The 72089-nt window shown below is 42.0% G+C and overlaps 1 protein-coding gene across 4 annotated transcripts; it reads right to left on the bottom strand.

Annotated features, from left to right (window-relative positions):
- Positions 1-41073: 41073 nt before the first annotated feature.
- On the bottom strand, positions 41074-66802 carry pax2a (paired box 2a; the record flags this gene model as incomplete). Of its 4 annotated transcripts, none has more annotated exons than XM_079168982.1 (11): positions 41074-41189; positions 41399-41485; positions 42934-43035; positions 50203-50323; positions 52370-52545; positions 59132-59176; positions 60044-60163; positions 60329-60414; positions 63897-64094; positions 65152-65317; positions 66754-66796. In XM_079168982.1, the coding sequence occupies 11 exons, from the start codon at positions 66794-66796 to the stop codon at positions 41074-41076; spliced, it is 1260 nt and encodes a 419-aa protein (XP_079025108.1). The 4 variants fall into 4 exon arrangements, with proteins under 4 accessions (XP_079025108.1, XP_079025109.1, XP_079025110.1 ...); XM_079168984.1 differs by having other exon boundaries at positions 41138-41208; XM_079168983.1 differs by lacking the exon at positions 59132-59176.
- Positions 66803-72089: the final 5287 nt, after the last annotated feature.

The following is a 72089-nucleotide window of genomic DNA, read 5'->3' as shown; positions in this document are numbered from 1 at the left end:
CAAGAACAATCCTCGACTTGGCTGAACTCTGTTTCAACTCTGAGCTCATGGCTAGACAGGTGGGGCCGAGGTATCAGAGGAGAGCGTGTTAAATCTGCAGCATCTCGGTTTTCTCTTACACTGAGAGAAACCTGCAAACCACACAACACACATACACAGAAGCATCGATATACTGTTATATTCTGTTCACACTTGTATTATAATCCTACAGAGCCAAGCTTCAGGCAACGTTTACTCACACTTTTACAAACAAAGCCAATTCTTAACCGCACCGTCACATTTAGCCCCAATCAATAATGAATGATCCAAAAGCCACCCTGGTTCCTGTATATTCATGTTTTTCATCTCCACCAATGCAGAGTTCAGTGGTAAATATTAACTCAATCTGACAGACCTACTAAAGCTGAAACAGGGTTCTTTTTTTCTTCTTCTTCTTCTTCTTCTTTTTAAAGTAAAAGGTTTCCCAAACACAAGGTGGCAGCATTGAGGTATTAGTGACAGCAGGACCTCAACCACTGTTCACTCTGGACTCCTTCCAGTAGAAACAAAACTAAAGAGATTCACTGCGAATATCACATCCACAATAGTTCATAGCATCTCTTGGGGATGAAAGACTCTGACTGAAATTGACAAAACAGCCCTTTTCAATCTGTAACGCACCTTAACCTTAAAACACAGAGGTTGTGAGTGGAGTTCACCAACACACATTCTTGAGCATGAATTTAATCAGCTGGCATTATCTGATGTTTTTTGTGGGTTTTCAGGGAACAAGAAATACAATTGCAACAGTCGTTAATGTTTGGTTATTTTCCACGATTTCTCAAAGTCTTTTTTTTAGCAAGGGCTCCACATCTTTGTGCATGCAGTGGTTGAGCAGTCCATGCGTTTGTGTGAGAGAGGGAGACATGCATGCATTTACTGACTGACTGTACCGAAGCATCCTCCGCCAGTGATGCACTTATCCAATCACATTTTAAATGAGTGCATAGCAACACATTGCAAAAGAGAACATTTCTGATTTTAATTCTCTAAGATGAATATAGGACAAACAATTCTCCGGTGAATTTAGCCTCACTTAAAAGATATAGAACCACTTAATGATAACGGTGAAAGTATTCTTTCGGGCGGTTTGTCTTGGTCACAACTCGTCAAACTGTATTACCTGAAACAAACCTTCTGAGAGACGCCCAGGCACTCAGCTGTACAATCATTGTAAAACAGATAAACAGGCACATAAGTCAAATTATTACATGTCATATACCTTCAATAACAACAAGGCACATATTGCACCTATAGCCTCAAGCAATGTAAATAATAAAAATTACCTTTCAGGGAGGTAAAAACAATGCCTAGAATAGTTGAGTTAAAACGGTGTGACAGAACTTCCTTGTGATTGTTTTGTGCTTCTGTGTGACAGTAAAATAGATAATAAAATATATTCTTATAAAATTTATTTAATGCTATTTTGAAATAGACAGCTTTCGTTCGTCCAAAGCACATATATGAAGGCAAACTAATTTGGAAATGAATGCATTAAGAGGTATTTGATTCAAGCATGGAAGAAATCATTAAAAAAACGTATAAACTCATACATTACACATTGATAAGTAAGTGGAGGACAAACCTTAAAATGTGCTAATGGTATGTTTACACATTTCCCTTCCTGTATACCAGGGTACAATCAAGCATGTCATGCAACAATGTCGAGGCAGGGCACATAATGTGGATATTGTACTGGTGGCACAGATTTCCATTTTCACACAGACAATGGGGACTGGGGGTTGGCTTGGGGGATGTCTGAGCGAAAGAAAAAGAAAAAAAGAGATCACAATTCTCATCAGAGTCACCCAAACACTGAATGATTTACTGCCAAATTAATTACCCTTTACCCAACTTTAGACAATAATGCTCGGAGCTGTCTGTCGGAACAGTATTATTCTATTAACGTTCGATTTGCAGTTCAGCCAGAGTGACTTCATATTTAGATTTTATTGTATTTCCTTAGTGAATGTGTAGCTTTGCATCCTCAATAGAAAGGCACAGACTTATCTGATCATTTCAGTTGAATCACCTGAGATGGGATCCGCACATTATTTAAAGAGAGAATTTGTTAAATCTTTCTAAAGCATTACAAAAGGTGCATTTACAGAGTGAATCGAAGCACAGCACAGTTTAATTAATTAAAACTTTTACAATATAAGGCCTCCTTTACGATCATAACCCATCTTCAAATCAAATCAAAGGCTGACTGATCATTTCACCTCTCTGCTTGGTCTTGGAGGTTGTGTGATTCAAAGCGTTATTGTCTCGATTAGCACAGTACAGTTAATATACAGTGTTAGCAACATTTATGTAATCAAAGTTGGCACGTTGTTAATTAAATTTTACCCGTAGACTTTTTTTATTCATAAAGAGCTGCAGGTTAGTGATTTGAAGGGACTTGGTGCATGGGCATGGGATTAGCTGGCTGGTTGTCCAGGGGCGCGGCTGACCCGATCCAGATCCGGGCCACCTGTGTAGGCTATAGCCTGCCCTCCCGTCTGCCTCCCGTACTGTCTCCAGGAAGTTGTCACCAGGCAGCCCGTTACCACTTTTCCCCTCCACTTCAACTTTCAAGAGGGCAGGGTTAGACAGCACATGTAGACCATGAAGCCTGCATCAATATATTTAATGCAGAAAAAAATAGAAGCATATACAGTGGATGGATTTTTAGATACATCTATAAACAATGCAAGACGTTGGATAGTTTAATTGCAGGTTTGCAGTAAAAAGAAAAGGTTTTGTTCGGCATAATAAGGCACAACAGATGGGGGGGGGGGGCAATAAGTAGGGCGATTCAAAACACAGCTAGCTTAGGTTCATCTCAGGAAATAGGTTGGTCTCCCTTGTCTTGGTCTGCGTGTCTCTGTTCAGCAGTCGATAGGTTAACCTGCCCGTGGCATCCATCTTGTGTGGCCTCCCTCGCATTACCATTGATCTGAAGGAAATAAAGAGCACACGTGTTATTATATACAGCCCAGAAAAACACCCTCTCACAGTGATGGAGTGAACAGACCAAATGTATGAAATATTGCCCCTCCGACATATTCTGTCTTCCTGTCAATAGTGCAGCCTTTGCCCACAACCTGGATCAATAGGGACTTATCTTTTCATGATAACACATAACGATGTTGTCTGTTGTCTTTTTGTGGTATTGGAGTTCTAATTCTATTCCTCCGCCTTTTTAAATCATCCACACTGATATGTATATCTGGGCATGCCTCTTGTAACAATCTCTCGTTTTTTCCTTTGTTTCAATGCTAAAGAAATAGAATTGGCGCGGGCCTGCTAGTCGGAGACATGGCAGTTACAAATTTACATGTTGGTTTTCTGGACGTTTCTCTGAAGCTTTTGGGGGTCTCTCATGTGTGAGACTGCTCAGCGGAGAGAAGACACCCCTCTGTAAAAACATCTGTTGTGGAAATGGCTGTCAGACTCCCTTTTGTGGGCTCCGTCTCTTCTTTTCGCAGAGATTGTCATTTGTTTTGATCATTTATGTGGGTGAAAGCATAATGATAAAAAATCGGGAGAATGTACCCAAGCAGTTGAGCAGTCTACAGTTGCGCTGTTTTGTTTTTTATTTTTGTCAAGGAAAGGAACATTCCTCTCTGATTTAGTGGCTTCGTGGTCTGCACATTGAGGCATGTCATAAACTATGTTATTTCATGTAAAACTAAACAACGAAACGCTGCGAGTGATATGAGAAAGTGTTGAGAAATATTTAGCAATTAAACATTTCAGTAAGCATACATTTCCTGTACATTAGTGTACAGTGGCAAGCTGCTTAAAGACGATAACTAAAACTACTCCTTAATTATTCATGATGTGGTGATTGCTATCATGTATGGAAGAAGCCACTGGAAAAGAGAAATTGTCATTGTTTCTTTTAGTTCAGAGTGATTTTCATTGTGGAAAAATGCAATTTCTCTTTGCACTAAAACTGTACTCCTTTATTCTGTCTGTTTTTGTATAAGTGAATGAAGGAGTTGGTTTAATTTAAAACAAAGTAAACAAGTACAATAGCATTTATAGGAAGTGATAAGGTTGGCTGTTGAAATGTATTGCCAACAAAAGCTTTGTGTTGTGACTTTCTTTCAGAAAGGCCCAGGGTGAGGTGACGCCACTGTTCTCCGCCTACACAGGAAGTGTTTTTAGAGTACCTGTCCAGTAGTGCCACAAGGCACATCACCTCTATGTACACCCAGGTCAGCTGCCATTTGTCTCAGTCGGTCAAGATGCTCTTTCAGCTAATTCCCTCTCGCTGCTCAACAGTATTATCCGCTTGAAGCATAAAACCAATTCATTCTAAATAATGCATTACTTTGTATATCATTATTAAGATACATTTCAGACAAGTGCAGTTTCAATAACAGGTTGTATTTCCACGTTTGTGTGTTTTTCAGTGTTTTAGACGGCAGAAAAATCACTGCTTTGTTGAATAATTGGCACTAATTAAGGAATTTCTGTAAGTGCATTGTGACAGCTTGCTAATCCAGCCAGAGTTGAATCTATCTGGCAGTAACGAGTAAAACATCTAGACATTTAACTTTGACAACGTCTTCTCATAACATTGTTAGAAAACAGTTCTGTGTGGACATACTGTGTTTCCTGCGAGCCCCAGGAGCCTGCTCTGATATGTTTTCACGAGTTTTCAAGCACAGCATCAATTTTCCTCCATGTTAGACATGAGGCTTTGTCTTAGTTTACACACTGGCTGCAACCAGAATGCCACATGGGTTTACAGTGTGAATCCTGATGTTATATTCAGTCTTAGAGTTATGTCAATAACTCTAAGACTCTAAGAATATTTTTTCTTCATAAAAACATGTAAATAAAGTATAAATGAAATATGTTTTTTTCTTTAAAATAGTTTTTCATTCATTTGAAAAAGATTTAGCTAATTCTGTATAAAAGAATCTAAACATTGTGTTTGAGACCTGGTTTAAAAGGTGTAAAAGATATTTACATTTATATGATCCATAACAGCGAGATCCCTGCATGATTTAACAGGACGCCTGTTTGTGATTCTCCTGCAGAACAGGTGAGTGTTTGAGCGGAGTGACACCTCATAAACTAGCTGATAACCTGTTCCTGTGTCTTCTTATCTGTCTTCCAGACAATCCCTGGTCCCTGAGCACGTTGACGTTTCCCCTCAGGCCCATTATCAGATCCCCTCTGCGGGCTCCAAGCAGCTGCAGTTATTGTGGAAGACTTGACTTTTATAGCCCCATGATGTTTGTAACAACACCAGCGTTTATGAGTGAGTACATTTTGTCTTGTGTGTCTCGTTTCCTTTTATTTTTGGACTGAGAAGCTTTCCCCAAATTTTCTCTTTTTTTCCCCCTCATCAACTAACATCTGATAAAGCCTTATTAAATTCCTTAAGAATTTACAACACACCTGACACATCCGATTTTTGGTAAACAAATTCAATTTATCAGTGGCTAATATTGCTGTTCTGAAATGAGTGACTACTATAATAAACATAAAAAGAGAACGGTCAAGGTAAATAAAAGCCTATTGAAGAATTGAATGCTGAATTTAATGTTGAGGTTATTTACAAATATGGTATCATTAATCAGCCGTTTTCAATCGTGTTTCAGCACTGATCGGTCCCTCGCACTATCTGTGGGAAACGTGTTATCTCCCTCTGCCATTCATGTACACATTTATTGGATTCCAAGTCTCTGGGATCAATCTTTTGGCCACCAGAGGAGCATAACTAATGGCAACATTAGAATGGCTTTGTGAGAGGGACTGGCCGGATGCGGGTTAACCAAGCAGGAAATAATCTAGGATTTTATATCCTGCATGAATGGCCATAGGATATGCTGAGAGTAAATTAATCCCCCCCCCCCCCCCCCCCCCCCCCCCCCACCCAACATTTTAGCAGTGAGGTTATCTTTTAACAGTTTCAGAGGGACAGGCGGTTTGTTTGGCTGATTATTATTTTTCTTGAAGGGGGGTTAGTTTTCTCCCCGCATGCACACATTTGGAATTTCTTGGCAGATAATGACCGTCATCTTAATGCTCAGCCAGGGTCAGACTATCTATTCTGCCTCTGACCGCAGGTCTAGACGGCCTTCCTGTGGAAAGCCTTTTTCCCTTCCTTTTAAAGACCCACTTCTATTTTTCTGTTGTGCCCAAACAAGGATTTTATAAAATGGGTGACATCGCCACACAAGCTGTCTGCCGAATCCCCCTTAATTAAAGTGACGTTTAAAGCCTTCCTCAGACACTAATAAACCCCCTCTCCATTAAGATCCTCCTAATTACTGTGTGCAAAGGAAAGGGGGACACACACAGACAGACAGTGTGGAGGTAAGCCTGCTGGCATTTGGCCCCATAAGCTGAGCGCCACACAAAAGAAAATGTCCCCTGGGTTACCCATCCTACAAGAGAGAGTCCTATTTTTTTTCCAACCTCTCTCCCCCTCTCGTTGTTTTCTTCTTTATGAATGAAAGTATATGACATGTGGGGCTGAGAGTGTCCATTCATGGAGCTGGTGGAATGTGTGAATACGGGCTTTGAATGAGGCATGAATCACAGCCACCTGATTAGTCATTAAGTAGTCTTTTGACATTACCATTGTTTAAATGTGCATGGTGGAAGTGAGAGTGCTGTCATCTATAAACACCCGTTCAGTCAAGTGAGGCTGATTAGAAAAGATAGATATTTAGTGAAAACTGAGAGGTGCAGGAAATCAGAACGCATTAGTTATCAATCATTTTTCCTGGTGAAACGTTGGTAATAGCTGACCATTTTTTTAAAATAAATCTTACTGTTGTAAGCTTTACAGTGCCTTCAATTGATGCGAACAAGAGAATCTCATATTGTTACACGTCCCACTGAGCTACAAGTACAAGAGCGTGTGGACAGTCACTACAGCTTCGGTGGCAGAGGCCTGCCCAGAAAGGTTAAACGTGTTTGGTTCATGTCCTGGTCTGCAGATTAATGACATTAACGAAGTTTCCATTAGTCGTGCAACTGGGGGAGACATGGGCGTCCATGCGGAAAGCCACATGACCGAGGCAGAGATAAGAGAAAATGAAATACGTCTTCGTGGAGACAGCAGGGGCCAGGAAGTGCCACTCCAAATTAGCCGCAGGCCCGGTTTGTTGTTACTTCATTAACCCAACAGCCCCAGGAAAAATAAAAAGAGGGGTCACAACCTTAAGCAACGGGGAGGCCTGAAAGCTGCAAAGAGAGGCTACTTCTTTGGCTGGATGCAACTATTGACACAATACAGACGAGTGTTTATTAGGGAAAGTTATGATTTAGAGGAAAGTCCAGTCAATATCACCGTTATTCCATTTTTTGTGGTTTCCCTCAAACAAGTCTGTTTGCATTAGTACTTAATATTTGATAATTAAGTTATATTTGCTACAGTGTCATATAGACCATTAAGGTTAATGACCAACACGTTTAATTAAATTCAACATTTAATGCTGCTCAGTTCAGCCTTGTGGTATATAGCGACCCGTTTCTTTACAATGCCCTGACAGGCCGTTCAAAAGAGATAAAACAATCATTCAATCTGTCAGTCTCATCTTTTACTTCTTTTAAAAATGTTAAATATAAAAAATGTACACATTGTAAACATTGTATTTAAGGTAACTTACCTTTAAATTACACTATCCAATCTGTCTGTGAATACAATGACATAATCTCTCTGATTCAGATCTGACAGCACGTGGGTGTAAAGATTCTTAGTCAGTGAACCAGCTTTTAGTGCATGAATCACTCGAAAACACGTATCCAACGCTAGACAATAGCATCAATAGCTGTTCTACCAATAAGAATAATACGGGGTAAACCGGGGTCATCCATATCGTACATTGTTCTGTGTTTTGTTGCTCTCTAACATTCGGTGGTGGTGTACTTCAAAACAAAGAGTCGAGTTGTATAATGCCGTCCTTGTTGTTGTAAGGCGAGCCGCGCGGTGGCTCTTTATTTGCAGGCAGTGACTTTATTAGAGTCTATGGTTACAGACCCTTAGAAGGAGGGCTATTGTATTCTCACCCCTTCTCTGGCAAACATGCCTCTGCTGCTCTCTTGCTTTCTACACTCTTCACAACAAACAGGCCCGATGGATTCTGCAGAGTGTCAGTAAAAATCTGAAGTTATCGGTATTGCTTTAAGAAATCGTACAAATTCATTGCTTTAGATCCATACTCAATGTTTATTTCTTAAAAAGTCAACTAAATTTGTGCTACCTGCTTTTTTCCATCTCTCTCTATTTCTCTAACACACACACACACCCACTCACACACACACACACACACACACACACACACACACACACACACACACACACACACACACACACACACACACACACACACACACACACACACACACACACACACACACACACACACACACACACACACACATATACCTACTCAGCAACATGGATCAGCAGCAGCTGACTTGGCTAGAAACTCTGTGTCACAGGTAGACAGAGGCAGGGTCCAGCGAGTGTCTACTGAGGCCGCCGACACATCTGCCTGCTTGATTTCACCTGGTAACTGAGCATGTAGTATTTACTTCTCGGCTGAAATGCAATCAGGGGCTGGTAGCTGGCAAGGAAGCAATGAGCCTACGATTAGGTGCAGCTTTCTTACCTTCTCAAAAAGTAAGGAAGAGTTAGAGTTGAAAAACTGGGAAGGGGGAAATGTATTGTAATAGTTTCTCAACTTTTTTTTTTTTACATGTATATCAACATATAATACATATTACATTAATACTAAAGCAGTGGTTATGATTACATTTCAAGCTTACGGTGTAGCTCAAACTATAAACAAAACGGCTTTGTGCAAGATGATTGAATGTAGAATGTCTATGCATTGATATGAGCTGTTTCATTGCTGACGACCAGGGCCTTGTGAATTCCTGGTGGTAGACGTAGTAGTGACACTGCTGAGGCTCCTACGGTAGAGTGCTCCCCTGTGCGCGTATAAACATTAACATCCTCGAGACAAGAGTCACCTCTCTAATCTGGCTGAAGAAGTGTGTGGAGAGGCCCTTTATCCCGCCGTGCTTTAGCCGGTTGCTCACAGAAGAGCCATTTACCTCCACTAATGGAGAGTGAGTCTTTCACCGGGGCCTGTTTGCCTCTCAGCCCTCTGAAAGAAACTTCGCCAGAGAGGAGACATTAAGAAAACCAGTTAATCTGGAGCATTCTGTCTGTGTCTACCCAGGGAGTGGACCGAGCTCCTTGGTGCCCTCTCAAGAGGCTTCTCATCACAGCAACTACAGAAGTGATACATCAGCATTTTACTCAGTCGCTCTGATGAAGACAAAGTGGTGAAACAAATGAGTGGTTAGCCTTTTTGGTCATTGTTTAATGTTTATTGAGTTTGAAGGCTTTAAAAATATGTTTCTGATTTAAAAAAGAACCACACAACATTCATCATTTATTGTGTCCTATCTTAGCACCCTTCAAATTTCGGAAAAGTCAAGTACTGAAGTTACATGATGACCAAGCAGCTCCGTGAGGCTCTACTTAGGCAAAGTTAAATGCTAACATCATGGTAAATGCTCACAATGACACTGCTAACGTGTTGATGTTTTGCAGGTATAATGTTATCTTTAGCATCTTAATTTAGATGCTAAAACTTATTAATTAATGCTAAACAGAAAGTACAGCTAATGCTGATGGGAATGTCATGAAATAAGTTTTGCAGTACAAATATAAACCTAATGATGGCGCTGCATGAAAAGTTGAGGGATCATCAGCGTTTGTCCTGAGGGGAACATGAACATGAAAGGCATGAATGTCCCAAACAGGGGTGTCTTGATATACTGGTATTGACAATAACCGTGATATTTAGAAATTACATATTTATATCATGTTAATAATACACGTATGATAATATTGTATTAGTAATCCAGCACCTTTAAAATTATTTTATGGTTTCAGACTCTCTTCCCACTTCCCTACACTATTTTGATTTTAATTAATTTGACAAAAATGTGACAAAACGCACAACAAACAAAGTAAAAAATGAAGAATTTGACCGAATTATATATATATATATTTTTTTTCTCTAATTTTCTATAAATATCAAGATAATATTGTGTTGGGAATTCTTAAAGCCCAATTGTGTGGTGAAAATCTAATATGAGTGTGAATGGGTGAATGACATGTAGTGTAAAAAAGCGATTTAAATGGTCAGAAGACTAGAAAAGAACAAGTCCATTTACCAAATACAGATGCCATACTAAACAAAAACAAACGAGGAACAAAACTAATTTGTTGTCTTTTATTTCTTTGGTGTTTAATTCTCACTCTAGCCTATATAGAGAGAGCAAATTATTGATTTTACACCAGTGGGTCACTCTCTGAATCAGGCAATAAAGACTCACTCTCCCCTAAAAGGAGCTGAGAACACAGTTGTCCCAGAAGGAACAGAAGCCCTACTACAATCACAACCAAGTCACTGTTAACTTACCTTTGTTTGTGAAAGTGGAGGCTTTTAACCCCCAGACACTCCGTCTTTACCTATCGTTTATGGAGCAATTCTACTGTGTCAGGAGTGCTGGAACAAGGTCACCAGTGGCTGCAACCAGAGTGACCTGTTGTTAAAGATGGGACAAATAAACACAGGAAGAACTCTGGAGATTGGGGCTAATCAGGGAGCCACAATGGCAGGTGGCTGGCTGGTTAGGATGAGCAGGAAAGAAAAGGTGTGCAGGGTGGGTGTTGGAGATCAGATGAGGCAATGGGAAAAGCATTTGAATGAAATTGGGCATTGCAACAAGATGTCAGAAATGCACACACAAATGTGGCCACAGAGGCATGCATGTACAACAAAGACACGCACACTCGCTTGTGTTTCAGTTGGGTACGACAGATGCCGTATGGACCGTTGTATTCTCAGCTGTAAAAGAGGGCCCTGAGGGTCTCTGCTGTCTGACAGTACACCAGGGATCAGCTGTGACACAGTGACACCAATCCCCTCATGTCACACACACAATGCTGTCCGAACACCACCGTGTCTGTGTGAGTGTGTATGAATGTGCGTTGTGGGGTTTCATCATGTCAAATATACTACAGCAGATGTATTCATGCCAGTAGTATGACATTGTCTTGTTCACCTTTATGCACCTTCACAGTTCAACGTGTCTGCCACACTGATGTCCCTTTTTTTCATTGCTTCAAAATGAGTTTAAAAAAAAAAAAAAAATGCATTAAAAGTACTGTTGGTTGTTTTAGAGTTTGCAAGGTTATATACTGCCTTGTTAGTGTCTGTTCAAACAGAGGGGTAGCTGGGATGTGCTGTGGGTTGTACTGCTCATGTTTGGCCAGTTGAGGCCATGCTTTCCTCAGGGTAAGCAGAGTCTGACTCCAGCCTCAACATATACTGTCACTCTGGCCCACTTCTCTCCTTACAGCTGTCTGTATGGGCCATGCGATTGGAAGCATTTCCAATCATCTTGCATTCTATACACTTTGGGCAGCAGTGGAAAGTAAAAAAGCATGTATAATTTCTTGTACAGAGTATTTTTTATTGAGTATTACCAGTGTATGTGTCTTTTCTTTTACTCCATTACATTTCACTTGTTTTTTTTCTCCTCTTCAGTTATAGTTTCTGTTTTGTAGAATATGTTTTTTCTGCAAAACATATTCTTTACTAGTCTCAGCTTTGCACAATGCTTCTTGATACTATAATATTCCACATGGGGCCATTCTTTAGAAAATGTACGTGTACTTACTGCGAATATCTTTACACTTTAAAAGATTGCAGTGTTTCTATTATTGGATTGTTAATTTGACTTTCTAAGAGATTCTTAGTTTGCTAACACTCAAACACAATTTCTGAGTTTCTTAAGAAAGAATCACACAAAATCACCACATTAAATCTAGTGTTTACCAGAGATGTGCTCATAAGTTTCTTGGAAATAAGTCACTTAGAATTACAAAAAAAGCATTAAAAAAGGACTAACGACTAAAGAAATCTCAGTCGACTAAGTCCAAACCGACCAATTACTCGACTTATCGACTAAGAGGAGGCATCCCCAGATCAGCATTTAAGAATGTTTATCACATGCTGTCCTTTCGAGTACAGAAGTAACTACAACAAAAGGGAAGTTGTGAGTGAATAACCTTTTCAGAGATACCTAAAAATCTGAACAATCTCCACATTTTAACCATAGCTGTAGAGTTTATGGTCTGTTGTTTGTTAACGTTTTAGTTTTAACCTCTAAATGGCCATTTAAGTGTACTGAAATATGTTTGATATTATGTTCATATAGGTTGGTCCATGCGCCATGCTGGTTAGTCGCTTTCCAGGTGCAGACCTTGTCCACTGAAAACGACCATGAGCCTGTCAAATAAGTAAAGCCAGGGAGATGTGTGGCCTGTGAAAGGGATATGCTCACCCTGCAGTTGGCACAGAGACGCTCCTTTGTTTCCTGGCATGTCTCACATACTTTCAGAGCCCAGATAAGCCCCAGCACCATGAAACACTGCTTTATGTTTGGCCCCGGTAACGTACTAGAGAGGGCAGAGTGGACTCAGAGGAGAGACCAGTCAGTGAGCAGGTAATATGTCCCCAGTGTCGCACCTTATTAAAGGGACAGATACATATATGAGCCCTGGTTATGCTCCTGCTGAGAAATACTCCAATAACCAAACCAAAGTTTAAATATTCTCCCCTCCAACTCCTTCACTGTCACTCATGTTTCTGTTATTTCCGTTCCTCTCCGAGGAGAAGGGGGAAGCAAGGGGGGGGGGAGTAGTGTTTGGTGGAGGTGGGTGGGGTTGGAGCGTAGGGAGGTGGGAGCTTGGCTGTTTCCTGAAATCGGATTAGCAGCTACTCTACACTTGGATTGCAGGGACTGGGGCTTTAGTTTAGCCCAGCTCAAGACCACCCAATAGGTAAACAGGTACATTACTGTGGAGCAAAAAGGAAAGTGAATGGTGAGGGGATAGAGGATAAAAATACTCATGAGAGATGGATACAGAGTGAGTGAAATAAATACGGGACTAGCTGGCTGACTGGTGAAAGTGGACTCCTTCGTGCGGTTAATCTGAAATTAATTCCAAAAACTGCTCGATGAAGTGGTGGAAATATACAAACTGCAATGAAACAAACAAAAAAGTAAAGAAGGCAATAAAAAATGCCAATACTAACTTTGGTAATTTATTCTAAACTACCAATTTGTGAACTTCCTCTTTTTTGAACCAACTCTCTGGACTTTCACAAAAGACCTACATATCTCACCCCCAACCCTCCCCGCTCACCAAGATATCTAAACCTCACACTGTCATGCTGCTGCCACTGCATCCCACAGAAAAACTCCTGAAAATTAGTTTTTGGCAACCGGCTCGCAAACACACTCTCCTGTCTGCTGCAAGCCACCAAGGCTTTGTTAGGCAGGCCTGCTCTGAGCCCAGAGCCTTCAAGACCCCCATTATGCAGCAGGACTCAGCGGGGCAGAAAGAGCAGGAGTGTTTTCGCCAGTCATGTGGGCATACAGGCATTATACACTCTTCAGTGGCACTGTAGATATTTTGTGAGTCTTACAAACAGAGGGGAGGCCTGCAAAGGCTGCAAGAAGTTTTGATAATTGGGAGTTATATAAGTTCCCAAATCCTCACAGGAGGATTTTAAGTTTCTTCCCCTCCTTTTCCCCCATTGTGTGTTTTGAAAAGCTGTGTGTGAAGGCCCCACTGCGAAGGTGACAAATCCTTTGACAGGAATCATTGTATAAAGGTTAAAGGAATACAGTCAAGTGCTCGGGAAGAAGAGTCTCTAATTGCCTGTTTTGCTCCAGCTTTGCTGAGCAGTGTTTTACAAATTAAATAACAGCTCTTGCGCACTGCAGAGCATTTGTCAGTGTGTGCACGCACCTCACGCACGTGTGTTTGTGTGTCTTTGTTGAGATGTGCCTTTGTGTGTGTCCACTTTGGCTTATTGTAAAAAAATAAGCTTGTTCGGAGCGTGTGTCAAGATCCACAGATGCGCATATCAGCTGCAGCTGGCCAAGAAGAGCTGGAGTTTTTACTAATCAGTGATGGACAAACTCAGGGCTCCCTGCATCTCAAACATCACCGCTTCTGTCAGGGGCCCCGAGTGCAGAGCAGGCAGGCTGAGCAGCTCTGATCAGCAGCGTTGTGTTATTTTTTTTTCCCACTGAATCACACTGGGGAACATGTGTGTGTGTTTGAGATGCAGGGATGCATGGTGCTAACCCTCCCCTGAGTAGTAATGCATGAACTGTTAGCAAAAGATTGTTGCTGCTGCGGTTGCCTCCTATGTTAATAAGACGTGGATTGAGGTAGGGAGTGTGGAGGGTGCACAGATGTAATTCAAGGTTGACATCACAGGATTCATAATGCACCTATTGTGAGGGGTATCCTGCATTTGGCAGACCTTAGGAGAAGTTTCAAAGTCAATACAGAAGACACGCCTGCAGATGATGATTTCACATCAGGCAGCTCGGATAAATGGTGACGAAATCATTTTAGATTAGATATTTCTAATGTTTAATTCTCAAATTATTTTTGTATATATTCAATAATATTTTGACACAGAAAGCCCTTGAAGCTCATTATAACCGCCCTGTATTTGTAGTCGGTGTGCCTTTTATGCAGCATTTCAAGCTGTCAAGCTGCTCGCTGCCATGTCACTCAGTTATGTGTTGTAGAGAGAAGAGTTCAGGATTTGTAAATGTATTTATGAATGCATGATTTTGTGAAAGTGTGTACTTGGCTCTCTCCTCTTGCTGTCTAATAACTGGTATCCCCAGCTGTGTGTGTGTGTGTGTGTGTGTGTGTGTGTGTGTGTGTGTGTGTGTGTCTTTGTTTGTGTGCCTGTGTAAAGCTGAGGCTCGCCGGGGCACTGAGGCGAAACTTGGCCCCAGTCAGGCCAGTGCGCAGAGGGCAGAGACCAAAAAGCCTCCAGCCGTGCTCTCTCTCTCTCTCTCTCTCTCTCTCTCTCTCTCTCTCTCTCTCTCTCTCTCTCCCCCTCTCTCTCTCTCTCTCTCTCTTTTCCACTGGGATTTGGAAATAGGTAGCCCAGAAGATGTAACAAGTATTTATTTTGTTCACAACACTCAGGGATTTTTTTGCTCTTTTGTAAATGCACATGCAGTACATTTTACCTATCGTGCATTGGATGGCTAAAAATGACCCCATCAACTTTGTAGATCATTCGTTAAGATTTGTCAATTTCAAGTCCTTCAATCAAACAGCAAAATGCAGCGTTTCTAGCTGCCCTTCAGAGGGACACCATTTCTGATCTTACATACACATCAGCAAGACGGTGTAAGTTGTCTGTGCCTTCCAGAACAGTTACAAATCACTGCAGCACATTTCATACACTTGTCCTTTGGTCTTACACAGCTATGGCTATAGGGTTTGGTTAGGTTTAGGTACAAAAACAACCACTTGGTTAAGATTGGGGAACAAGAGTCATCATGGGTAAAAGAAAGCAACGCTGACTATTGGAAGGAAACGGGAAGCGAACAGTTCAAAGTGTTGTTGACCGATCCGTCAACCCTGACCTCATCCGTCTGTCAATATTTCCTCCATTGCTCCTAATGAACAAGAGTCATAATTCCTCTGTCCTCTCGAGGGCTTTCTCACTCGAATGTAAACAAATGTTGTTTTTGGACTGATGCTGTTTCTTTGGAGTACAATCTCCCTTTTCTTACATCTTCTCAGTGATTTGATTATCTTCACTCTATCCTCAATCTCCTTCCTTCCTCTCAGGACCCTGAAGAGGAAAACCAGCATGGAGCCGCTGGTTAAGCCACTGGTTAAGCATTTTCATGGTAGATTTGAAATCAGATTATATATGGGCCTGCTCAATTGACTTAATGGATTTGAAGAGACTAGATCCTATTAATAAAGGAATAAAAGAGATGGAAGAAAGGAGAAAAGAGGCGCCTTTGCCCCCGAGGCTGTGGCCCCACCAGTGGGACTAGAAGGCTAATCTGCCATGCAAATTAAATCCTGCCTCTATGCACTGGCCCCTCTAATGTCCTCCATTACACACCTTTTATTTGTTGTGGTCTGATATTGCAAACAGATATGGTTCCAGCAACAGTCAGGGACATCAGACTGGTATGGGTGTGATTAGTGAGGAAGATGGAATTTGCAACCTTTCTCATCCCGGCAAAGTGCTCATTGCCTCGGAGGAACAAGCAATGGGAATATTCCAAGATGGTCTACAGATTGGGACTGACACTCTTTTGTATCCCCTTTTTTTCACCTCTTAAAGAATCCGCCTTCTTGAGTTCCAGGCAGGATTACGAAGCATTTGAGACTGAGAGGTTTAATCAGTGAGAGTGGCAGTATTTGGGCCATAACAGAGCTTACCTCACCGTTTTCTCTTTTGTCTTAATGAGGTTGTACTTTGCTTCATTCCGAGTCTACCTCTCACACTCTGTTCCCGTCGGGCTGTCAAAGGTAGCTGTAAAAACACATATGTCACATATGCTAATCCGATTCGCTCAGGGATCATGACATGGATTATACTCTACGTACAGTAGCCACAAAGCTGTGAAACTTTCAGTGTTCTTTCTGTTTTCCAGCAGCAAAGTTCACCTTTTCTCTGTGTTTGGTTCAACTTTGCAGGGCAGACAATTTCTCTCAGATTAGGATTTAAAGCTAAACAAGGCTACGAGAAGAAAAATCCTAAGAACTCTTGCATAAGTAGCTTATAAAGCTTTTTCTTTGAATAATCGCCGCAAATGAGTAGATGAAATGCAGGCTCAAGTGTTTGTTTGTGCATTGGCTAGTTGGTGGGAAAGTCTGCTTTCTTTGCTTTAAACAGTGTGAGTAGATTCAACAGATTTTTTTTTCAGTTACTCAGTTCAAAGCAAATTAAAAAGAATACCGGTGTGATGAACACATACACACACATGAATATCTGTATCAAACTCTTCCGAATAAATCAACATTTCATTAAACTTCTAAACAAAGGCAATTGCTGGCACACAAATGCGAAGCCTTTGTTCCAAAATATATGTATACATGTATCTTCATAGATGTTTCATTATTGCAATGTGTACAAAATGTTAGGACCATAGAAATGATCTGAAAATAATGCATCTCAGCACAAGATCTAGCCTCTTAGCCTCTCTTCTCCTTGACTAAAGTCACTTTAACTCCCTCTCTGTCACACAAGAAGAGCATTTGGACCGTCTTTTCCTACCACATATTGAAAACAATGTTCTCCCCTTTCTGTTGCCTACTATATCAGTGCAGGAGGGGCGTTATTTCTGTCCAATAACAACTGAGAAAAACACGACTGAAATTGAACGCTAGCGTTCTTGATCCTATTATAAGTGTTTGACTGTTTGACCAATCACTGCAAGAGAAACTGCTTCTGCAGGATAAATATAAACTAAATATAGAATATATCCTCTGTCTTTGATATCAACATCCTGCCAAATAAAAACGAATATCCACCTTTCAAACAAAGGTATGCCTGGGAGTGTGGACCTCATTTCAAGCACAATTAACTTGAAATGGAGTGCTGCAAGATCAATAGTCCCCAGTTGATCCAGAGGGAGCTGTCAGTCTATGGAAATGGCACACATATGGTAATATCCCCAGCTTAACAACAACTTAGAGGATTTACTGTTGCTGTTTCCAGACCCACATGAATAACAAACAGTGGGCCACCCCCTGGGAACCATTTTGTTTTATCCCAGCTTCAATTAATCTTTAAGGAGGAGGATACCATTTGAGAGAAATGGCAGGGGGGATATGAAGAGGGCGTTTGTAGATGTGAAAGGTATACTGCTAATTATGAAAATTACAAATAGACGATCCACTCATACAAATTCAATGATGTGTGTGTTCCAGTGTTGTTTTCACCTAACTAGCTTTTCATCATCTCGTTGTCTCTCCCTCCGTCCCACACACACACACAGACACATCAAGTGTGTTTGCACTTTCATTTTCTAATTAGGACACTTTTGTCTCAGCGAGAGCTGCTATTGACAGGCACGCAGACATTAGCAGGATTATATGAGTTCTTACACTGATGAGTGTGATGAGATCTCAGGAGATGTGTATGGATTTTACCTCCTGCTGACTGCACTTCTCTCCTCTTAGCCTCGGGGCCAGAAACCTGTGGCATAAAAGACGAAGCGAAGAAGATGAGAGCGAGGATAGCCGGCAAGCACAGTAGTTATACGCTCCAGTGTCATTAAGTCAGATATGTTTAGCGGAGTCAGGTGCGGACAGCCAGCACGTATAGACAATGCAGTGTCACTTGAAAGAGCGCTGGGACTTAGGTCAATCGAAATTGATTTACCTCAACTTTACGATTGATGAAGTCCGTTCAGGTTAAACTGCAGAGTTCTCGATTGGACATGCACTTTGGGGAGTCGCTATTGGAATTGACTTCTGTGTGCCGCCCTCAGCTCAAGCCAGGTGGGAAATTGAGTTACAAAGCACACTATGAGAGGGATAGATGACCTCTGTGACAGTTATACAGTCTGTGTCTGCCTTTCATAACTCCAGCTGAAGAAAGTCAGTTGATTGAACTGAAAGGGAGACTAAGGTAAAAATCCATATTACTCGTTTCATACTCTTGTAATCTTGCAGCAGGTTGAGTCCTCTTGAGAAAGAGCACTAGAGAAATGGCGCCATTCAAAACATGACTGGTTAAGTCCTGCTATTGGGGAATCGCAGCACTTCCCCTGCTCTTTCAGTAAGGCGAAGTGTCGTTGGAGACATGTGACGGGCACAGAGGCAATTCCCTGTCCTGTTTTCCAGGGAGTGTGTTAAACAAAATTTAAATTGCTACTATGATTTCGTCACTCGCCTCTGGTGAAGGAGAAGTGATGTTGGTAAAGAAATGAATAAATGAAAAAAAAAAAGAAGCACAGCCCGGGGCCTGTGGCTCTTCCTGACTCCAGCTTTTATCATGTAAATAAGGCGAATGGGACTGGGTTAGGGGGACAATTCCCCAGCCGCCACTTGAGCCAAATACAACTTTCCTGCGCTTTAGGCCTACAATGAGGAATGTATTTGGAGGCCTCAGTTTTAATTTAACTAGAGTGGCAGCTGAGGGGGCACCAGGGACCTCATCTCATGACTGCTACGATCGCTCGGGTGGAAGGAGGGGAAACCTCAACCCGGTGCCGCACGTTTCAACGTGCAAGATCTCTTCCACAGCTCCAGCACTGGTTGTGTGTTTGTGTGTGCTGCTGCAGCTGGCTGTTGCACTCACTCTGTAACACCTCTTTGGTTTCCCAGGGAGGAAACACGCTTCTTGCTCCACTGTAACATTTGATTCATTACGATCTGAAACAGCACATCAGTTCGCTTATTATGTCTTAAAAAATCCTCCCAGCGTACCAAAGAGCAAGGGGGAAAAAATCCACCGAAGAGGCGCTGCCTTGAAATTGACAGCTGTTATTGTGCTGTGCCATCTGGTGCATTTGCCAGGGAACAGAAAAGGGTTAATATTCTATGATGTGTGGTAGCAGTGGCACAGCCTCTTCTGCACAGCCAGAGTGAAATACCGGGTGCCAGGAGTCTGTGCACCCGATGGAGAGAAACCCTCAACATTAGCATGGCACCATATCAACCAATGTGGCTAATTTAATGGGTCAAATACGGTTGGGAGGGTGCCAAAATAACAGACGCACTAGCAGAATCTCTAACAGGGTGGAGAATCACAAAGAGGAGTTACAGCTCCGCTTGGCATTATGCAGCTTTTTAATCATAATTCTCTACAGATAAAGCGAAGCAACCCTGGAATATTTATTTTCCTTTTCTGTTAACCCTGCATTTGGGAACTGTGTGTTCAGCTTGGGCCTGATTCTGTGCCCGTGCATTTGTGTGCAAGTATGTGTTTTGCTGTGTTGGAGCTGTCATTATTCATTGACCACAGATGTAAATGGATCTAAACAATGGGACGCGCGTGCTGCGGGTAGCTATCGCCCCTGGAGAGGACAGGGCCTGCTGAAATTAATAGGCCTCCCGTGGCTAAATAAGCAATGGCTAAATAAGCCTAAATGTCCCCCAATCGTATGACAGACAGGGCCCAAGAATCCGAACAGCAGGTAGTTATTATATGAATTGCTAGAGAGGGACATATTGCAGACCTAACATGCCACATCAAAACCATCAAACTGCGCTGGATTTGAATCATTATGTGTGCGTTTCAGTAAAGAAATAAACCTAATTTGCTGCATAATGTTTCCTGCTATTTTTGCTTTTTGTTATTAAATATCACAACTGATTATTTCACAGCTTATATGCCTTACTGTGAAAAGCCAAAGCATTACTTTCCATTAAACGATTGTTGTTAAACTTTTTAGGGAAGAGAGACAAATCATGAAACATGAAACATTTAAATGTCTTTCTTTGAGAAAATACCACATATGTGCACTAATATGCCCAAAGCCCTAATGTTGAAGAAAAAAAACACTTGAGAATATGGGTATAAATATGCTCCTTAGCTGGAAGACACACTTCTTTGAGCCATCGGCTCATTTCTAATTCTGAGTGCTGGTTCACAAAATGGTCCAACATTTAAAGCGACTGGCGGGGGGTAAATTAGTGCTCCGAGATGAATTATCATACAATTAAGGACCCCAGAATGTGCCAAAATACAAAAAACACAATATGGAGGAAAGACCTACTTTCCCTTGAATTCATCAGAGACAGACCAGTGTCCCGTTCTCATTTAAAGGAACAGGCTTTGACTTTCTTGTTTGCTCGTCCTGTTTTTAGCATTTCATAGGTTCACATAAATTCTGAAAATCCCGCTAATTCAACTGTATTTTAATGTTAAGTGATATTGGGATTCCTAAAGACACTGGTGCTTCAGTTTAAAGTATTATCTTTTCATTTATCATTACACGTGTTCCTCATACTGTTGCTCTGTGTCTTTCCTTCTGGCTCCCGTGTGGCGATAAAGGTGGCTGGTATTGGGGATCTGAGCCGTGTGAAGTGATGGGACTGCTGAGGTGGTCAATAATCTATTACGGCACTCAGCCCTCAGCGGAGTGACAAATGTCTGTCAGAGAAATAGGCCCAGAGAGGTCAGAGCTGGGCTACTGACCTCCACCCCCTCTCAGCCACCGCACACAGATAGAGCAGGCTGACGCAGACTATAGTGGCAGGTGTCTGTTTTTGTGTCCATCCACCTTTATCAAAACCTACCTACACACAGACTTTTAAACAATTAATAGACGTTTTCAGTCATGTCAGTAAACTTCCACATCTAACTCATCATCAATGCATGGTTCAACAAATCTTGCAATCGTGCACATTTACAGCATATATTTGGTTGTTCCTTCAGTATGAGTTGGGTTTGCATATTACAGTAAATGAAATTAGAGTCAAAAGCGGGATATCAATGTGCATGTATATGTTAATGTACTAAGTGATAACATTCGAAGTTCCATGACTATGAAAGAGATCAAATCATAATTCAGATTGTAGTCTCTTCACAGTTCACTATACATGGCAAATGTGCTTGAGTATTAATCAAATATTAACAAGAAATCCTTTTGCCAAGTATTAATTGAAGCAGGGATCTGAATACAAGTCTGATGGCTGTACAGTGCAATTTTGAGCCGCGACAGCGACATTGGTATTACTTTCACCTTGTGAGCCTGTGTGTGAGTCATCATGCCTGAAGGTGGTCCTGAAGTCACCTACTGTAGCGGGAACTACCACAGAGACATTTTAAGATGCGTTGTATTGGTTTGCATGATTTGTTTGTTTTGCTCTGATTTCTCAGTATGCTGAATTTCTTCTTTTTTTCTTTTGCGGAATAATTTTCCCAAGTTTTGGACATGAAGTTGTGTTACATATCATATCATATTGTATTTGAAGAAAGGATCTGCATAAGTGACTCAGCAAAGTGAGATTCTAGGACTTCATTTGATGCTGCTGGGTATATAAAAACTCCCTCACAGCCTTTTGGAGTCACCCTGAGAGGAGTCAGTGGTCTTTGTGTATTGGCAGCCCCGCTTCCATGTTATAATGATAGGAATGGACGTACACCATTTAAGTATCAAATCAATAGCAAATTAAATTTTTTAGCAGTGCAAGCTACACTCAGAATCACCTGTAATTATCCTTGACAGACTCTGGTTACGCTGCTCTCGTGTCACTTTGCTCTCAATACACACACTGCTTAGACCCGCTCACAGCAGTTGCTGGTTATAATTCATATCTAATTAAAACAGTGCAATTTCTATTATGTCTTATTTTCAGGGATCATCAGCATATTTTGTTGGCCATCCTTGCTGTGTATGTTATGCTTAAATGCGTATGTTCTTTATGAGTGTAGACAAATGGCACGTGCATTCAAAACACTACCTGAACACCTGAAGTAGGTTACGCAGACACACATGCGTCTCGCCTGGTGGTGTGGTTCGGAAAATGGGCTGGGACCTGATTTAGATAAAAACATGATGACCCACAGGCGCTCTTATAATGAATAGTGTGTCCTCCGAGCCTTTCCTTTTCCTCCAGCTTCCTACATTTGTCATCTTCATATGAATAAACAGGCCTATTTAATCTCTCTGTCCTTCCATGGGATTTCGTGGCACATATACCCTAAAAGCAAGCTATGTGTAGCCTACAAACATGCATGTTTTGTCCTGTTTCCATTGAATGGTTATCAACACAATCTCCATTGCAAATGAACTGCAGAGAGATGCAGTACGATCCGTCATTCTCTGAATTTATGTGTAGACTTGTGACAGTGTTTTGAATTAGATCAGACCTCTACACGTGATCAGTAACATAATGTTTGCAACTTAAACCTCAGTAGCAGCTGTAGTTTATCAGCATAAAAAGGCCTTAAAGGTTCAGCTAAAGATGTTAAGAAGATGGCAGACGTTTTGATGCTGACCTGTCAGTCTCCCTGTGCTCACTTCTGTAACACATCTACTGTTGATCAAGTGGAAATTAACTGCACCAGAACGACATGCCGTGCTGGGAATCTGCACATTGGCTCTGCCTTTTAATAGACTTACACTTCATTTGGCCTCTAAAGCCTGTGAAGTCTCCCCTGGGATGGCCTGAGGCGAATACCCCCCCCCCCCCCCCCCCCCCCACACACACACACACACACACAAGTGCATGCACATACAGAGAGCCAGAAGGAGGTATGCCAGAGGCAAAGACTTAGAAAGATATGGAGAGAGAGAAAAAGAAGGAAAAACGTGAAAAGGGGAGACAGAACGAATATGAGATTCCTTGCAGGAGAAAGATGGGGGGAGGAGAGACAGAAATGGAGACAGAAAAAGACAAAGAGACAATGCTAGATAAAGGAGAAAACACAGAGCGGGCTTGTGCTGTCTATGTCGGGCAGCGACGACAAAGCCTGATTAGACCATCGCTGCGCAGTAAGGGAGGGAGGGCTAAACAATGCAGCCCGCTTCCCCTTCATAACAACAGACCTTCCTGTCTGACCCCCTAACCTCTGTCACCGGCAATACGTGTCACAGCCGCGACGACACCCTGTCAGACCCACCCCTCCCTCCTTCTCTCCATCACCCACCTCCCTCCCTCCAACCTCAAGGCCGTCAGTCCAACCTTGTCAGCTGACGAACCCCAAATTATTCACTTTTCAGCACAGCAGGTGTGATGAAGGGAGATCTTATGTTCATGGTCCTACATTTGACTTACATTGGTACAATGTTGCGCGAAAGCTCCACAGTGTCGGTACGAGAAGAAGGGAATAAGTTATGTTTCAACCCTCCACATTAAAGTACAGAAGAGTTTCAAGTTTCTGTTTGCTATTATAGCATGCCCAGACTATGTATTGTTCTTTATAATGTGTCTTTGTAAGTGTATGACTTTTAGTGAATAGCCCTCTGGTGTCCTTGGTGGTGCTCTGATATTGCATTTACTGATAATGCTCAGTACAAAACATAACAGAAACCAAAGTACAGAGAAGTTCCAAGTGTCCTGGTGGCCATGCCAAAAGTGACAAAAACAATTAAGTCATCTAGAAATTCAGTTTATATTCTTCTAACTTGGAAGATGTTTACTGTTATCGTGTGATGGAAGTGGCACTGTGTTGTACAATAAGCTAATCAAGTGGTTGAGGTGGATGGTGGGTGTATGAGGCTCAGGACTCTGATACTGGAGACAGGGGTACCTTAAAAGTGATGTTAGGTTCAGGCAACAAAAGTACAATGGATCAATAAAAAAACCCAATAAAATCAACATATCCTGTCTTGTTTTTGACTTTTCAGAATTTAACGAAGACCGAGATTCTTCCTAACCTTAACAAGGTGCTTGAGCAAGAATTTCTTTGTTGCAACTAGCCTACAATATTTTTTCAAAAGAAACCTCCACAGATAACATACTCACGCTTGCTAATTTCCGCCAGTTTGTTTTGTATTCAAACTGTGTAGTTTGATGTAATTCCAGCAGATGGTTACAGCAGAGTTAAAAATCTGCTGCAAAATGGCATCCCTCTATCAGAAGCTAACAGTTAACGATTAAAGCGATTCTCCAGTTAAACCAGATCTAATTAGCTTTTGCCAATTTCCCCCCTCTCGTACCCCTAAACTCTCCATCTGCTGTATCGGAGCTTCTGAAAGTGAACTCCACTTCTAGGAAGAGGAGCTGCTGTAAAGCTCACTCTCTCTTTTTTTTTTTTCTCCACGGGCTGGTTGGAAGTCATCTTTTGTCTGGCGGGGGGGGGGGGGGGGGTTATTGTCTACATATTAAGTGAGGTTCTGTAAGGTTTTCAGCAGCATCTTGACTCCCCTAAGCTGAGGAGCAGCTGAGGTTAAGTGGTCTCCTCACTCATGGCACCCATCTTCTTCTTCACCGTGACAGCTGGGGACCAGACCGTTGCCATAGATACACTCTCCACCCCCAATCGACTGCTCATTTGAAGTTAACACACACACTCATATATATATATATATATATATATATATATACACACACACAGCATATATACTGTGTACAGTATCAGTTAATAGTGGCTGATCTTTGATCTCTCTTAATATTCTCCTCCCTGAGCAACTGAACCAAAATGTGAACACTGAACAACATGAATACTGAATCTAAAAGCGGAAAACTCTTCTCCTTTCATGCACTCTAAGGTTTAATTGTTATCTATTAGAACTGATTATGAAAAATGGAAAGTCAGCTTTTGGAACAGTAAAAATAAATCGCAAGCACTGTACATGACTGCGTTTCTGTTTGTTTTGCTCAAATTGCAGAACTTTTCACTGAAATTGGAAGAATTCCAAGAGATAAACCAGTGATCAGGAAAATAATTTCAAATATTATTTTCCAATAACACACTCCACAGGGCAACTTCTTGTGTGCCAGGCTACAAAAGACACAGGTCTTGTTCACTGACTCAACGGACTGGAATTTGCTTTGTATGCAGGAAATTCCCTCAGTGATAAATTCTGTTTGAAAATGAATAATACTATAGGATCATTCATCTTCAAAGCCATCACACTTCATGTTTGTTTTCAACTGTATCAAGTATATTCAATTACTTTAAAGTATAAAAGATGTAGTGAGTGATAAAGTGACCCAGGAAGTAACCATCTATTAATCCTTAAATAAGGGATCAAGATTGTTAAAAATGAATTGGCTCCAAAAACTGAGGTAACAAATAGAATATTTAAGAATGAATAGCCTTTGTGTACAACTCAAACTCATATGGTAACACTGTTGCATATGTTTCTTTCTTTCAGAAACGTATGAGGACCACTCAGCCTCACTGGGCATTTGGGGCATCATTTATCATTTCTCATAAAAAGGCGTTCTAAAAATGTTGCCAGATTTAGCTCAGAGCATAATGTTGTTTACAGCATTTATGTTGTGAATTGTAATATGATCACACATTGCTCTCTTTAAAAAAAAGAAAAAAGCTATATTTTCTTAAAAAGAACAACAAAACATCTAAAAGAGAAAGTTCTAGCAATGCCAGAAACCTAATAGGATAATAAGGAAGGCATCTGAAAAGCCTCCACTGAAGGATATATACTGTATGTGTATTTTCTGTGAATACCAATGGGAACATGTGAGAAACACTTGTGTAATTTGATCTGTTTTTAATTGCACTAACTTTCAAAGAATAGTCAGTGTTCCCACGGCAGTGAACGTCATCTCCATATGAAAAGTAAATGTATTTATGCAAAAGCAAGAATGGATTTTTGGGTTCACAGTAGATGACTTTGGAGCGCTATCTCAAGTCAAAGATAGAAATCTGTAAATACCTCTCTCGCAAAAGACAGCAATTCTACATTTCTACACAAAATATATGATTTTTAACAGATTAATTTCTAAATGTCAACACACTGCCTGAAAGGATTTGGAAAGATACATTTTGATGGAACAATACAATCCTTTGCTCTTAAAATCTCCTCTGTTGAATAATTTGTCATTTACTTATTCTAATTATTCATTGTGACTTAAAGTCAACAATTTCATCTATATGCATTAGAACCCCATTTCTGCTGCTCGTCACTGTAAAAGGTCCCATCCTGGTGGAGCTGCTGGATCCTGATGCTGCTGTGAGTGACATCTCTGGAGGTGTGTGCTGTGTACTCGCCAGCAACACTGTCCTGTGTGACCACTATCCTGGGTCAAACTCTAAGGAGGAGGCCCCACCTAGGACCCCAGACCAGCAGGCTGAGATTAGGGAACATTTGTTCCACAATATTGCTGCCTCCTGGTTTCCTGAGGCTGGCGCGTTTGCACAGAAGGCGCAGGCAGATATTTGGGCAGCGGCCAAAGCCTTTCCTTGCTAGCGGGCCACCTCGCAAGAGCTGCAGGTGCTGAGAAGGACTCCCCACTGCTTCCTAGTGTGGTCTGCGACCCTGCAGGCTGACGGAACAAATGCTGGTCTAGGGAAAATAAACTTATCTCATTTGGATGACAACACGTAGCCTCGGGTTACTATGTTGTGTTCCACCACTTTTGAGAAACAAGTTGGATGGGGTCAGCGGCTCATCTTGCATTGTGAAGCAGCTGAGAGAGCCGTTTGTCTCACGGTTTTACTCTTCATATTAATGTGTGATCTTTTTAAAAAGATAGCAATATATCGTTCCTGATTGCTAATGCAAGACTAAGTCTAATCAGATGATTTCCCCTTGCACTTCGGGAGCCTTTGGTAAGGAATGTTGGAGCTATTCTCTGTGGAGGGGCTCTCTTCTGGCTGACCTGGCCCTGACCCCAGAGGTGAACCCCATCACACAGAGGTGTTAGCGTGCCACCCAGCGTGATGGATCACCCCTCGGATCCCTGTGATCTAACAATCGCAGCCAATCATCAGGGCTCTCACTGTTACTATAATGATCGGCAATGATTCAGGCCCGTAGTATTCAGATGATGGATGGAGGCTCATGTCGGGCCCTGAGAGAGGGCGAGTCAGGCTGGATAGAGCCAGGACTCAATGTCTATTGACAGCGTTGGTAGGATGGGTAGTTGTTCACATCTTTATCATAATGAAGTGGAGATACTTAACCCTGGAGTACGTTGGGGTCTCTTAGTGCCTTAACACTGATGTTTAAGGTGACCCCCCTTAGGGAGACGCCCACACATTGGCTAACCCTTTTTGCCAGATGATATGCTAATTTGTGTGACCTTAGAAGGAGCTGGGTTACTCCCACCTCTACTGAAAAGAGAGGTTGATGAGCTCAGCGCGACGTATAGGGGATTGAGATTTTATTTACATCTCTTTAACTTGAATTTAATGTCGACATTGGCATTAGTAGTGAGTCATTGAGTAGAAACTAATTTATCATGCTCTGTAACTGTCCATGCAATCATTTTCTAGTAGAATCCTTTCTATTTTGTACAGAAGATCAAAAGTAATACTAACACTAATGTATACAGCGTAAGCTCCATTTGTGTGGAAAAAAGCAATTCTGTAGCAATAAAATGTTTGAAGCCGGGTTTTGTACTGTATCTCTATATAATACATGCAGTGTCTATGTCTGGCCTTGGATTTGGGTAAAGGCTGTCACAAGCTCACATGAGTGCATGCATCACGGAGCAGGGGTACTCATCCAAACCCCACCCAAAAACTCACTCCCCCGGTGCGGGGAATTACTGGGCCTCTCCCAGCTCCTGGTAACCCCTTCATTATCCACACACCAATGGGTCCGGATCAGATTCAGCCCTTCTGCAGGGGGGAAAGAAATGGAAATTGGGAGGCAGGGGCTGCACTCCATGCATCTGAACAATGCCTCAATGTTTAAGAAATGGCCTCATGGATGGGAAGTGATAGGATTCAGTTGCGCAGCTTGGTCTGGAGCGGGCTTCCTTGTTTTAATTTGATCATTTGTGAGAATCTGATAATGGTTCCTCTGAAGCTTTGGCGTGGAGCGTGGTTAGCAGGATTGCTAAACAGAGAAAAAAATATTAGATGCTATATTTTGTTTTCTCCATGACCTGTGAGGTCTGTGCTCTGCCCCTCTCTCGGTCTCCATCTCCTTTTCTCTCTATGTCCTCTATTCATTTTTAAATTAACCTCCTAACGGACCTCATCTGTCCAGAGAGAGCCTATTAACTAAAGCCTCTCTCTCATCCAGGGTGACGACCACAGAGGGCTGCAGACTCCACCCACACGAACCTGACCCTGACTGCCCATCAAACCAACAGCCTCACACATCAGGAAACGAAAATCAAATGTGGAGAAAACCAAGAGGTAACAAAAGGATTTCATTATATATAATTAATTACCTACTGGACCTTTCCGAACCAAAGAATTAGAGGGCTTTAATTGCTTTATCACCTGGGCCTTGCGAGCGCAGCAACTCAGCAATCAGCCTGATTTGTTTTAAATGAGCTGCCATGGGATGAGGTGGAAGCTTGATGCTCTCTATCTGCCCTGCAGCACCTATAGGTGAAGTGCTGGACTGAAGGGGTGTAGAGTAAGGCTCCTAAATGGTAAATTGAATGTCTGTAAATGAATGGAATTCAACAGTGTCAGACCCTGAAGCTCCCTAACATTTGCTGCTGGCCAAAACAGTCTTCAAGAAACAGTTAAAGGGGCCCTGTTTTATTTTTTTAACGGAAAGGTTTCAAAACCCGCAAACTCCCTCAGGATGTGGCGGTAGCCTTGGGATTTGAACACCAGTGTTACTGACGCAATTAGCATATTCCTGTATTAAAGGAGGGAAGCGTGACAGTGTTTTCCAGGATGTCAGTATGTATCATTAAAAGGCATATTTTAATTAGGGACATGTTAGTTCGTTACACTAAATGGATTAACATTGCTTGTCAAGGGTAGAGATATGTTTTACATTTAAGTCCACTGGGGAACAAGGTCTCAATTTAACAAGACATCTTAAGTTGAGATGGGTCTTGTTAGTGGGGATTCAAAAATGGCACTTAGACAGTTTAATATTTTGAATATGTGTGAAGATGCTGTATCGCTGGGCAACTGTTTGTGTGTAACTGAGTGTAAGAAGTCAATTATTATATTGCAAAAGTCTGCAGGCTGTGATCTAGAAACAATGTACTCAAAGGGCAGACAGTTTGCTATCATTTGCAAAGGATATTATTAACAAAGGACAGACTTTAACTCAAATTGGTTTAGTTTTACATTATAATTTTGTAAAACAAATGATCTCAAAGCACATTTGTCCCTTTCAAAGTTATGAGGAGAGATTTAAAAGTGTGCAGCTTAACAGTACACGTTCTGACGATGCAGCAAGTATAGGTTCTGCATGACTGTTTGGATCAAAGAGTGGTTATCTCTCCTATTGAGCTGTTCTCACCTCTGTCTTCTCTCATTATGGGGCGGAGAACAAGAATTTCCCTCCATTAATCAGAACCCAATTCCCGGGTCAGCCGTCAACTCTTAACAAGCCGAAATGCAAAAAAGAAGTGTGGAAATAAGTAAAATAAAAACAAGACAAGCATCTCCCGAATGTCATAGATTCCCGAGAATTGATTTCTTCCCTGTTAGAGGGAAAAAATGGGTGAGAAACTACTGCTTAGCCAGAGGTTCTACTAAATTAGATTCACTTTGTGTGTGCAGTCAGCAATCAGTCAGCAAAGTCAACCTGAACCGGTTGTGAAGTAAGCACATATTCATATAAATTGGCTTTTTTTCTGCAGTGAATGAAATAATCCCCTACCTGACCGCGGTGGATTGCTCTACATACGTTTAGACAAGTTGTTTCCATCCGTACATGGATAATGGCTTGTGTGTTTCCATAAAGAGCACGTCAAAGGATTTTGAGACGATCACGATAGTTATTGGGATGTGAATCCTGCAGCTGTGTTTTTACATTTCTTACACACCTGCTGTGTTAACAACACCCTGCAAGGATTATATCCAGAGGATTTGCAGGCGAGAGGCATTAACACATTTTATTTTTTAAAGTTGAAAATTCTGGATATGCGCTATACACATTCAAAAAGTGGCAACTAAAAGATGGGATTAATTTAGACTTGTACAGATGTAAACATGATGTCAGATACTTTCTGGTTAATGCTAAAATCCGATTAATAACAACATTATTTGCATCCAGATCTTACAAACCTATCCATGCTGTGCCATTTTCCATGAGTAAAAGATGATCTTCAGTAGAATATCATCACTCCACTCTTCTGACTGTCACTTAGCCCTGTCAAGATATAATGTCCTGCCCTACTTTGCCAGTTCTTGATTAAAATGTTGACTTTTTGCTGGGTAATAACCTGATTAATGTAATTGAATGTAAAAGGGCGTAGCTCAGCAGCACTGCTGATCACTGGAGATGGATTAGGAGAGAAGGCTTTCAAATTGAATACAGTTCTCCCTCCTCAGCTTGTTAATTGTGCCGTTTACCACTACCTGAGTCAGTGACCACTGCTATTTAGTCTCTCTAATGATGATGCACAGTCCGACCCAACCACAGATAATTAAAAAAGCCTTCCCCACACCAGACCCCCATCTCTCTCTGTCTTGAGTTTGGTGTTGCATTGACAAGCCGCACTAAGGCCAGATATTGAGCTGTCGAGTCTTGGCTGCAGGACCGCGTAGCATTCTAAATGCTGTTGTGTGTTTTCTAGAGGGAAAGTTAGATATAGATCCTTGGTGTTTGGCTGTGATTGACAGCTGAAAAGTCTGAGGTTTTGTCATGTTCTTCTTGTCAAAATGGTTCCCCCCCCGTTTGTCTCACTCAAGCTAAAACAACGGTGCTATAGTTAATTCAGTCAACATCAAAAAGAGAAGAATTATTCTTAAGCTTCAGAAATCATTGCTTTCCTGTTGGATGTCTTAAAGAAATTGTGGTTTTTCAAATCATCTTAATAGAATGTTTGTAATCGTTACCTGGGTAAATTGTGAAATAAAAAAATCAGCTGACTTCGTTCATGGAAAGTTACAGAAAATGGTTAACAGGCCCACTTTACTGGGTCAAACCTGTCTCTGTCTAGCTTTGTTTTGCTGTGCGGTGCAGAAGCTTGCACACTTTGTAAACCTGACAATAAATTGCGTTGGAGTCATTACAAGCAGCACGCTCACATGGGTTTGTAGTTGGCGGGGACAGGTGATTCTTTTATTTGTGGCACTGATGTGCAAAGAAGTACTTCACCTCATTGTCACGACCAGGCAGTGAGAGCAAGTACAAGCTCTTTTCATCTCTGCCCGGTGTTGGCTTTTTGGTCTGTTTTTTACTTCTTTTCTGTGAAAGGACAAAGCTAAATGCAAGATAGTTCTGCAGTGTCTAACTAGCACCACCATTTGTGACGACATCTTTTGGGCTTCAACTAAAGATTACCATTATGATAAATCTACCGATTATTGTTGCAATTTAACCATTAATTATTTATTTCATGAGATCTCAAAAATAGTTTAAAAAAAAAAAATAGAATACAATTTCATAGAGTCCAAGGTGATGTCTTCTTTAATCCGAGGTTACAGTGATATAACATACTTAGAAACAGCAATTCCTCACATTTGAGAAGCTGGCACTGGTACATTTTTGTCATTTTCTATCTTGAATAAATACTTCATTAGACTATTAAATAGCTACAGATTAATATTCTGTCAATCAACTAATTGTTTCAGCTCTGCTTTATTTTATCCTCAGTTGGATAACACACAAATTATTGTATAATTTCATATGAGCAGTAAGTAGATTCATAATAATGTTTTGGCGCATAACAATGAGATTACTGCCACATCTATTTAGCTTTTGCACAGAATTAGGATTAAAAATCAAGAGCTGGGTAAGGTAGGTTTTAGTTTTCGCTCACACTGTTTGCAGTGTTTTCCCACATTAACGTAAAATAACGTCTTGATCTGCACAGTGATAAATGTGTCTTTTGTCCACATTCAGTCTGATTACCAAAATAACTGAATAGTACATCATTCTATGGGAAATGATTCAGCCCGACAAGAAATATAGACTTTTCCCAATACATTTCTACCATATCAAATTTAGATGAATGTACCCTGTTGCAGCAGCTCTATGAGAGGCTTTTTAAGAAGTCTGAGAGGAAGTAAAGCAGTCTGTGAATTTACACCGCTGGCAGTCTGGAGCAAGTGCTGAAATAATTAGGGGAGAGAAATCTTTGGCTTGTGCAAACTTCTTTCCACCATTGCAGAACAAAATAATAAAGAGAATGTGTGCGAGACAAAGGCAAGAGACCCCTACGGTGCCTGGGTCTCTGCTTCCTGTCAGGAGTATTCCTGCGGGGTTTCACATGACAAAACGCAGAAAGTTGTTTTGTCCCCGTGCCTGTCACGATACACCCTCATAACCGCAGCTGTGTGTTTGTGTGCATTATTTGTGTACGTGCGTTTGGTTTGTGCACTTGCACATGTGTGTAGGTGTGTGTGGCTGTGCTTTTCTTTTTTTGTGCTGGCATGTTGTCTCGCTGTCTTCCCTGTCAGCTCATAGCCTGGCACCTGCTCTCATGTTCCTAATTAGTCTTATTTAATTAATTATATTCTACAGCACATCTCTCTGTTCATATGCAGTGTCTTTCTGTCGGTCTCACTCCTGTCCTTCTACTCTTCTAAGTCCTTGTATTTCATATGCAGAGAGAGTCTTTCCATGTTGTCTATGGGAGTTAGGGCGAAAGGCAGAGGAGGTTGTGTTAAAGCTAAAGTAGCAGCTGTCTTCTGGTTAAATCAAGAACTCTTTTATTATAAACGCGATGTCCTTTTGGACAATGGAAAGAAATACCTCCTTTTGTCAACCATGTTGTCATACTCTCAAAAAACAGCACTTGGTAACTTTTTCCACCTTCCAAATTTGATGCTAAATGAGCGTGTTTGCCTGCGAGACACGTTGACAACCAGCTGACTCACAGACAGAATCTCTTCAGTAAGCTGCAGGAAAACAAGTCAAGTTTCAAGCATGGTGAGTAAACAGAAATCAGGAAAGCACTTTACCTGTGACAGTTGGCCTAAGCACCTCTTTCTTCTCTGTTAGCTTTTCGGTTCCATTTGTCAGGTTCACTTGGCTTGTGTGCCAGCGTTGTCTATTAGGTGTGTTTTCACTGGGCTTAGCACTACAGTAAAGGACTGAATTGAGACGAATGTGTGTGAGAGAGAGAGAGAGAGAGAGAGAGAGAGAGACAATTGAGTTTATTAGCTCTGGTGTAATTACTCATCATTTAGCCCTAACAAATGTAAGTTAATAGTAAGGTCTATTTATAGTTTTAATGAATGTCAAGCTTTGAATGCATTGTAATATCTGACGCTAAAACCATCAAACACTTATCCTAATATCACCTTTATGTTGCAGGAAGTGTGATAATTCCTTAAAACCAGGAGACGCTAAGAAGGGGGCATCCAAGGTACACAAGCACATCAATGAACGACAGTGGAAACAGCGTTGAATTTCACTTCCTGAAGTCAGAGAAGAGGGGCAGCCGGTCGCAGGCAGCCTCCCAGCTGCCCCTCATCCTGTGTTTTCCACTAGAGGATCCTGGGCTTGAAGAAAAGATGCCGTTAATAATTCAGAGCCTTGATGAACACCACCCAACACCGCCACAAAAGACAAGATCAAACTTTTGGCAAAGCCAGCGCCGCAGCGGGTCGATAGTGTTTCCCTGCGTAGCACGCTGTACGTTGACCATATGGACATCATAATCACCCGTGGGATGAATCAGCAGATTCTTGATCTGGAGCCCAAAATCACACGACACCTTAATTAGCTGGTGTTGATATCGCCCTTCACCGTGCTAATTTGTCACCGCCAACAAAACAGCTTCTGGCAAGCATGGTTCTGTTGAATTTTGTCGACACCGCTCAGGAAACAGAGATGGAGCATATGAGGTGACAAATATTTGGGAGTAAAATCCCCCGTGACAGGTAGCTCTACTTGGCAAAGCATTTATTTTTATCAACAAAGATTTCACACTGAATCATGTTACGTATCAACAGCCAATTATGAGGAAATCAGCACGAGTTTGTCTCGGTTATGTCCTGAATAATAACATGCAACCATCATTCAATTATTTGGAACTTTGTCTATTCCAAATGACATGCGATTCCCAATAAGGTGTAAATAATTAGCTGCCCTCCTCGGGAGGCGTAGCCACCATGAAGCAGTGAGTTGAAAAGGTCAGACGTGTTCTGCACGCCAGCTCTAAAGTGGTTTATTAGCATCCCAACGACATATTCAGGAGATCGTCTGAGACATAATTACCTGGATAAGGTACAGATGAATACTGTATTTGGGGGAGAAGGCAAGGTTGGTTGGATATTGGCTTTGTCTCCATTAACCTGGAGCGCGGTGTTAAAGGATCTGTTTGTGGAGAGAAAATGACAGGGAGTCGGGCTGACGAGGCTGGACTGAGACAGTTAAAGGCCCCTCGCTGCATAGGATAATTAATAAATAAAATACCAGGGGAGCCCCTGCCATGCCTTCGTCTATGACAGGGGCTGTCTCCAGTGCGCTAAAGCATTAAATGACCAATTTCTGTCAGACTAACTTCCACCACGCTCTCTCTCTCTCCCTCTCCTTTTATTTCTCCCTCTCTCTTTTGCTTGCCCTCTCGTCTCCACTACGCTCACCCCTCTCTCCCTCTCTCCCTCGTTCCCTCCCTCGCTTCCTCGTTTTCTGAAGTGGGGCTACTTTGCTCTCTTTGCACTGAGTTTTTCAGCGACTGATGGCTCTAGTTCATTTCTGCTGAATTAATTGGTCCCTGAATGAATTCTGTTGACAGGGCAATTCATCATGTGTTTGGCCTGACAGTGACTGGGTGTTGGGTAGAGGAGGGGGTGGAGGCGGCGGGGAGTGTGTGTGTGTGTGTGTGTGTGTGTGTGTGTGTGTGTGTTGGGGGGTGAAGCGGTGTGGGGAGCCAGTCAGAGGTGGTGGGGGTTGGTGATTGTGGCCTCCCACTTTTCTTTCTCCCCTCTTTGCCTCGTCTCTTCTTCTTCCTCCGTCCTACTGGAAGCTACAGAAGGCTGGATGCTCTTGTTGCACCGTTTCACCGAAACAGTTGGGACTCAAACTAATCAACCCCCCCTCAGGCTGAGCTTCTGTCAGACAGAAGACCCTCTCTCAGCTTGAAGGGAGCACGCAGGTCAGTATACCCCATTTTACACATTTTGGCCTTTTGTTACGCCCCTACACACTTCCTCCCCAAACTTAAATCCCTCCCCACCACTTGATGTGCACACACAAACCCCGTCTCTAGACCCACAGCTCCTCAGCCCTTTTAGAGACTGACATAATCAGGTAGCGAGGAATATTTAGTGCTTAATTACACAATGTGTCGCACAAAGGCCATTCAAAACGATAATTTAGCTCCTGAAGGGAAATCGCTCTGCACTGCTGACTGATCTAACTGGGATGGGAATGGTCTAATAGCATATAGTTGGCAGATGAGGCCTGGGTTGAGAAATGCAGCAAATGCATTTCTCCAGACAGCTCTCCGACTTCTCATTATTCTAATTGCGAACTATGCTACAGTACAGGCTGCACACAGAGCCCGAGCATCCTATTGAGCTTGAACATGGAGGAAACCTCTTTAGGCTGTGTTGAGTCAATCAATGCTCACTCATTACAAACATCACAAAGTCATGTTCTTGTCGCCTGGATGGTCTCACCCGCCGACAGCGAAAATAACCTCATAATCATCGTTCTGTCAGGATCAGGATCATCAGAGACCGGGCTTGAACTCTCTGACTCCCCTGCCACGCTGAAATAATTTTAGTATGAGATGATGATTTATTTCCACAAGGACATTTTCTCAAACCTTTATTCTATTTTTCAAAGCCGTTTATTTTTGGACCAGGATGACAAACACACCGTTGCTTCAAGACTTTTATATCTATCTGAGACATTCACTTTCAAGCTATAAACAACAGGAGAAATAACTCTTTTCAACACATAAAGTAGCTTCACATTATACCTCTGGAGCGCTTTAGTGCTGCCTCTTCTCAGCAAAATCCATTTGGGATTAACAGAGTTAACGAAGGCGCCATTGTGAACAATACTGCACCCGTGTTAGCCACTAATTAAAGCCGCTTCTAATGAGGGCTCGTTGATTGACACAGCAGGGTTGGCCTCTCCCCTCGCCAGCATCAACTATGACAGCCACATGATGAGGCTGATGACAGGCTCCCATGCAGGCAGATGACAGGACGTCACTGCTAGACCACCACCTCATCTCTGCTCAGTATAGCGCTCGTGTCACACCTCGAGATTCAGAATCCTGCTCTCTGGTTATCTCATTAATGTTCACACAAAGATAAATCATTATATATTGAATTCTAGGTGTTTTTCTTGAACTTTGCTACTGTTATTTCTGTTAAAAGGAAACATTTCCACAATCTATAAACACTCACAAGTGAAAGTACACACATTTAATCAGCAAAATGCACTTTAAAAGTAAAAGCACTTGGCTGCTAAAAATCATACATGACATTATTGGTTTGTTAATATTAATGCATCAATGCAAGTAGTACTGTTGTAGCTGGTCCAGGTGCAGCTAGTCTTTACTGCTTTGTATACTGTTCGGTAGTTTAGTCCAGTGGTCTCCCATCTAGAGAGCCACAAGATAAATCTGGGAAGGAATAGAAATCAAAGTCTTGAAACTAACATTTGTATTCATTTGGGGAATTTCCTCAAATGTGTCTTTTAATTTCCCCTACATTTTAATAAAAAGTAATATAAAAGGAAAATAATCATGTAAAGCACAAGTACCTCAACATTGTATAGAGAACATTAACTTTCCACTACTGATGTCCACCTGCAATCTTATTTGAGATACTTATAAACAATATAGAAGTTGATATAATTGAATGCAGTATGTTGATGTCTGAATACAACTCCAATTTTGCTTCAGACCGAGTCCATCCACCAGCTCTGTACAATGGGCTTATTTCACTGTATATATTATCAGTGACAGACATGAATCATGCCAAAGAGGCCTAGCTGTAGGGCATCACCAAGCCAAGTTGACAATGAGGGTGAAGTGTTTGAGTAAATCTTGAGCGAGGCCCATTGGCCCCCGTGGCAGGGCCTCTCTGTGCGGGGTTTGAGAAGCCCCGAGGATGACAGGTGCTTTTCGTAATGCCTAACTGATAAGAGCCAATCAGTGCTCCCCGTTCTGCTGGTGTGTGTCTCTTCTCCTGTTGTTGTCATCTGGCCCGCTAAAGTAAAGATGAGCTTGACTGACAGATGCATCCGGGTTCACAGTTTATTGGTTTCTACAAGGGAGCCAGATATGCCAATTTAGACAGGGTTGTGACAAAAAAAGTTCCCATCTAAATGGAATAATTTTACCACTGGGAATTCTCAGCTGGGAGAGGAAAGAGTGTGTATGTGTGTGTGTGTTTTATATTTTAACAAGGCCTGAATGACAAACACATAGGACAGTAAGGGGGCTGACAGAAACAGCAGCTTTTGATGCTTCACAGGGGATCCATGAAATAAACAATAGGCAGAGGAAGCAGGGAAATTGAATTACAACAATTGTGTGTTTCAGAGTGGAGCGTGCAGAGAGGAGGTGAAGCAGCATCACTGTGGTATAGCGGGATGAAACCGATGCATCATTAACTATAGTGGAGTCAGAAGCCGGGCAACGCTCTCCTGCCTTCCCAACTGTCCTGCTTATTTGTTTCCCTCTCCTCTCTCCTTTTCTTTTCTTTTTTTTTTTACTTTCTCCCTCTATCCTGCACACATACATGTTAACATAGTGCAGTTATTTTCATTGTGGGCTACTTTTAACAGGAATCATAACATATGTGATTTCTACAGATTTACACACAAACAACGTGCTCTGCGTCTTTCATGTATTTCATATTTGAGAGCTCTAACCCGTCTGAGTGCCTTCTGTAGTCCTGACTGTTCATAAAACCAAACATCAATATACCCGCAGCAGGAACGCTCTTCGGGAACCTTGAACCCTGAATCATTTTCTTATGGGGTTAATAATGAGGGGACACAGAGTCGACGACTGACATATAAAAGAATTTATTTCTCATGTGCACAAAAAGAATTGGAACAGAACTGAAACAGAACAATGATTGAGGCCACAAGGCTTTCCGTATAGATTTTCATCAGAAATCCTTTTTATGTCCATGACACGTCTCCTGTATCATCTTTACAACAGCGGAAGACCCGTTCCTTCAGAGGTGCTCTGTTTCCTTAAGCAAAGACTTCGCCTGAATGGCGGTGGCTCGCACTCTGCGCCAGTGTTTCATTTTCGGATATGTCGAGCTACATGTAGACAGAAATAGGCAAATCCCAAGTGCAATTGGTAGAGGATAGCTTCTCCTGAAGAGCAGGACTGCAGTCTGTTTCCTGTTATCTGATGCCCTCAGCGACAGTTAACCCTGGTACCAGATGATGTATTTGCTTGTGTGGAATTAAAGTAAACTTCATCTTGGATGCCTTACGCTAAAGAGTTGTATTGGTAGAGAGAGAGGAAGGAGGGAGTAGAGATGGGTAATAAGTGAGGATGTGTTTCTATACATGGAGGCACGGATGACTGTAATTTGGATTAACATAATGATCACAACATCTACTAACAGCAAACAGGACAATATCTTTGATTGTTGCCAATGACTTCAGTTTGATCACATCTTCTTTTAAGGGAATTTGTGGAGCAAAAGTGAAATGAGAGAGAAGCCATTTCACACTGGAGGTCTTTTGTATTTGTTACCTTGTATGCTGTTCTCCATGGGGATTACTTAATCTAAATCCAACAACAAAAGATGATACAGAAAGCCATTTAACTCATTGCATAGTGACATAAAACATCATCATGACATTATCATGAAAACAAAATAAAATGACAAAGACAACCTATGTGATGTTAGCATCTGAAACCTGCTACTACAGCATATGTAGCCGCAGGTTATACAGTAGTTGTGCCTTTCCTTAGAGCACAACATTACATTACGACACAAATGTAATGCACGTTTTCTTCAGTCTGTATATCTACAAAGAGAGCCAGTACATTAGTATGATACTGCAATGGTGTGTGTGATATTATTTACAGAGAAGAATTGTCTTCACATTATTCACAAATCATTCTACAAAGCAGCATTTTGTTGCAACCGATGGAGTATTGAGTCACTGAATTTCACCTTTTTCATTACAGTCATATGCATCATGTTGTTCGCCTGTTAAAAAGTCACGACATACAGGATCAGTGTTGACTACTTATTTAAAAGATAATACTGCTTTATTTATGCATACATATACTGTAAATAAAATATTAAATATCAAACTAAGTCTTTGGCAGATGTAATTAAAAGTACATTCACAAAATATTTTCCAAAAAGCAAACTGAATCAGTATTTCCTATCAGTCCCTGTGGAGAGTAGAAGGTAAATCAAGGAGGGTGGTGAATATGTGTCTGTAAAGGCAATTAATTTAGTTGAACAGGCATGAATTTACGTTGAAAAAACAGGTTTGTAAGGCAATTGTTGAAGCTAATTTACAGTTGGTTCGCTCAACTGCGTACAGCTTTCTAAACTGTGTAGGCATCTAGTGGTATGACTAAGTAGCTGAATGGATTATAACCCGGGAGAATTGAATTTGTTTATGTAGCCATAGGGCTATGGCTTACAACCTCCTCAGAAACTTGAAAGCATCGCTTTTACCCAGAAAAATATGTTTCTGTCTGTCTGGCTTTTGTTTTTACACTTACACTATCCAACATAAATAGTATCAACTTATGTTTAAAATTGGTAGGTTATTAAACTTAATTTTAAGTGAATGTACCAAATAAATTAAATAAGCTGAGGTTTTAGTGCAAAAAAAGAGCAAAGGACGATCATGCATGGACATGGACATGACTGGAAAAGGAGGGAAAATGTGACAACTACTCTGAAGGAATCTTTGATAGCCTTTTTTACATTAAAAAACAGTGACAGGAAAAAAATAATTTAAAGTATTTAAAATTCTGGCGAGGCCATTTTGTGGTCACCATGTTTTTAATACTTTGCAAAATGATTTACATTTTTACATCTGATTGTTTGCCACAGGGAGTGTGATGTTGCCATTGGTCTATATAGGGTCGGTAAACGTTGTAGGACATGCTGTGTTTATCTGATCATGTAGGTGGGACAGGAGAAACTGGAGCAGAAGACGTAGTCAAAGCACCAGAGTAAAGCCCCCCCCCACACAGTGTGGGGCCAGGATCTCATTAGGTGTCAAAGGGGCCTCGCAACACTGATTCAAGTCGCTGCATCATCACGCTATGGGACCATTGTCATCTCCCCTGGACTTCTCTCTTTAGAGCAGAAAAATACTGCAGTTCATCACATAGAAGGAATGTGAGGATCCATGAATAAAATAACAACAACAACAGCAACAAAGGAACAAAAATAAAAACCCACAACATTTTTTTTCCACATGGTATTCTTCACACTGTTTTTCTTCAATTTATATTTTATAATATATATATTTATATAATCTCTTAAAGTCATTTTGGAAATGTTCCGGCCTTTGAGAGAGAGTGAGGGCATGATGGGTGAGTTCTGAACGCCCGCGGGCCCTTTTGACCCAAAGTGTGTGACGCTGAAGCTGGGCTGGATGCACCGGCGTCGACCTCGCCGATCCCTCCTCTCCACATCGCGTAACATAACAGGGTTTCCTTTAGGATTCCACCTCGCTTCCCTTTGACCTCAGTGTTTCTCAGACGGGGACAATATGGAGGCCGAAGCCCAGGGCCTGCAGTTTGAACTGGTTTCCATGGTAACTAGTGGCGGTCGTAGGCAGCAGTGGGAGGTGCGGAGCCACGGGATGCGGCACTATAATAATAAGGGGAACCTGAAAGTTAACAGAAGAACGAGCCGTTGGAAACCATGAGGTCGAACATCGTGTAAGACACGTTTGTGTGAAACTCCGAGGACAGAGAATACATTTTTATTATTGTGCTTTATTAATACATTCATTTTAAAGTGTATTAATGTTACGGCTATGTTTGACAGTTTGTCTTATACGAGAGAGAGTCACTTACTTAGTAATGCTGGATTGCTGAACCGCCATGCTTCGTTGTAAGTGGTGTATTGTGGATGAGAGTAAGGGTTTCCAGAAAAGTCCCCTCCTGGAGAACAAATCGATAAAAACAAACATTAGCAAGGAGCTAACAACCTGAAATGACTGTCAGCTTTCATAAAACATTAAGCTGTAAAAAAGTTACCAAGTTACTTTGCAGTATGATTGCAATCTTGTCACGATACAATGTTTCTGCTGCATTTTTATCCCGGCTGCTTGTATAGCTTGTCTCCATGCACTCCCTTCATGTGAATTGATTGTCTTATTAATCCTCTGTTAGTCTTTAGGATTTGCTCAATCTTCCCCTTAAGTGAGGACGTCGGTGCCTTTTTTTTTTCTTCCTGCTTTTAAGTGATGACGCTGCGCTCTAGAACTCCCTAATAGGTTCTCTGAGACTCTCATTCGCTTTTTGTCCCCCGTGTGCAGGTCGTGGTGGGAAGGACGGGAGGCTGAGGGGATGTCAGAGAGCGATGCTGTGGGTCCACAGGTTTCCTTCTTTTACGAGACTATAAAGGCTGGGTTTTATATGAAGCCGCTGAAGAATGGCCTTTGCTTTAACAGTGTTTGGGTCCAGTCACTAAATCTTAGTCATTCACCACCAGATGAAAGAAAAATTACAGCCTCTGGATTAAGAAGGTAGCTGAGCTGGTATGAGTATATCATAAGCACTCGCTCATGGCATGTAATCCAATAAAGCATAAGTCATTTTCTTTGTATCAGATATCAGCTTTCACCTCCTTGTTTATCTGAAAATGTTACCTTCATGCACACTGAGCTCACTCATAAATACTGCACGCCTGCTTTGATTATTGGTCAGTGTGAAAGGTACATGTCTCCGAGCAATAAAGGGAATTGTGTTTTCAGTTGTTTGGAGGAGAGATCTACACACGCTGGAAGCTACAGCATCCCCACTGCTGGTCGTGTAACTCGAGCTCATCCCTGAGAGAGATAGTGATTTAAATATTTACAGGCCCTCCACGCCTCTGTGTTTTGACCCTTAACTGTTTGCTGTGAACCTGAACTGCAGGTTAAGTAGAGGGGAAAGAGATACGCTCTGCAGCCCTGGGTGTCCGGGGAGGCGAGGAGGCGAGCAGAGGAGCAAAAGCAGTGTTTATCGACGGGGCTGGTGAGAGTGCGCTGTGTGGACACGGTGAGGGTAATGAGCGCTGGGAGCTGGAGTGTAACTGAGAGGAACTGTCCTATCACACGGCCACTGATTGTGGTGATCGCCTATCGAGTTCATCTAATGTCCTCGGCCGCAGACGCTAACCGCACGCTAACCGCAGTCTAACAAAGCTATAACAAGCTTGCTTCAATCCTTTCGGTCGAGAGCAACGCTTTAAGGTCTCTTCAGCATCTCAAAGAGTGAATGTGGTTTTGTATGTGTTACATGTTTAAGTGACCTCAACGAGATCAACTGAAGGGTAGTGCCTACTGGAAATGAAACCTGTAAGAGTAGAATTAATGGCATCATAAAAAGGGAGTAGTGGAACCTACCAGGGACCATTCCAGCGAGTGTGGAGGTGGGGTAGCTGCCTTGTCCTGTGGGCGGGACATGAGGCGGGTAGCCAGGTAAGGTGGTGCTGGCCATGTCTCGACCTGCAGGCACACAGGAGGGATAGTTGAACATGAATGTATATTTTCAATGTTTACTTGACGTTAAAGCTTAAACATACAATATTTTCCACTCCTTTTTTTATCTGGAAACATTGTTTCACTCCAAGTGCTCCAATTATAATATTTCATAAACAAGAAACACCAAAGTGGAGCGATTCATATCGTCACTGAGAATAAGTTAAAGATCTTTCTGCAATATACTAAAGAAAAAATAGTTCAAACGTGCTAAAATCAACCACAAATATGTAACATGTTGCATGTTTTTCATCCATTTGGCGGAACTTCTTATCCAGTCTGGAGTTGCATTGGATGACAGGTGATGAAATGATCTCATCAGTGACTACAACTGCTGTATAACATGAATATACCAACGTCCTAAGCAGCTTTTGAAACTGACAGGAGCATCAGGCCAATGAGGGCTCTCTCTGCTCCACATTCAGTCCTTTAATTAACAGTGACAGCATCGGGCATGGCTGGATGAAGGGGCACACAGGACAGGGACATACAGGTCCAAAACAGCATCAGCCCTACGTCTCTGCCTCTGCACCCCCACCCCCCCTTCAACCCCCCTTTGGCCTCCTCTTGCCCTTCAGACCTTGGGCCTGTCACGAGGCTGGAGGGACCTGGAGGCCTATTGTTAACCCGAGAGGGGGAGAGAGCGGTCGCTGTTAATGAGGGGCAAGCAGTCAGTTTTGCTTGTGTATACAAAACAGTCGGGCCACAATGCATGATGGGATTGATGGCTTTGCAACGTGAGAGGCGGACACTTTAATTTGCGTCTATTTGATAATTACTACATTATTAAAGATAAACACATAGGTAAATCAGCTAAAAAGAGTGAGCTTGATTGGGTTTTGATCTGGTTACAGGGCCTTATGGGTAAAGTTGTACCTGCTATATAGGACTGGCTGGCATACTGGCTGTAGCGGGGGCCGTGGGCATGGGCAGGGTAGCTGGGAGTAGAGGCATCTACAGAGAGGCTGGACTGGTGGGGCAAGATGTCGGCTAGAGCAGAATCCCCAACAGAGGAGGGGGTGAAGGGGGCAAAGGACGCCTCATGGGGCTCTCGCTTTACACACATGGAAGGTGGATATGATGGGTGAGAGTCTGCCAGGTGGAAAGAAAAAGAAAGAAAAAAACTAGATATAATGTAGACATGCAACTCCACACATACTGCACATACATTCACTTCAGTCACTCGGATGTATGGAGGGATGGATGTAAAGCTTTCTAAATGTCCAAATAACCAAATGGGAAACTTCTGTGCAGAGGCGAAAACAAACCAAATGTGTCGCATTAGATCTTTTTAGACTTGTCATGCATATAGCCGAACACTACCACAGAACAATGAATCAAACAGAGATGGGACTCCAAATTCTTAGCAGATTTTCGACATAATTCAAAGGGAGCATAAAGGATAAGGATCATTACAAGAAGTGCAGTTGCTCCTACACATTAACTTCCTATTTTTCACCAGCTTATAACCAGACATTTCATATGAATCCTGAATAGATAAGCAGTATTTAGCAGTTGATTTGTTCATTTACATAGCATATAATAATAATCTCATATGCACCCAGCAGTAATTCATTCGGCTAAGTGGAAACATACACCAGTGAAATGTTGCAGCAACACATCGCGCCTGATCAATCAAGCTCAAATGCGTAAAAAATTTCCCCACGGTTTTGGGGAAAACAAACAACATAATCTCACGGCTGCTTTCTCACAACAAAATCATTCCCCCAAAATAACCAAACAATCGGCTCGGAGACAGTTCAAAACTCTACACTTTGATCTAATTGGGCTGATGAGTCTTGGCATCTTTCATTTCACCGGCTCTGCCTCTTGAACCTATGCAATCAATGTAAGCTCTGTCTCCGGCCTCTCCACGTCTGCCGCAGAGCCTGTTGTGTTCGCTGGGGCCTGTAGGGAGAGATGGCTCTTTCCCGACACCATGATAGCCTCATTAGCTGCTTCCCCCATCATTGTTATTTTACAACAGGACTGTGTGTTGCGATTCCTCATTAAGATAAGGGCTGTTCTATGGAAGGGGGATGCAACCCTGTCAGCCCTATGAACCTAATGCCAGGGAACGTGACTGCTTTCCCATAGAAATGTATCGCAGGTTTTCCAAATCTCTTTGTCTTTGTGACAGCTGTAAACGGGGATTTAGACAGAGGTAGAGCAATTACTCACAATGCCTTCATCTTATTGAGACAAATAGCATTGTTATGGAGGGAACAGCACAATGTCTAACTATGTATGTTTTTTTTTGATCAAATCATTAAAAAGCTGGTTGCCACGAATCTCTGGCATGAACAGAAATATTCTAATGAGTGGGCTTTGCATTAATTGGATAGGCCTGAAGTTTGTCACATGCGCTGTATAAGTATGTCACGAATTTATTGGAAACAACGTCCGCATATATAGGAATGATTGCAAATGGCTGGCGCACAGTTCGGTTCTTCAGTTAATTATATCTAACATGTGCTTTGTTAAAGTCTTTAAAGTGGAAACAGCTTTCAAAAGTCCAGTTACCCTGCGACTGATTTGGGTGCGTAACAATCTCCATCCACCACCAGAATTTGATACTAGACAACACGGCAGATAATGTTCAGGGTTAGCCTTAAATCACTATGTATTCAACAAACAGCTTGATCAGTGCCATTACGTTTTTTACCCGCGAACACAGCAAGCCTTACCCATAACAAAAACAAATGTCACAAGACACACTCAACTAGTGCTGGCTATAATAAAACATAATCCAATCACTGTGTGTCACAGTTTAGAAAAGTGGATTGTGTGTTTGTGAACCTTGCTCGCGCACGTTAGTCGCATTGTTCTGAGGAACACTTACTTTGTTATCAGGGTGAACCCTTGGGACATTAATTTGAACTTTAGTTAAAGGCTGATGGAGCCAAACACGAAGCCCAGGTCTGTTTACGCCGAGACTTCCTGCATACTACTGTAGGCTTCTGTTTTCTCAGCGCCTGAGCAACCGTTGTCAAACAGACAGTGGTTACGACGCAACAACAACCGATACAAACGCTGCGTTCAAGACCACTGAACTCTGAAACTAATCAGACATGGTGTTGCTTATTGTCCTGGAGACGAGGCAGAGCCCGGGTAAAGGGAGCCTGTCAAATCACAGGCCCTGATGATGGAGATGGAAGATAAACTCTGGGTCCTTGGGGACTCTTCTCCCCAGCAAACACATCTCTGAGAGAGTGGAGACGCTATAGAGTTCTCCAACATCTGTCTCTGCTCCACCCCTGATACCACGTCTACAGACCCCATCAACCATAGAAATGGACTGTTAAGATCTACAACGGCCCTCGGTGTGATGCGTCCAGATATAGCTGCAACAGCCTTCTCTCAAGTGAGCATTTCATTTTTAAACATACACAGAGGAACTGTGGTGCACAAAACATTTACTGGCAGAACTCTTGTTTTCAAAGGCTGACACTCAATCAACGGAGAACTTATTTATTCCTACAGTATGTTCGAGATCTCAGCAAACCTTCTGTCTCGTGCAGGCAGGGCAAAGTCATCTGGGCTTCACTCTCCTGCATGGTAGAGGTGGTCCTTTATAGCCCCTTACCCCAGGAAAGGAACAAAATAATTATTCTAAAAGGCTGCATCCAGTTGTCGGTAAAGAATAGTTGCAGGGCCAAATAGCTTGAATTCCCCATCCACGGGTTTAAAGTAATTCATTATCAAATGTGTGCTCAAAGGTTAGTGTGCTGGGTGATATAAACATTAATTTCCGAGCTCGGGGCTGCAGACGTTAACCGAGCTGAGACACGCCGTTTGTCACCGGGCCACACACCAGGCACCACAGGTTAGGTGGCTGCTTGTTGTTTGCCACCCAGCAGAGAATGGCTGGCACTGCCAAGTCATAAAAGAGCCTCAGAGTGAGGTGTACATTTCAGCTAAAATTAATCATAGATAAAGTGTGTGTGTGTGTCCCCCCCCCCCCCCCCCCCCCCCCACCTCATTAGTACAGTTGAGATGAGGGAGAGAGAGAAATAGATAGATAGGTAGATATAAAGAGTGACTGAAAAGCGCTGGATCTTTGCATCTGCTAGAGTTTAAGTAGGTCAGAGGGGTGCCCATTTACACCCAGCGTCCCCACAGGCTCTGGTGAGAGTGATTATGGAGCCAAGCCTTTACAGAGACTACTGTACTCTCATTGGGCAAAACCCTGTTTAACTACTGATACGAAGATATATTGTATTATACTATTTTTTTGTTTCACATACTAAGTCTCGTGATTAAGATCATTACAGTCAAGATGCAGCGGATCTGCAGGATACTTTATGTTGCTGAGTCTGTTCCCGTATCAATAGAAAAAAGTGCAGAGATACAGTATAAATGCTGGACAAGAGCCAGAGACCAGGAGTTAATCATGTTCTACCCATGAATGCACTGAACAGGTCACAGTGTTCCTCCCCTGGACACAAGTACAACAGTTTCACTACAGCGTGTAAACACCAGAAACATTTTACTTTTACACCGTTTACTTTTTATCCAGTCGGTTATGCAAATACGTGCCAATTAACATCTACTTGCCAAATTAGCGAGAGGCTTCATTTGTAATCTTTTTTTAAAGAATTATTGACAGCTTATGTCACAGAATATTAACATTACAATTTTCATTTACATGTGGAACATCTCAAAGTCCTCATTCTGCAGGAGGGGAAATCATTTGTAAATTACTGTTGTTTCCTACTAAATCCTCTTAATCTCTCTGATTTGGATGTCGCCTTCCTTCCTTGGTAACCGTGTTTTTCACACATCAGGATAAACAGAGGACACAAAAGATGGCCGACATTGCCTTCGCTAGCGCCCTTGGAACGGAAAGCTGAGCACTTCATTAATCATTCATCTTTAATAGATTATGCAAATTTCAGGACATAAAAATCAACAAGATCAATAACTGTATGAATTTTAATTGGGAGCAGAAAACATTTAAAGAATGAATATAATCTCGTGGCTCCATCCAGTATGAGAGCATAATTTATTGATAATTGGATCCAAGCCTAAGTGTGGAAGGTAATTTAGCATTTTTCAGCCTTGGCATACATTCCTATTTACAGGGTTTGCTAATGGTAGAAAAAAAATAATATTATGCAGTAACAACCTACACCCAATCAAATACTTCATGCATTGCTTTGCAAAGTCGTTAAAATTAAGTAATAAAAGCTCACTGGATATTACTTCTGACTTAATTTGGTGCTCAAAATAATCATTTTCTAATGCTTGTGCTAAAGTTTGTTGTCATATTCCACTCTGAGAAAAGTTTTCTTAGTTTGACTCCTCATTATGCAATTTGTGGCCCTCACATGTATCGCTTTAGGAGGCCCCCCGGCCCCCAGGTGGCTTGAAGGCCACCTGCTATGAGTGCGCTCCCCAGAGCGAGACCGCTTTCATAGGAGGAGCCCAGCATAAAAGACAAAAACACACCTTTCTTCTCCTGAGGCCCAACTTTCTGGGGCAAATCTACCTCCCACATATTCAGGAATAAAAAGGGGGTCTTTCTTCATAGCTCTGTGTCTGGGTCCGGGGCTGGACTGCAGGGATCATTTGAGAAGGGCCACTGCAGTTTTCAATCATGCTGTCCTCCACTTTACTTACTCGCTCTCTTTCTCTCTCTCTCTCTCACACACACACACACACACACACACACACACACACACACACACACACAGTGGACTCATTGACTTTGATGCGCGATGCATTATTACGGGTGTTTTATTAAAAGACCGGCATATTACTCTCCAGTCAGTGTGGCCATAAGTAAACCTAACCTCTCCTGGGAAAGAGGCTCAGCAGCCACATTGAAACAAAATTTCAATTAACCAGGCGGCCATCAACCTCGACAGCAGAGCAAAAGAAGCCATAGTGCAATAGAGGGTGGGTCAGTGTGGGTTATATGATACAGATAGTTAATTCTACACGATATTCAATACACTGCACCTGCCATTACCTGTTGGCTCTCAGTGGAAGTTACTCTTGAAAACAGCAGTCAGTTCATAAGTTGTTAAAAAGCCCCCTGTAATTTCAGTGTGTCTTTCACTGTCTCATCTGTATCTGGGTCTCTCTCTCTCGCCACAGCGTGAGGCAGCCAGCCAGCCACGGCGCTATTCCAGCCGCTGTCAATCAACAGGCTATCATAGCCTTTGATGACAACGTCGTGTCGCGGCGAGAACAGCAGCTGTCTCTTATGAGAAGTGCTCCCAGTCAATCTGTTAGCGGGCCAATCGGGGCTAACACAATAGCCAGTTAGGAGCAGCGAGTGAAAGGCCTGTAGGATTTAATGGGCTCAGATGATATATCGCCTCGCTCTGTCCCTCAGAAATAAATACACAGAGTGCCTCAAAAAGTGGCTCGAAAGAGGGGTTTCATTTGGTGATAAGGATTTAATATCGCTGGAGAGTGTGAGCGCCATAAGGGAGCAGCAGTCAAAATCTTGATAGCTCGATGATGATGTAATATCGAGACGATTTTTTTACAATGCTCAGTCAGAGTTGACCAAATTTGAGAAAAACGTATTAAAAAGAAGTTCATGTAAGTACTTAATTACATTTATAGTACTTAAATTAATGCGGAAAACAGCTTAGAAGTGAAAGCACAAACAACTGACAATCAACTGATCATTATTATCCTTTAGTATGATAAAGTGACATAAAGTGTAATCTGGTCGATGGCATTTTCAGTAAGTTCAGGTGCAGTATAGTCTCGTTTGTCAGCTGCTCCCATCTTTTACAGCTGCAATAGTGTGCACATGGTGATTATGGGATTTAATTGGACTGATTTGTTTTATACCAGGAGGACGAGGAATGAGAATATTTGGAATCCAGTTCATCATATTCACTTGGCTGGTGAGAGGGGGCAGCGAGGAATTTGTAAAAATGGGATGCAGAATGTTAAAATTGACTAAAACCATGCGTATGATATGCTTGGTTATACTTTAACTAAATGCCACGAAACAATATAGAAAGACATCGCAGCAGTAGCTGAGGTACTGTAAAGACACTATGTTTGTGTTCTCGCTACATAGTTCAGCCACCTTGTTGCAGATGTTTTTGACCTGCTGCAGCTGTGTGTACTCTTTTACGGATCAATCTAGCGTGAGTCAGATTGTACCTGTCACAACAGAGTAGCTCTGGGAGACACTGGAGGGGAGGTCGGAGCGGTCGCTGGTGGAAAGGCTCGGCTTCACGTCATCTATTCCAGCGTTCAGGGATGGGAGTGAGTACTCATTCGCCTGTAGACAAACACACAGCACATGCAAAAATATGTCAGCGGAGGAATGCACATGTGAGCATAGATGGCAAACAAAAAGAGCAATTCAGACTTTTTACGTCAAATAATTTCACATTCCACCGGATTGCGTTATGATCTGGTTAATACCGCTCATGCACTGCATGCAAGCCCCACTGTGGGTGTGAGATTTAGAGCAGCTTTCCCCAGTTATATATGAAATCTCTCTGAAGGAAACCCCTTGTGTATCGGAGGAAGCTGTTTGTGATCCTTTCACTGTATTTCCTTCTGAATATTTCCTGTGAATTCTGTGAGCATCCCCCCCCGTCCCCCCTTCACCAACCCGTCCCGACCCCGCTCCCCGTGCTTTACCAAGACCTATGATGTATGCATGCATTAGGGCTTGTCTGAGAAGAAGGCAGGAAGGGAGAGAGGGATGAGAGAGGGATTGGGAGAGGAGTGAAAGGACGGGGTGTCAGCTGGCTCTTTGTGCTCCACTGCAGTCATCCCTGTGACCAGTCAAGGGAGGAGACATTCAGGGCTTTGTTACAGGAGAGACATGTGGTGTGGTTTTTTAAAGGGGCGTACAAGCTCAAAAATCAACCTTTGTGCTTTGCCTCTGGGATGAACACATAAAACTGGGTTAATAACATGATAAAATAGTGGGTATTGTTTTTTACGCCTTTCATAGTTTTATTAGTATATTTTACTTTGTATTGGAGATTTTAATTTCATATCTCTTCAACTGTGATAAAACAGCCATCTTTCATGGTTTACAATTTTTTTGTTCAAAACATTTTTACAACACCAGAAAACTTCATGTAAAGATCAACCACCGACTAGACTCCACCAAGTATTTAACACAGGTTAAGACTCGGCTACAGCAGCTGTGATGAATCCCGTTTGTCAATGAGATGACACTTCCTGACCTGACTCCTCTTCTTTGAAAGGATAAGTGTGTGTGCACACATTTGTGTCTGCGATTGTGTGTATGTGCGGGTGCATCTGTTTGTCTCAATGGGAACGGGGTCCCACAGGGGCGAGCTGGTGACCCCAGTCTTGTCTGCCTCTATCCCAGATAAACTCTAATTGTCTGCTTACAACTGTTCCCTGGCACTAGGCTGGATGTTCCTCTCTATTCCGCTGGGCCTCAGCAGCACAAGAGCCATTTTGTCATGCAGATGGGCTGTGGGCAGGGCTGGGCAGGGCTGGGCGGAGGGCGAGTGGCAAGCACAGAGAGGCCTGAATGACCTGACCACATGGCTGCCAGAAGTGTGGGAGGGATGAGGCCTATTCAGCCTGGCCTCTTCAAAATGGCTTTTTAATGCCCTGATGCAGACACCAGACAAGCCCTTAATAGCCTAATATCCCACCTTTTCACCAGTTTAAGAAAAGGAGGGGGTGTTGGAAACAGGGAGAAAAATGGAGGTGCACAGAAAGAGTGGAAAGCAGTCTGATTAATATTACATTAAATTAAAACTGATTTTTCTGGACCATTCTGATGCCGTTTTTCTCCCCCCCTCCTCCACTTTCCTCTCGCCTTTTTAATACCTTCTCCTCCACTCTTTGTGATTGCAAGTCATTTCCAATTCGTTTTGGTATTGATCTTGCCGTAGAAATCACTTTGGTAATTAGCTGCATTAGGGGCTGTATAGCAGGCTGAGGGGCTGTCCCTCTGATTTATCGCCGCTGTAATTCCCCACGATCGCACAGAGATGAAAATGAACTCAATTAGGGCACTGCTAAGGCTGCATGGGCACCCACATAGAGTTCCAGTGCAACAAATAATAGTCTCTTGTTGTTTAACAGTCTAATGCATGTAAATAAAGGTTATCCGCTGAAACAGGCTGTAGGCTTGTAGGCGCCTTGGAGCAAGCAGTTGCACAGAGCTTTTTGTCCCCTTTGTCAGTATGTGTACCAGATTATTCTATACATATTATTACAAATCAATGAGAAGTGTTTTACTTAAAGACAAACAGAAAGAAAGAAACCGGGATGCCTGTGCAGGGCTGTACATTTCAATGTGTAGATAGAAATCTGTATGGCGAACCTGTTCAGGTTTGATGTGTTCTGAAGTGGGGAAGACATCAGGGTAAGAGGGACGTTCAAACACACGGTCCAGGGCCTCCAGCTGCTGCTGGGTGAAGGCGTCTGCTCGCAGGTGCTTCCTTAAACTCTCCACACTGCCCTGAGAGTCGCTGCCCGGACCTGAGCCATCAGAGCCATCTAGAGAAAGACGGAGAGGAGGAAGGGAAGGCAAAGACATTCTGCATCAGGGCGTAGCTCCAGTCTTTTTTACCTGATATTATTCCAGCAGGCTAGCAACGTGAGATAAGCAAAAGAAGATTTTTTTTTAAGCTCAACGGTGTAAAGGTGATGGCACGAGGAGCAGTAGTAAATTCAGAGAGACCCACCAACATGTCTGCTTTTTTTATCTCCCTCCCTGTTTCCCCCCCCCCTCATCCTCTCTTCATCTCACACACATACACTCACTCAGGCAGCTCCCTGCTGCCTCCACCCACCCCCCCACCTGTCCCCGTGGCCACCATCAGTGCGGTCATCATGTGATAGGTCTATGGTAATTGATGGATTACCTTGAGTGCAAATATATACTTGTAAGGGAGAGCGTGTATTTCAGGAGGAGAAAGTAGGGCTGGCGATTACATACAGAGCCTCTCATTCTGCCAGCGGGAAATGGAGGGCCATTATTTAACTGTACTATTTCCGCCTGAACATATTACCCTTCCCTCTCTCTGTCTCTCTTTCTCTCCCTCCATCCCCCACATATTGCCTGTCTTCTGGAAAACAGAATGGAGTGCGGACGGCACTCAGGGCCGAATGAGGACGGGGCGTCGGGGGCAAGCGTATGCATTTCCTCACTCGGTCACACTCTATATAAACAAATGAGCCTATGCTTCCCTCGTTCGCCTGATCTCTGACCCTATCAACTTGGCTGGGGAGCCCGCCGCTGCCGCGGCAGCTCTCCCTCTGCTCACTCATCAAGTCCTGCACACTGAAAGAAAAAAAAAATCTGCAGCTAAAACCTCCAGCCAGCATCCCGGGAACCTCCACTCCACTGCCTGCCTCCCGCCACCCTCCCTTCCTCCCTACTCCCCGCCGCCAACAGCGGATGAGGGCTTTAGCTCCCATACAAATCTGTCATTCTAAATTTGCAGCAGATTATGTTCTCTCCTGGGCGAGCCAGCGGTGATATATGATATGCAAGGCCGCTATTGATTGCCTGATCCGCCAGCAGAGGAGGGAGGCGAAATGAACTTGGAATGAACATCATGCCTCAACTCATTGTGCGTATAATACTCTACTTAATCCCACATTTTTCTGTGCTATGGAATTCAATTGATCAATCATGTTCCACTGATGGTACCATTTCAGGGGCGTTATTGCCATTCTGCTCGGCTGCTTGACCTTTTTTCAATGGCTGAGGCCAGAGGATGAACCCGACTCGCACCAAGAAATAGATCCATGGAGAGAATGGAATAGAGGTGTGTGTGTGTGTGTGTACGTGTAGATGGGAGGGTGTGTGTATATGTGTGTTTCTCTGCTAAAATATATTGACTTTAGCTTTGTGTAACATTTATGAAGGAATCAGTTTTTTTACCCTTCTGCCACATGTGTTTCTCCTACCATCCGTTAACCAAATATTTTAGCAGGCTTTCCTTTTTTCTTCAAAAGGCTCCCTTGGGTGAAGGGTTGAGGTTGCATCATTAGTGTTGCTGTATGAAACTCAGTTGTCGTCTGTGGTACAGAAGAAAATGGAGTCATTAATTACCTCGTATCAGCTGGTCTGAGAAAAGAGGCAAGCTCGATCAATAGCAGGAGTGTTTGTCATTCACTATGGAGGTGCATGCTACTCAGCACCCCCACACACACACACTTAATCAAGCCTTCTGAACTGACTGCAAAATGACAGATTCCCATCACATGACAGTTTTTGGTGCACTTTCTGTCATCTAAATGTAAACAAAAGCCTCAATAGCAAAATTAAAAACCCAATTGCCGAACATGCATCCAGAAACAGTTCAGAAATTGCAGTGAAACAGGCCTTATTTTCATGTTTAGTTAAGACACACACTTTTTTTTCTTTTCTAACACTTCAACTGTGTATGTGAATATATTTCAAATTGATGTGGTCAAAGAATTATTGATTTGGCCTTTAAATGAAAATAATAATACTAAATCAATTATTTTCAGAATTCGCCATTAGAGGTTCATGTTTGACATATATCATAAGATAGCTGCAATAAATCAGATTCATTCTTTGACAGTCAGCAAGTCAAGTGGAGTGTGAAGCCCGACTGTCAGATCGTGTGTGTGTGTGTGTGTGTGTGTGTGTGTGTCTCATTGGCTGGCTTCATTTTCTCAGTGTTTCTTCAACCCCTTTGGGTGTCTCAGCAGGTATTCTCTTATCACTCCCACAGCACCAGCTGACTGCCTCTCTGCGTTTTAACACCAAAGTGTTAGGAGACAAACCAAGATAAAAACAAGCCTCGGTGACATTCACACATCAACCCTAAAGCAACGTCCTTTCTCGGAAATACTTTCTCTGTTCAGCTTAAATAGACGGATGCTGTTGCACCTCGTTGTGTCCAAGTTATATTTTTCATAATGATGAATTCAAACATTTTATGTGGACTTTGTATAAAACTCAAAGACAAACTCAACCAATGGACATGAAACTGCAGCTATTCTTCTTAAACGATACTGTAATTTAAACGGATCCTTTTCTAAGTAATATTCACATTTGTACTCTTTCAGCCATTTGTACAATCACTTCCATTAAACCAGTGACAGGAGCGACTGTGAGACGGACCACAATGGTATCAAACGCTGTTTGCTTTGTCTCTAAGGGGGATGTTAACGTCCTGTGGTGGCTTGGTGGCACTTTATGTCCTTCTTTCATCTCCCCTGTCCCTCTGATAAGATAACTCAGCAGAGATTAGAGGTGGGGGCTTGTTTGAAAGGCAAATGAATTCCTACACATCGCTCGGCTCTCTCCGTAAATCAATGACACAGGGTTTCCTAGATCAGAGGCTGCAAGTCTTCGGCTGATAGGTGAAATGATGCTATCGCAAATTGTGGATCATTTGTTGATGTTTTTAAAAAATGCAGTTATGCTTGAAAAAAAAAAAAAAAGAAAAGAGCGCAAACAAACTGGTATACCCAGAGGGTGAACACTCCTTCCCTGTAAGCTAGCTATATTTATGAAACCTCTGAAGCGGAAAGGAGAGAGGTGGGTGGGATGGGGGAGCGAGAGGGAGAGAGGCAGCAACACTGCCATGGCTGTTAAGATCCTGTTATGTTGTGGCGTGTTTAAGAGCTTTATTAATTCGATTTAGCACCACCAACCAGTGTACTGACTGTCAGCAGGCACAGTGATGCTTATTTGATATTTGCACTCACTGCCAACACTCATTCTGCGTCGATAGTATTCTGAAGCGGTCTAGTTATTTTATTTACTTTCATTTGAATTCACAGATCCAAGCCAAAGCAGTTTATAATAATAAAAAGAGAGGGGGGGGGGGGCACTAGATGATCTGGTAGAGAGAGTTGGACTTCATCCTGCATTCCCCTGTCCACATGTCAAAGTGTCCTTGAGCAAGACATTAACCTGTCCGGAGGCAATGTGGACAAAACTGTCTGCCAAATGAAAGTTTAGTTATATTTGCTCACTGCGTGAAAACTTGCTATTCTATCAAATCAAAATATGCCAGTGCTGTGAGACTTTTGCAATATATTCTTGAAATAAGTCTTTAGAAACTGTAACTGAAATATGTATTTCATTAAAAGAAAATAGCTATCTGGTTTGCATTTGAATCAGTTTAAATACCATTTCCTCTCTTAAAACAAACAAACAAAAGTGGCATAATATGAGGATGTTTTTGACGTCTCCCTCTTTAGTGTGACTCCATTTTCATCTCTTGTTTTTCTTTGTCCTCCACTGCTTACATCTCTACCCTCCTCTGGACCACTCTGCCGTTTAGTGTTGCCACCCTGTGTGGCGAGTATTTGTGGAAATGCAATTAACGTATCCCCTCTTTTCTCTTGCCTTTTCTCCCTCCTCAAGCTGAGTAATGCACCGCTCCATTAATTCTCGGCATCGCTGCCCGTAATTGACTTTTCTCCGACATGATTCCTCTCCATTGAGTGAATACACTCTCCTTATATATTTTGTGACGGATCTCATTGTATATTGTTTACAACTGTACGTGGGGCCTCACGCAGCCATGTTGCCGAGCACAAACTCGCAAGACTTAGAAAGAAGAGGGGGACGATGAGAGGAGAAATGTAACGCTGAAGAGAAAGAACGACAGAGATAGAGCAGAGAAGGAGGAGGGGCAGAAATGCAGTGTGGACCCTTTTGTGTCCTCCTACTGTCGGGGCCCTAACAGCTTCTTGTCTCTATGTTACGCTCTGTGGCCCTTCTCAAACCTGGGCTTTTCTCTCTCATACTCACCCCATCAGGGCCATCATGGTGCTCATGATTCCATTTATTTCTGCCTCCGCTCTGGATGCATTTATTTTCTAACGTGATCCTCTATTGACTCATTGTCATGGACTGGCTTGACTAGCCAACCAGTGTAGTCCCGGGTTCAAATCCATATACTAACTGATTCAAACTCGACAAATGGGTCGTGTTAAAAGATACACACCGGACAATCTCCAAAAAGGCCAAATATGAAATTTGAACAAATCAAAACAGCAACTGTATTCATTTTTCCTCAAGCTATTGAACAAGGTGGATATGACTCTGGCTGCTGCGTGCGATCGTTCTTTCATGTCATGAATGAACAACCTGCTATGCCATATTTTTTCTCCCCGCTCACACACTCATCAGCTCCTTCTACACTCATCCCACACCCACGCTACAATCACAAGTTATGACCTTTGCTTTCTCCATCTAATTTATCACTGTAGCTCCCTACTGCCTGTCCTCCCCAGAGCTCCACTGGGCTCCATCCAGGACGCAGAGAAACATACACGTAGGTCACATCAACCTGCGCACAGCATACAGCAGCAAGGTCAGCAGTAACCTGTCATTGTGTGCTAAGACGAGGAAAACAATGAATTTCCATAAAGCTGCAGCGCTATTAAAAACAGCATTTCCTTTAAAAACATAATGAATCAGAGCAGGTGTGTCTCAAATAATAATGAGTTCAAAATCATCTTCAAGAAACAACTGTAAGGCCCAAACTTTTTTATAAATGAGTTCATGGACTCCGTGCTCTTTAATACACATTTGACAATCACACCGCAGTTGTCACCCAATCCTCTCTGTCTTTCCTTGGCTTCCACTTCCACCATAGGTTTAAGTGACTGAGTGAGAGCGTGCCGTACAACAGGCTAATTTCCCCACTTCACTATTAATGCATTTGGCAGGAACAACATTCCATTTCCTGTAATGAGATACACAAATAAATCTGGCTATGGATAGATTCGTGGGGTGGGGGGCTGGTGGTGGTGGTGATGGTGGTGGGAGAAGATGGGGGGGGGGGGGGGCAAAGGAGGGGGCACATTGAGACGCATTCTCCCAGCACTGGCATAATTGGTATCGCTGCTTGCAGACATGCAAACCAATCTCTCCACAGATAGGGCTGAGACTCTCTCTTTTCCCCCCTTAAGGCTATTTCTTTTGTCTTTTCGATAGCTTGCACATCCAAGATAGAGGGAGGGGGGGGAGGGAGGGAGGGAAGGGGAGATGTTAATTTGTGAATTAATAGCTTTTCTCTGCAGAATTGCAAATTCTTTTAAATGTCACTATGTTCACCGTGCGAGGAGCATCTGAAGCCACACTTAACAGACACACATTTCGTGCACAGGTGTGTATACTGTAGATGCATGCATGCACAAATCCTAAAACACATTCTTGCTCAACCCTCATTGAGGACAGCGCAACCTCCTTATTCCCTCCTCCCGTCATAAAACCACTTTTTTTCCCTCTCATTCTGCTGCTCCTTTATCTCTCTTTTACCTCCTCCCATCTTCACTCGAAGCCGTCCAATGTTACATGCTACTTTTAATTTGCAATAACACATGACGAGGACAGATTAATAGCTCTTATGGCACCTATGTCCCTGAAGCTCGTCTTACGAGGACCCGGTGTACATAACGCGTGTCACACTACATTATCTCTACAGCCCTCCAGTAATGGGGACCTTTTTCTTCCTCAAAGGGCAACCGCTGACTTCAGCCACACTGGGATTAAAGGCCACCACCATCATCACAACACCAGCAGTACAAGCACTGTGCAATGCTTTGTGTCATGTTGATTTTGGTCAAAGTATCACAATGCAGGCACAAACATGTGATGCATTTGTAGAACATATAAACTCAGGTAGGTGGTCTGCCTGCAGTTTTGTTTTGTAAAATAACAACAATGCTGCAATTATCTTAACAAATTTGGACAATTGAAAATGACCATGAATAATTAATCACAAGTGAGTCTCCTGACATAACAGTCCAAATTAAGGCAAAATGCAAATTTTTAAATAAGTTTACAATAAACTGCATCTTGCTGTTTGAAATCCACAGCTATCTTTACCTGATAACAATATTGAATTAGCAACACTGTACATTTCTGTATATTAACCTGCATGCAATTACATGGTAAATTTTCCACAGTCACTTTAGCTTAATTCATTTTAATTTCTCAGGAGATTATTTATTGGAAAAATCTTCCCCGCCTCGTCCCCACAAACTCAAAACCCTGGAAGAGCAGAAACAGTAAGTGAGAGGAAAGTATTGTGATCAGATTGATCAAAGCAAAAGAGAAGGTTGTCTGACTTCAACTTACAATGTCCTATTTTCCTTCCATCCATGTGGTTGCCAGTCCAGAGAACTAAAGAGACAGAAACAGAAAAAAAGGAAGTTGCCAGTTTTGATGAGTGCTCTTTGAGATCATTTTCAACCATTTCATCCCATCAACCACCTCAAAGCAGCACAGCAGAATCACACATGTGCACACACACACACACACACTCACACAGGCACACACACAGGCACACGCGCAGCCCCCTCCCTGCCTCCACCGGTCTGTTCCTACACCTGTTCAGGCCTCCACCGGGGACATGTTAATTCATAGGCATTAAAAAAGCCAATTGTTTGCAAAACCGATAATCTATTAGCCCTCAGGCAGTGTGTGTCCACTCTCTTGCCTTGCCTAGGAATGAGAAATTCTGGCTTAGACCGGATAGGCTTCCACTTAATCTTGGAGCACATCTAGGGCTATTTTCTTGCCCTATACACTAGTATAGTGTCTTACAAAAATGGTTTATGATTGAATGTTTTACTGCTATTCAGAATAAAATATATTTTAGTAAAGAAAGTATCTTTATAGTGCAGGATATTAAATGACTAGTATTTAACTGATAGTAGCAAGACCAAGGGGGATTAGAGTTGTATGACAGCTATATGGGATATCTACAGTACGTCTGAACATGGTATAAAATTGAGATGCAGCTCTGTAGGCGTATGGTAAAACGCAGGGCATCAAAAAGCTGATTGAATCACAACACTCTCTCAACACTCGCCCCTGCCTGATATACAACATAACAAGTCACTGGAGACAGCACATAGAAACACACTTGGCTGCAGCGCTGTCATAAATGCCATCTTCTTCACACACAGGAGGGAAAAAAAGTAGGAGACGAGTGATGGAGAGAATTAAAAGGATGGAAAACAAAGGGATCTTATGTGTCTCCCTTACCATCGTCTCGTTTCCTCTTCTCGCCGTTGGAGCGGGGGATACCCAGAATGCCGTTGATGGAGTACGATCCTACGGGATCGTTGGAGGCGCTGGTCACAGGGGGCGAGGCTGTGCTGGGCACTGACAGAGAAAGCTGAGTTAGTGTTTGTACTGTATGCATGTGTCTCATTTGTGTGTTTATTCCAGTGCATGTGTATGTGAAAAGGCTTGTATGTGTTCAGGTTTAGGCGTGTATCTCCTGTTGCAGCAGCCCCGATGTCTGTGCGTAGCTTCAATTGCGCTTACCTATGGTGTGGCCGGGCGTGGACAGAGGCGTAACAGATCCGTCAGGGGACGGGTGGAATTGCTGCTGGACTTTGGTGCGGATAATCCTGGTAAAGTGAACAACAGACACGGATCAATCAATACTGCTTCCAGAGCATGGAGATTTCACACCAGCCCGCCCGCCCGCCCGCCCTGAGACACTCAAACACGGCACATCACGTCCACTTACGCCCGTGCATGTACAAGTGCGCCATCGTTTGGCGGCGCTTGTATCCTCATATTCGGGCTCCTGTCACAAATAGCCAATCTCAGGGCTTTAGGGGCAATCTCTCCTCTCCTGTGTGAGGCTGAATGGGGGCTGCCCCCTGAGATTGTGGATTCAATCTAGCTGGATTCTGAGGTTAGAAATATGATAAAGTCCCCATACCAGTAAGATGTGATGTGGCGGGAAAGTCTTCATTGCACTTTGGTCTGAATGATCTTGCAAACAAAGCATGAAATCACATCAATTCACCTCAATGATCAGCTTCACTGGCTCTACCTGGCCAACTCTAATAATCTCCCTCTTCTGCTCCCCACTCTCTCTTTTCTCCTCGCTCTCCCTTTTCTCTCTCCATTGCTCAAACCTGATCTTTCACTCCGCTCTCTCCCAACCTCATCCTTTTTTCTCATTTCTACTCCACTGTCCAATGTGCTCTCCGTTTTACTGTACTTTACAATGCCTGTGTTTCAAACCCCTCATCTCTGTCTTTCCTTCTTTCTATCTTCACTCTCCTCCATTTAATTTCTTTACCCCCCCTGTAATCTCTGTCACCTCTCCGGTGTCTGTTTTAGTTTTCGGTCTTTTTGTTGCTCAGTGTAGCACACAGGAATCCTCCAGGCTCACTGAGGATCAGAGCCTATTGATTGGGACTCCGGGATAGAAAAGTTGACGACAAATGGTGGAGAGGAACAGCAAATGCAAATGGTGATCTATAAATTATATGTGACAGGAAAGCAATAGTGTCTTATTGGTCCAGCCCGAGACCACTGCCACAGACGATGTATTTTAATCTGTGGTGCACTCTGAAATACATAAGTAAAAAAATAAATTGTCACAATAATCTGACATTTTTAAAAACTATTTTTACATTTGTAAAATTGAGTATTGTTGTAAAGGTATAGTGGGATATTCACAAGCTCAGCTTTATCTGTTATGGGACATGATCGCATTACATTAAACCATGACTATGGTAATCTTTTGATTGACAGACGAACGCAAGATCATTGAATAACAGGCAGCGTTGTGCACTGACAGAAATCCCACATGGAAGCCCTCTCACTCGGGAGGTGTGACAAAAACAGACTTTTACAGACTGCAGATGAGGCGAGCGACGTTCACATGCAGCATCCAGCAATGAGCTATCAATTCTGAATCAGGCAGCTATGGGGTTAACTTCCTCGGGGGGCAAAAATGTACATCAGACTCTTTTCATTCCCCTCACTATCTCATGTGTCCTCCATACTCTCTCCTTCAGGCAGGGCAACAAAGGCTAGCAGCCTCCTTCAGAAAACACACATCAATATTTTATTTGAATTTCTAACATCTCACCACAACAGTTATCTGACCTCATGACTCAAGGGAGCCTCATAAATTCAAGGACTTTGTTTCAAGTCTATGTTGTTGATATTGAATAAGCAATTTGGATGGGTGAATTAACGACTTTGGTGTTTGGGTGTTGTAAAAAAAAAAAAGAAAAACAAAATCCCAAAGAAAGTGTAAAATGTGGATCAATATGATTGAAAGTCGCTTAGGACCTTATGGGTACGCCTGTGTCCACTGGGCATGTTGCCTCTCTGCGGCAACAAAACAGAGTGCAACCCTGCCTCTGTGTAATCTTTAATAATTCATGCAGGAAAAATGTGTTTAAAGCCAGGACATCCTCTTAAGTCAACAGAGCAGAGGTCAGCCCCTTAACCACAGAGACCACCAGGGGTCCACTGTGCCTTTCTCTCCCCCTGCCTGCCTCGTGTGCTTCTCATTCTCACTTTCTTCCTCCTAATCTTTACCAATCCTCCTTCAACAGCAACAGTGACAATCCAAAACAACCGTAGACATTAAAAAATAGCCTGAAAATTATGGTTTACTATTCCTTGAGTGAAGGTTAGATTTTAGAAACATTTTTAAATACTCATACATTTTTTGGTATATGATGTAAAATAAATATCAATTAAACATTTTTTTCAATGCTAATATACATGTTGGGTTAATACAATTCAAGAGCGATACCTGCTGCTTGTTATGTTGTGATTTGTGAGGCAATGTTTGAAGAATTTAAAATGCAGTTTTGTGCATTGCCACAAGCCCTGATGTTAATTATTAACGTGCAGGCTAACTTAGTTTCAAAGGAAAACATTTCTCCTAATAGTACTGTTGCACACAGCTCAAACCCAGCAGATGGTCAGAAACGTTTTCTAATTGTAAATCATTAAACATTGCCTCCTCTCACCCTGAAATGCATTTTCTTTTGGTTTTAGGAACAACAGGTGAAAGGCGCCAAAAGCCAAAACCTGTTGAAACCACAATTTCCATAACAGCCTGATTTGATATGTCTTTCTCTTCATTTTAAATGTTCTTATAAAGATCCATCCATCTCCTGCATTTAGCTGGATGTGCTATGAGACTCTCTTCAGCTCATTAAAATGTAATGCCGATGACCAGCTCTCTGGAACAGTGCCTCCTAACCAAAGTTCATCACTCGCATGGCTCTATGGGGCTTTTTTCACTTTGCACACATGCACTGGATCTTTTCACCAGCGTCCTCTGTCTAAAGATACTTTGTCCACGCTGTCCCGCTTCATGTGGAAAGGCGAAGGTGTAGGGTGTCTGCTGCTTTAGCTGCTTCAGTGGAACAGAAACTCTTTTATAGTCCATTTACCCACAGATCAACACTGTTTTAGGACGGGGATTTATCTATACATGTCTAGATTCATTCTTCTTATACTCTAATAATGCTCATGATACTTGTTATTATAATTAGTATTAGAACAGTACAATATAATTAAAATCGGAATCATTTAGAATTGTCCAACCACGAAAAGCCTAAATGTGTGATGTGTTGTCGCTCCACATTCACCTCGGTGTTGGAAAACACAGCAATTGGTTGGCAATAAAGAGGCTGCTGCCGCCTCTGTCGCAGTGTGGTCCGCGTATTGAACGACTTTGTTGGGTATTTCCTCCCGCCTCTGGATCTGGTTACGCGGTATTGATCGGTTTTTATCGAGACAGATGTGATTCTTCGTGGCCCCAGCCACAGCTCCCGCGCTGGCTGTGTTGTAGAGGGCCGCACCGGAGATTGAATTGCACTTGTAAGACCACCCGGATAGACTCGACAGGGACTGACTATAGTTCAGTCTCGTATGGTGAAATAGCTATCTGCTCATTTCAGAGATTATTTATCCAATTTATCGTTTTATTAATTTTTTTTGTATTCGGCTCACTCAGACATTTTTGAACGCACACATTTGGAAAGAATTTCAGGGATAAATGATGCGTTTCGGCATGATTTTAATGATTAAACAAAAAAGGAAATCAGTTTTTTCCACCTACCTGTTGATGGATGAAACGCTGGGGACTGTGTCGTTGTCGCAGACGCCCTCAGCCAGTAGTCGGTCCCTTATCTCCCAAGCAAACATGGTTGGATTCTGGCGCTTATAGTCAGCAATTTTATCCACCACTTTCGGAGTTGCAACCTTTGGTTTGGAGCCACCAATGACTCCGGGTTTAATACTGCCGGTTTCATAGTACCTGCATGGGGACAGAGTGAGCGTTCCTGAATGGATCCCTCCTTAATTCAACAATCCAGTCTGATTGATGGGAAAGGTGGCTTAAATATAATTTGTGTGTAAATAAATCTCCGCTGACCTTCTGTTACATAGGGCAAATAAATACCTACAAATATGATGGCGGCTTTAATCTAATAATTGGTGTGGAAAGGTGCTGTTATATGGGCCTAATGGAGTGTCAGCTGGAAGGTGAACAGAGCGGATTTTTTCCAACGAAAAGCAGTGTAATTAAAATCACACAATATAAGCAGTGAGACGGACAGAACAAAGGACAGTTTAGCTGTAAAAGCACAGTTTGGACCTCATTTTCAGTCTCCATGAGCTATACAGTATAGCATGCACGACATGCCACCATGACCTATTGGTAAATGTTGGTGACAAACATTCAGTGTGTGTGAAATGAAATACCTCTGAAATGCCTTCTGATAGCTGAAAAAAATATATTTCAAAATATTATCTCACAGCATCTGTGCTCTGAAGTAAAAAATGACGTAGATCTAATTTATCAGGTTTAACGTATTTTACACTGATGGAAAATATAAGAACGTAAAGTGTGTATTTATGGTATTTTTCTAAAAGATTTTGATACTCAAATGTGAGTTTATAATGGCCGTAGATTGTGTTTTTTTTTGTATTGTAATTGGTGTATAGACTTTTTAAAGTTACCTCGAGCTACTTTATACACTTAATCACCTCCAGTCTCCTATAATATTAATACAGCCTCACATTCCTCTCAGATATTTTTTATCCCCAATGCTTAGCTGTAAACCTTCCCCCGAAAATGTATTTCATGATTATGATGCTTTTCTCTTGCAAGGCTGCAGGTGATGGATAGAAAATCTCGGACGCAGAACTGCTGTGTTCAAGCAAAAAAAAAAAGATAAAGGAAGAAAAAAAAATGACCTGCCTATATAACCGATGGCTGAGGCTGAAATAGAGCTTGGTGCGCATATACGAGCTATAGAAGATTGATGTTTGACACACATAGGGCTCTGTTGGTCGCGGATCCCCCCTTTTACCTGCCGAGGATTTTGCTGACACAGCCGTGACTGACCCGTAGCTGTCTGGAGATGTCGCAGGGACGCACGCCCTGGTGGGCCAGCTCCACGATCCGCTGCCTCACCACGTCCGGGAGGGGTCTGCCGTTCACAAACACCCCGCCGAGCTGGTTCACACCGCCGTGCCCTGCGTGGGACACAACAGCATGCACAGGGGAGCATAACATTACATACCTGCAGAAGACACGTTCTCTCTTCATGTGGATTCATTTTGGTTTCTTTTATTTTTCTGGGATGTTTCATTTAGTTCTTTTTTAGTGTAAAATTATAAAACATATTACCATACACACATACAGTATAATGGGCATACACATGCACACACATACACGCATGCACATTTTAATTGTGGCCAATAGTCTTTGTTTGTGCATGAAATCTGTACACAATAGTGGGATTTTAAATAATACTAATAGTAACAACAACTATAATAATAATGGAAAAATAGTAACAGTAATAATAATAATAATAATAACAATAATAATAATAATGGTAGAAACTGAGAGAGTCAAATTCAACTACATTTACTTATTACATAGACATATTACACAAAATATTAAATGAAACAAACAACATTTATAAACATAATACATCAAATATACCTCACTGGCTCTTTTGATACCACTCAAATAAAAATAAAACTCCTCTCTCCCTGTACATTGGCAATAGGGAATATTTTCCAAGAGCACCTCCTCCACTGCAGCCTAACACATGTCGCAGATATTGTGTTTCAACCTGTTTAATTTTCCTCGCACAATTATTGTAAATAATTAAAATGAGCTTTGATAACTCATATTACAAACGCGGATGGTGCGAATGAGGAGTAATAAATAATTTACAGCAGCCCGGGTCTTCTTTACCCCTATCGTATGGAGTAGAAAACATGAAGAACAGAGCAACTGTGTTAGTTTTATTCTTAACCACCTACATCTAGAGTAAGAGATAAATAGAGTGACCCGTTTACATCCATTTACACACAACGTGCCCTTGTTTTAAAGACGTCTAACTGTAATTTCACAGGTAATAAAAGCTTTGTATTTAAATTGAGGAGTTTCTATTATGTCACTTTAAAGTGAATGTAGCTCAAACCAGCTCACATTTCGTCCTTTTGATTCAACAAAAAAAGCTTTACACAACTAATATAAAAATAAAACTCTTCAGTACCCACGTGCTCTTAAAATAAACCAGACATGTTTGAAAACACTTTTCTCTGCGCCGTATTCCATAATTTACTACCAAACTTTAAGTAGGCGTCAATAAATCTATTTTTAAATAACTCTTCTTGCAAAAGTTGCCAATGTTTTAAAGGTTTTGGAAAATGACTTATGATACTAACATGTTCAATATTTAAGAGCTGTGTTCATCTTCAGTAGTAATAGAACGTTGCCAAATGGAAAGAAAAGAAAACAAATATATAGGCCTATTGGTGAGAACGCATTAAAACATTTCTAACTGCATGTTTTCTGTGTAAACTAGACCGCAGTCATTGAATACACCTAATATGTGCAGGAATTAAACTCCCAACACAGAAATGTTGCTGTCTGTAAACTAGTTCAGTATACTCACGGTGCATCGCCGAGAAGGGGTCCGCTTTGCAGTGAATATCCATTGGATAGCAAAGGAAAGAAAGGTAATCGACTGAGGTCGCCGTTTCGCCTCTGTGATGCAGCTTTAAAGGTAAAAAAAAAAAAAAAAGAAGCAAGAATTTATAATTTGGCGTTTACAACAGTCCGTGTGCGAAGAGTCCGCAGCGGTGGACAACTTCTCGTGGCGATGCTAAGTTTTTCCTCCTGCTCAAGTCTAAACTCAAAAGTCTCGCAGAAGGGCGGTCAGGTGCAGAGCATGACCCAGGCGTGTGCAGAGCGCACCAGTCGCGGCAACATTGACTCAAACCGGGTCACTGTTTGCGTTTATAGGACATCATGAGGAAAACAAAAAGAGTAGCTGAAGTCTCCACGGGTCCGGCTCAGGAATCTGTGGCCGAAAAAGAATCCTTCTCCTCTGACGGCGTGGAGCGCAGGCAAGGCGGGCTGTGGTTTAATCAGATAGGGGCGGAGATGACAACAACATGGACACGGCGAAGTACAGAGCAGTGTGTCCCCCTCTCCTCCAGAATGGGCTGTGCCTGAGCGAAGCTTTGGGCTGAGAATGAAACCCCTCTCCTTGTGTGTCTGTTTCTAAAAGCTGCAGTCCCACAGATCACCCCCCCCCCCCTCCTCTACCTCCATCCCACAGATCCCCTCGCATAGAGATGGATGACTTGTCAGACAAAGGCAATAGATTCCAACACTTTGTGATTCGCCCACGTAAAAACCTGCAGCTCAAATGAGGAGGTCCCTGCATCCGACAGCCAGGAAGGGGAGGTAGACGAAATGGGAAATGATGAGACTTTGGGGTGAAGAATTAAGGAAATTAAAGGCAGGGGGTAGAGGAGAGGTAAAGCACTGTCAGGCATGTGTATGTTGTTTAAAAGCGACGCTTCTCAAATGTTTTCATGTGAAGGACTCCCAATAGAAACACATGAGACTGGGACTCACATGGGAATGCTTTTGTTGTTATTTTTAAAGTGATACTGATGAGCCTAATTCAAGATATTTAAAACAATCTTAGTCCATAGATTCTCTATTTCTTTCTTGTTATCTAAATATCAATATCATTGAACTAATCCTTCAACTGGCCACCCAGTAGGCTAACCCACTTAGCCTCTGGGTACAATCTCAAATACCACAGTTAAGTTATCTTTTGCCAATATTGCATTTTTGTAATAAATTCCCTTTTATGTTAGAACACGTGTTGTGTTTTTACAGCAGCCTCTCACTGCATTATTTTCCTAGCTTCCTGTTCTTAAATCAACCAGAACAACGCTCTTTAACAAAGAAGTCTTTCCATGTTGTGAGTTCAGCAAAACGATGCAAAACCAATTTTCAGTGACTAAAAAGCTGCTGTGCCTCTTGTCCACCATGACTGCAGTTATCCGTGTGTGGTCAGACAGGATGTGCGCAAGGTGAGCTCGCAGCCTGCAGAGGGAAGAGTCAGTCAGTAGGCCACCATCATCATCATCATCATCATCATCATCATAATCATCATGCACTCACCGCCTGTGTGCAGTATCGCTCTGTAGATGGCGCTCACACAGTAGGTTACACAGTCCGCTGTGCTCACAGCAGCAGCAGCAGGCAGGCAGGTAGGCTGGTGCTGCTGGGGCTGGCCGGGTCAAAGGTTGGGGGGGAAACCTACTGTAGCTGTATTATGCGCTCTTAAGCTCTTCCGGTAGAACTCAATCAAAGCGGAAACAAAGAGAAAAACGCTCAAAAATCAATGAAGATTCATAGATTTTAAAAGTGCTCATTCTAATGGTTTGTAGCATGAGGTTACCACTAACTTCTGTATGTCTATAAGTGACTGCTGTTTAGCTAAATTAGCAGCAGTTTTCTCAGCATACTACTGTCAGATTGATCTCTATGCACTGATGATATCACCGCAGTGTTTCAGTGTGGAGTTTTTTACTGAAGTTATCCAACGTGATGTATACAACTACAATCTTCTTTCATTTACTTGGATGGAAGTATTTGTTGTTAAAAGACACAGCAGTATATTATTATCATTATTAATATTAATATTATACTAATCATATTAATAATCTGTTAATTAAAGGGTTTGTGGACTTCATGGCACAGGACTCCGTGTTGCGTCCAGCTGCCCTCTGGACAAGTTTGAGGACGATTCCTCTTATTGTTTCTGCTTTTTTTGGGGAGGGAGCTTCTGGTACAATATGTAGCACCATGGGCTGTAATTTCACACGTCAGTGCACTTTTGCCCTAAAGCTGCTGCTATTTCCCCCACAACACCCCGATTTGCCCCCCGTACCTCTCCTCTCCTCTCCTGCACTGCTACGATGACGTCCCCGTGTCACAGTACTACAGAAAAACAAACGGCGTGATAATTAAGAAACTGTTAGTCCCGACTTCACCCCCTTTTAAAACCACATCCGCCAAGAACCCAATGCGATTGTTGTTTTCGATTTTTTTGTTGTTGCCTGCATTATATTAAAGAGCCTCGGCCCAGTTGTCACACACAATAAAATCAGTTTGCTCTAATATATTTCCGACACTTCTAAACCTATGTTGTTTTTAATAGATAATAAGCCTGTGCTCTGATTCGTGTTTCCTTTAAATAATAAAATAATAATAATAATAATAATAATAATAATAATAATAATAATAATAATAATAATAATAATAATAATAATAATAATAATAATAGTAATAATAATAATAATAATAATAATAATAATAAATAATAATTTGTTGTTTATATTTTAACTGCAATATTGAGGTGGGACAGAGCGGACAAGGAGGGAGGGGAGGATGATGAATTTCCTTGGAGGACAAAACAAATCCTTTTCTTCCGTTTTTTGAGACATATGGCCTGTAACGTGCGTCCTCGTCAACAATCGATATTGCTGTTTGTTATCTTCCTGTTGTGTCTTTACTGCGTGTTTTAGACAATGCAGGGGCTCCCAGACATGTTCAGGGTCCCTGATCACCCACCTTCGCCGATTGAAAAAAGAATTGGATATTTATTTGTTCTGAAATAAATGTGTGTAGGAAGTTGCTGTTAGAGCATAAAATAAAAGATAAATAGAAATTTCACATTTTGTTGCATTTTTACTGACAATGACTTGGGATATTTTGAGGACCCCTAAGGTCTGACCTCAGTTTGGGAGCCACTGTAACACTGTAGTTTACTGCAAGTTCAAAGTTTGATTTGGAATGTGTAAAGCGTTTCGTCCTGTTCAAGCATGTGTGTATAGATGTTGGTTTGTTGTCATTTTATTGATAGATTCGTTCGCTTTTTTTTAAATATTAGCTATTTCAATCTGCACAAGATGACGCCCTTAAAAACGCAACTCTCTCATTGAGGACACCCAAGGTGTCGAAGAAAACTTACCTGCTGATGCATCTAAGTCTTTCACTCTCAACTCTTGTAATTAACAGCTAATTTTAGAAAACTGTAATTCTGAATACAACTCCCTGTATATATGTTTTCCCTATTAACCAAAACACCCGCGTCACATCGGGAGTCACTTATAAAACCCCACAATGATTTGGTGTCTCCTGACACCAAAGCCATATGGGAAGGCTATGCCAAACTGCAGGATATCAGCTGCGTCCTTAGATTGCTTATTCATGTGCTTTATAACGGGAGCAGATGGATATCAATTTGACTCTATCCTCGACACCATCACAGATTGATTTTGTACTTGCTTTTAATTTTGCCATAATTAATTAGATCATTACAACTGTTTTCCATTGATCTTCCCATCTAAACCCAAAATTGAGAGGTGAATTAGATTGTGATCTATGTTTTTCAATTACAGCCCCAAGCTTAGCTGATGTTAATAGACTATTAAACAATTATTTGCAACGACAATAATAATAATAATTATTCTTATTCTTATATCAGTCTTGAACTTAATTTCTGACATTGTACAATAGCAAAAAACGTGTAAATGCATGAAGTCACTGCGCCATGTGAAAGAAAAAGCACACTATGCTTTGTTTGATTTAAAGAAAATAAAAAAATAAAAATCCAGACGTGTAAGCAGGGAGCCTCCTCACAGTTTTGTCCCACACAGTGCAAACAACATATACCTGCAAACAAACACTGACATTAGTATGAGGCAGAGGGAGAAATCCTACCTGGTCGACCAGCGCTGTGAGGCATGGCTCTCCCCTTGTCTAATGGTGCGTCTCTCCGATGCAGCCCAGTAGATCTGTCCGGCCTCCTGCGCTCCCTCCCCGGCTGGGCGTCGTGCTTCTCCCCGCTGGTTGTCAGAATCTTTGACCGATCATCCAAAACTAAACGGTTTAGGCGACAACAAAAAGCGGAAGCAACCCTGCTCCGACGAACTAGGAATTGATAAAGGAAGAAAAACAAAATGGAAATCAAAGAACACATAGCGTTGCAGCTGCTGAATTAAAAGAACGTGTAAAACTTGCTTGTGTTTAAAAACAGGATTTTAGTATTAAAAAAACTCAGCAAAGTATTGGACTCAGCACGAGGTATAAAAAACATCATATTTCACATTCACTATGGATTTTATTTTATTTTTTAAACTTGATATCAAGTACCTAATCTACTATATCTTTGAAAACGCTAAAGTTAATTTACAGAAAATGTATTGAGTTGGTTTGTGGTTGAGTATAGTGTTCCCAGTCTATTGAACACTTAAATTCATTCAATTTTATTACAATATTATGAAATTATTAACGTCAATTTTTTTAACAGAAATACTACATGTATGGAAATTATCAGCAGACAGACGTCATGAAGTTTCGATGCCCAAAGATGTCCCATCGTGAACACTGCCTTTCGCGACACCAAACATCGATAATTATGATTTATTAAAACGAGATTCATTTAATTGTATGGTTAAGCTATGACACGTTCATGTGAAGACTCATGACAACACTGAATAATGGTTATCATTTAGAAAATTAGAAAGTCTTTCTCTCTCTCTCTCTCTCTCTCTCTCTCTCTCTCTCTTTCTCTCTCCCTTTCTGCACACACACAGAACAGTATAGTGGTGGGGGCAGTGGGAAAAAGGAAGAGTGACAATCCAGAAATCAATTAATACAATTTGTCATAGCAGTCCGATCACATCTGTTATTCTGAGGTTCCACAGATGTTTATTCTGATCAAACACCTCGACCATTGGCTCTAAAGCAGTTTTCTCAAAGGGCTCCTCTCCAGAGATTTAGTCCAGTCAGATATCACATATATAAAGAGGAAACTTTCTCTATGTGTTTAACAGTGTGAGGGAATATCAAAAAAAAGTATAAGGGAGAGTATAAAACTTAGTAACTGGAACATTAACAGATGAATAACCAGTAAAAATG

Source organism: Pholis gunnellus (assembly GCF_910591455.1).
Source record: "Pholis gunnellus genome assembly, chromosome: 11".
Taxonomy (NCBI): domain Eukaryota; kingdom Metazoa; phylum Chordata; class Actinopteri; order Perciformes; family Pholidae; genus Pholis; species Pholis gunnellus.
The sequence above is the reverse complement of the archived record's forward strand: the minus strand, read 5'-3'. Positions and strand labels throughout refer to the sequence as shown.